This window comes from Miscanthus floridulus, chromosome 2 (genome assembly GCF_019320115.1).
Source record: "Miscanthus floridulus cultivar M001 chromosome 2, ASM1932011v1, whole genome shotgun sequence".
In the NCBI taxonomy this organism is placed as follows: domain Eukaryota; kingdom Viridiplantae; phylum Streptophyta; class Magnoliopsida; order Poales; family Poaceae; genus Miscanthus; species Miscanthus floridulus.
The window spans coordinates 100,612,902-100,684,777 of record NC_089581.1 but is presented as its reverse complement, the minus strand read 5'-3'; the positions used below and the strand labels follow the sequence as shown (position 1 = coordinate 100,684,777).

Below are 71,876 nucleotides of genomic sequence, written 5' to 3'. Positions count from 1 at the left end.
CCGCTTCAGAGCCTCGAAGTGAAGGTGCCCGAAGCGCTCATGCCACTGCCACGCCTCATCATCCTGACGAGCAGCGAGACAGAGGGGTTGTGCCACCTGCACGTTAAGGACGTAGAGTCGATTTGCGCTTCTGGATACCTTAGCGAGAAGGCGGCGATGGTGATCCCAAATCCTCATGACTCCATCCTCAACCACCATGCGTGAATCGTTCTCATCTAGCTGTCCCAAGCTGATGATGGAGTTCCTCAACGTGGGGATGTAGTAGACTCCGGTGAGCAGCCTGTGCTCACCAGACACGACGGTGAAGATGACGGAGCCGACGCCCATCCCCAAACTTGACAGAGCCTTGGACGCTAGAGTCAAGCTCGGTGAAGAACTCCCGTCGATCAGTCATGTGATGGGTGGCGCCAGTGTCGAGGCACCACCCGTCAGTCTTGTCGTTGCCGGAGCCATCGCCGAGGGCGTGTGCTTTTGGCTCGTCAAAGTGGAGGAGAGCTGCTGCGGCCGGTGCCACTGGAGGTAGCTCGATGCTTACATGTGCCATGAATAGAGCCGGCTCCTCCTCCTCCGCCTATGCGATGTGGGCCTGGCCACGTCGTGGCTGTCGACAGTCCTTGACCCAATGGCCAAGCTGGCTGCAGTTGCGGCAGGCGTCGTCTCGTGCATTGGGCCATTAGACCATCCAGTAGGAGATCACTGTCGACAACCTTGAGATGACCTATCGCCTCCTCGATCGACATCGTGGAGAGATCCAGCAGGGACTCGATCGAGCGAGCCATCTGCTTGTACTTCTCGAGGATGCAGCGAAAGAGCTTTTCGACAGCTCTCTCCTCACCGTAGGTGTCATCACTGAACTGCACCATCTTCTGCAATAGAGTGTTGAGACGAAGAGCAAAGTCATCAACGTCCTCACCTAGCTTGAAGGCCAGGTTCTCCCACTCCTTGCAAAGTGCCTGCAGTGTGGACTTGCAGGCACGGTCGCTGCCGATGCGTGCCGCAGTGATGGCATCCCAAGCCTCCTTGGTAGTCTGCTTGTTGGTAAGCGAGAACTACATCTCGGGCAGGACTGCAGCGATGAGGGCATCCAGTGCCCATCGATTTAGGTCGTAGTCGACGTCGCCGTATCAGACTGCCTCCCACATGTGCCGCACCTGGGGCTTTACCCTCATCACCGCAGCCCACTTGACATAGTTGGTCTTAGTGAGGGTAGGCCACCCACCGCTGGGGCCAACGTCCCTAACGATAGCCTGGAGCCCGTGGTAACCATGGTACCGATCCGAGGAGAGAGATAATGAACTAGTGCATCTAGCTTAGTACTATAGCTAAACTATGCATCCTCATCGGGGTCAACATCAATCACTCCTTCATCATCTTCAACCGCTCAAGTTCCTCCTATTCTTCTTCTACAGCCTCAGGCACTACGACGACATTGACATCTATTTCCATAACATCATCATCAGCAAAGATCACATGTGGTCCCCAACACGGGGTACTCTGGAATAGGATGAGGAATCGGATTGATCTGATTATTGAGACGGTGAACGTCAATCTATAGTTCCTCAATCTAGTGGAGGAGTTCATTCTCTCTGATTTCATCCCGAATTTCTGCCATGACCCTAACATGGTTCCTAGTTTGTGCCAAACAGATTGCGTCATCCCGCTCACGAGTCAACTGCATGATCTGATCATGGTTAGCAACTCTTTCCCTGACAGCGCTTACAAACTATTGCCTACAAGTTTTCAAAGCATCCATAAAACCACCTATCTCATTTTGGGCTGCCATAAGCTCTTTACCATACTTGCGCACACGTTTCTGCCACTTGCGCCACTCATTCTATGCCTGTTGAAGAGCTGTCAAAACACTAACATAAGTGTTCTGATGATCATGGAACATGTTTAGAATAGTCATCATGACACTCATGGCTGGTCTAGAGCTTTATGCCCGCTCTGTCTCAGTCATTATCAAGGGATCATCCCCAAAATCTAGCCAAACTATCTCTGATGGGGCTACTCAAGGAATGGACTCAGCTGGTTCGATGACCAACTCATCACCAAACTCTTGACAAATATCCACTAGCATATCCAAGGCTGCCACTTGGACATATTCCCAAGAGGTTTGTCCATCAGCTTCGACGCTCCAACAAAGCCACTGGTCTATTTTCGTGAGGCGGCACAACCACCTCAACATCATACCACAGCGACCGTCCTTCAGCCTCTACTTGCTTCCAAGTATAATGAGACGGCTCAACGTATCACACCGAATATAGCACCCTCCACAATAGGGTTAGAGTGTTAAACACATGCAGGAATGTGCTGCTCTTGGACGGGAGTGGTGGTGCGGCCATCTATAGTAACATTGCAATTTGAGCGTGAGAGGATTATCTTACAGGATAAGAAATATATAACGGGATAATTAATGATAAGGGAGGAAGTGATGCAAAAATGTAATGGCATGAGTGAACATGATGCATGCACGTTTCTGCACGTGTTTGACACTCCAACCCCATTGTGGAGGGTGCTATATTCGGTGGGATACGCTGAGCCACCTCGTTATACTTGGAAGCAAGTAGAGGTTGAAGGACGGTCGCTGTGGTATGACCATGAGGTGGTTGTGCCGCCTCACAAAAATAGACCATAGTGGCTTGATTGGAGCGTCGAAGCTGATGGACAAACTCCTTGGGAAAGTGCTCATGTGACAGCCTTAGAAGTGCTATGGATATTTGTTAAGAGTTTGGTGACGAGTTGGCCAACGGACCAGTCGAGTCCATTCCTCGAGCAGCCCCGTCAGAGGCAGTTTGGCTAGATTTTAGGGATGATCCTTTAATAATGACTGAGACAGAGCGGGCACAGAGCTCTGGACCAGCCATGAGTGTCATAATGGTTGTTCTAAAGATGTTCCATGATCGTCAGAACACTTATGTTAGTATTTTGATAGCTCTTCAGCATGCATAGAATGAGCGGCGCAAGTGGCAGAAACGTGCGCGCAAGTATGATAGGTGGTTTTATGGATGTTTTGAAAACTCGTAGGCAACAGTTTGTAAGCGCTGTCAGGGAAAGAGATGCTAACTATGATCAGATCATACAGTTGACTCGTGAGCGGAATGACGCAATCTGTCTGGCACAAACTAGGAACCATGCTAGGGTCATGGCAGAAATTTGGGCTGAAATCAGAGATAATGAACTTCTTTACCAAATTGACGAACTACAGATTGACATTCACCGTCTCAATAATCAGATCAATCCGATTCTTCACCCTATTCCAGTGTACCCCATGGTGGGAGGAAGACATGTGATCTTTGCTGATGATGATGTTATGAAAATAGATGTCAATGTCATCGCAGTGCCTGAGGCTGCAGAAGAAGAAAAGGAACTTGAGTCTGCCGAGGATGAAGTTGGTGAAGGAGTGATTAATGCTGACATCGATAAGGATGTGTAGTTTAGCTATAGTACTAAGATAGATGCATTAGTTCGTTATCTTTTACTTTCTTCTATAAGGACATGTAACTTAAATTCAGTTAGTGACTTTAATATAATCTCTTAGACTTGCATGTTAGCTCCATGTGGATGTGAGCATTAATAAAAGTCCAACTTCGATGTTGGCAAAAATTTGACATGTATACGTATGCATCGCAAGAATGTGCGGAGTAAAATATTGGATATGTTATGAGAATGAATTATTGTGCCTCTGTTTATTTTACGAAATTATTCTCCAATAAGTTCGGTTTGACATTATTCTACAATCCATCTGCAATATTCCTGACATCGTCCATCATTACACACTGTTTCAATTCTGTAGATGTCACGTAATCTGTGCTCGGGTAGAGTTGGGGTAGTGGTGATGAGGATCTTCCACCGCCACCACCGCCCACGCCAACAGATCTATTAGCCATGCTTGTTGGAGGTCAGCGTGCTTGGGGGACGTCATGCGTACCCTGGCGCAGCATCAAGCACATGGTCGCATGCAATGTTAGGGACCAGAGCCGAATCAATATAATGATTTTAAAGAGTTCCAAGACATCAAGCTGTCAATATTCAAAGAAACTAAAGAGCCACTCTAGGCAGAAGAATGCCTGAACACGCTTGAACACAAGTTTCGTTTGCTAAGGCTGACGGAATAGATGAAGACAGAGTATGCTTCATATCAGTTGCAAGGACCTTGAGGTATATGGTGGCGTCATTATAGGTCCACCTTACCTGAGAATGCTCAGATCACTTAGAACCAGTTCCAGGATGCTTTCAAGGGGCATTATATTCCCCGGCTTGATGGCCATGAAGCACACTGAGTTCATGGAGCTGGTAAAAGACACCAAGAATCTTACTGAATATCTTCATGCATTCAATCTTCTGACAAGGTATGCCCCAGAATTTGTTGATATAGATGCGAAGAAAATCGCTAGCTTCAAGAGTTGGCTTAGTCCCAAGCTGATGAAGACCCTGGAAACAACAAGACTGCTACTTTTAATGAGTTCGTGAGTGATGCTCTCACTCAAGAGAACAACAATACTATTTATGTGGCTTCCAAGAATCGCAAAAAGACCTACGAGGCAAGTGCATCTCAGTCTAAAGCTCCTGTGGCTATAAGAAATTAGTTTCGCACACCTGCTGCAGCCACAAGGTATCGTCTGCCTCAAAAGAAGAATCAGGCCAACACTGGGTTCTGTAAGGCCTTTACTGTTCCTCTTTCAAAAGGCACCATAGGACTAGGGAATTCTTATGTTCCACCAAGTAACAGGCCCTGCTGGAATTGTGGCAAGTCGGGTCATTGGTACAAGAGTTGTCCTTATCCTTAGAAGAATAATCAAAAGCAGGGGAATTCTGGTGTTCGTCAAGGTCATGTTAACTACACCCACATGACAGAGATACCCTCAGACGAGGTGGTCACTACAGGTAAGTTTCTTGTGAATCAGCATCTTGTAGTTGTACTATTTGATTCTGGTGCTTCGTATTTATTCATGAGTCCAGTATATGCATCAAAATACAATAAGAAGGTAATTACACTATCAACGAATAGTTATTGCATTAGTGCAGCTGAAAGTAATATTTGTACCAATCAGATAGTGCAGGATGTGAGTATCAAAATAGAGGGACGAGTGTATACGTCTGACCTGGTAGTTTTGCCAAGATTAGGTATAGATGTAATCTTGGGGATGAAGTGGATGAACGGTCATAGAGTGCTCATCGATACTTCCACTAAGGTCGTTATGTTGAGGGATCCAATTAGCAATGAGGCTTTCCTAGTGCCGCTTCCCAGAGATCTGGACCTCCACCACACCGCCAATGCTATCTAGACCCCGAGAATTGAGGACGTTCCGGTAGTTTGTGAATTTCTAGATGTATTCCTGATGACCTACCTGGTTTACCGCCGGATCGAGATATCGAATTTAAGATCGAGTTAGTGCTAGGTACTGCACCTATTTCTAGAAGGCCTTATAGGATGTCACCCAACGAGTTAGCGAAGCTTAAAATTCAGTTACAAGATCTGTTAGAAAAGGGTCTTATCTGACCTAGTGCATTTCCCTGGAGTTGTCCCGTTATATTTGTGAAGAAGGACAAGTCATTATGCATGTGTGTGGATTATCGTCCACTCAATGCCGTGAAAATGAAGAACAAGTACCCATTGCCTCGCATTATATTTTATTTGATCAGTTGTCTAAGGTAAAGGTATTATTCAAAATTGATTTAAGATCTAGCTATCATCAGATGAAAATTAGAGCGAAAGATAAACCTAAGACCACTTTCTCCACCAGATATGGGTTGTATGAATATCTTGTTATGTCTTTTGGTTTGACCAATGCTCCTGCATACTTCGTATATCTGATGAATTCAATATTCATGATGAAACTGGACAAATTTGTGGTTGTCTTCATCGATTTTTGTGGTTGTCTTCGTATATCTGAAGGGCAGGCCTAGTGCAAGCGGTAGAGTCTTACCGCCTATGACCGGAAGGTCCTGAGTTCAAGTCGCGGTCTCCTCGCATTGCACAGGCGAGGGTAAGGCTTGCCACTGACACCCTTCCCCAGACCCCGCAAAAAGCAGGAGCTCTCTACACTGGGTACGCCCGTCATCGATGACGTTTTGATCTTTTCCGCGAATGCTGAAGAGCATGCCGAGCATCTAAGAATTGTTTTATCCAGACTACGAGAGCATAAGCTTTATGCCAAGTTCAGTAAATGTGAGTTTTAGCTAAAGAAAGTACCTTTCTTAGGTCATATGTTGTCTGATGAAGGGATTTCGGTGCATCCAATTAAGGTGCAAAAAGTCTTTGATTAGAAAGCACCAACTTCAGTGCATGAGGTTAGGAGTTTCCTTGGTTTGACCGGCTATTATCATCGCTTCATCCCGCATTTCTCTAAAATAACCAAGCCCATGACCAAATTGCTTCAGAAAGATGTAAAGTTTGTTTGGACTCCGGAGTGTGAAACTATTTTTCACACTTTACGGACTTTATTGACTTCAGCTCCTATTTTGGCATTACCTGATATCGAGAAATCTTTTAATGTATTTTGTGATGCATCAGGTACTAGTTTAGTATGTGTTCTTATGCAGGAAGAACGGGTTATTGCTTATGCCTCGCATTAGCTAAGAAAGCACGAAGTCAATTATCCAACTCATGATCTAGAGTTAGCTATTGTTGTTCATGCTTTGAGGATTTGGAGGCATTACCTGCTTGATAACGTGTCATATCTATACCGATCATAAAAGTCTCAAATATATCTTCACTCAACAAGAATTAAACATGAGGTAGAGAAGGTGGCTAAAGTTGATCAAACATTATAACTTAGAAGTACATTATCTTCCTGACAAAGCAAATGTGGCTACCGACGCTTTGAGTAGAAGGTCTCATTGCAATTCTCTCTTGGAAGGAGATTTTCATCTGGCACATCTGTTACATCCTACTATGTTAGTTGCTCTCTTGAAAGTAAAATCATCGAGCTTCAGAAATCCGATGTGGGTGTGTTCCACATAAAAAGGAAGATGGAGTAAGAAACAAAACACTTCCGAGTAGATGAAAAGAATGTCCTATGGTTTAAGGATAGACTTGTAGTGCCAAAGAATAAAGAGCTTAGAAACCAAATCATAGATGAAGCTCACTCCTCCGAGTTATCTATTCACCCAGGAAGTAGCAAAATGTATCAAGACTTGAAACCTCGCTTTTGGTGGACCAAAATGAAGAAATCGCAGCTTATGTTGCAAGGTGTGACAATTGTTGTAGGGTCAAGGCAATTCACTTGAAGCCTGCTGGACTTCTTCAATTATTATCTGCACCAGGATGAAAATGGGAAGAAATTTATATAAATTTCATTGTTGGACTTCCCCCTACCTAAAAGAATTTTAATTCTATATGAGTAATAGTGGATCATTTAACCAAGTCTGCCCATTTCATACCAGTGAAAACTGACTATCGACCTAGTGACTATGCTGAGTTATATTTTAATCAGGTAATACGTCTCCATGGTGTTCCTAGAACCATTGTATCTGACAGAGGACCTCAGTTCACTGTTTGTTTTTTTGAAACATTTGCACAAGATGTTAGACACCAACTTAGTCAGAAGTTCTGCTTATCATCCACAAACCTTCGGACAGATGGAGCGGGTGAATTAAATATTAGAAGACATGTTGAGAGCTTGTGTCATATCTTCCAAGAGTTCATAGGAGAAGTGGTTACCTTTGGCTGAATTTCCCCATAATAATAGCTATCAAGAAAGTATCAAGATAGCTCCGTTAGAAGCGTTGTATGGCCATAAATGTAGAACTCCTTTGAACTGGGTTGAATCTAGAGAAATGAGATACTACGGTATTATAAGGGGGAGGGCTATAACACCCTAGGTGTTAGGCTTGCATAATTACACTTGCATTGCATGAGCATAAGCATCATTCATTCATGCATAAGCATTTTCATATGAAACATTACTATGAAACATGTGAAACATACTATTGTTCTTCTATGTTTCATTGTAGTTATGCTTTATGATCATGTGTGGCTAATGCAAGTGTTGATGTTTGGTCACTAAAACACCTTAGCTACACTTAGGATGCCTAATAGAACAATGTTCATGTGGATCACCTTACCTAATTAAGATCCTAAGTGATGACATGCTTAGTTTGACCTAGGAAGCACTTATATGTGACCAATGTATGAAATGCTTGTGGAACCTTAGGGGTACCCTAAACATGTTTAGAATGTCATATGGAACAACTTTGATATTCATAAGTTGGACCAATTTAGCCTCTAAGTCATGATTATAGTGTAAATTACCATTTTCATTATATATATTTGACCTAAATTGAACTATAGCATAAAGTGTTTGCTTGGCAGTGCACCCTTAAGCAAAATTGTAGTACTTGACTGGAGTAACAACTTTTATTTTTGGGTCAAGAGCTAATTCAGTGCTTAACATGGTCAAATAGAGCTCACAAGAATCAATAAAGTAATGTTTTCACACTTAGAAATCTTTCTAAGTCATAAAACGGTTTTTAGTTCCAAGTGACATACTTTGAAGCATTGCAATTTGAAAACCATTACAAATTAGATGTTACTCCCTAAAGCAAAGTTAGAGTTTACATGTAGCTCTATAACTTTTACTAATAGAGTTTTTGCTAACTCGCCACGGTTTAGAAATTAGGAGGGGGTGAATAGACGTTGTCAGACGACTAATGATGGGCCGGATGGCCAGCTCGGCCTGGCCATCGTGGCCAATCACCGTCAGGCCGCTGGCGCCATGTGGTGTCCGTATGCCGACGTCGGGCCCACTAATCAGGCCAGAGGAGCAACAAAGCCACCACGACGCACTGCTGCCCTCGTTCGCTTCATCTACATCGTCTTACTGCCGCACATGAGCCGCAACAGCGTCACTACCGTCGCCTTAAGCCCCGCCACCACCTAGTTCCTTCGCTACCGCACCATTGTTGCCTCCAGCTAGCCAACAGCTTCGCCATCTTCCTCTCTACCTCCTCGACATAGTTGCGGGACCAGACAAGCCACGGCGAGGGCCAATTCGCCATTCTTATCCTCGCTGGACTCACTGTCTCCATGGTCACCTTCACGGTGAGCTCACCGCTGCTCTGCTTCCTTGCTCATTCTCTTTTCTTCTTCGCGTTAGCACTAGCTACGGGTGTAACCTAGCCTCAGGGTGACCTTACGGCGAACCATAGTCTCGCCAGAGTTGAAAACGACGGCTAGCATCGCCGCGCACGCGGATGAACCCCACCGGCGCTCCCACCCAAACCCTAGGTAGCCTCGATAGGTCCACATGGTCACCACGGAACCCTAGCGCCCCTCGCAGGGCCTTGCCGTGGCCAGGAACGACCGGCGCACCTCTGCGCAGCACCGTCGTGTCGCCATGGCCGACGACGAGCCCTCTCCGATGCATCCGCGCTTCAACCTCCTACACCTATTGACGCGGGAGGTTGAGAGGATCATGATGGTGGGGTCGGTTTCACCGGAAAGCTTGCCGTGGGCGAGTTAGCGCCGATCAAATCTCCTCCCTTATCTCTGTTCGCCTAACAAGTGGGATCAGTTGACCACTGGGTCCCACACGTCAGCGGCTGTAGCTTTAAGATTTTGTTTTATTCTTTTGTTGTAACACCCTAGGTGTTAGGCTTGCATAATTGCACTTGCATTGCATGAGCATAATCATCATTCATTCATGCATAAGCATTTTCATATGAAACATTGCTATAAAACATGTGAAACATACTATTGTTTTTCTATGTTTCATTGTAGGTATGCTTTATGATCTTGTGTGGCTAATGCAAGTGGTGATGTTTGGTCACTAAAACACCTTAGCTACACTTAGGATGTCTAATGGAACAATGTTCATGTGGATAACCTTACCTAATTAAGCTCCTAAGTGATGACATGCTTAGTTTGACCTAGGAAGTACTTATGTGTGACCAATGTATGAAATGCTTGTGAGACCTTAGGGGTACCCTAAACATGTTTAGATTGCCATATGGAACAGCTTTGATATTCATAAGTTGTACCAATTTAGCCTCTAAGTCATGGTTATAGTATAAATTACCATTTTCATGATGTATGTTTAACCTAAGTTGAACTATAGCATAGAGTGTTTGCATGGCAGTGCACCCTTAAGCAAAGTTGGAGCACTTGACTAGAGTAACAACTTTTAGTTTTGGGTCAAGAGCTAATTCAGTGCTTAACATGGTCAAATAGGGCTCACAAACTAAGCATGTCATCACTTAGGAGCTTAATTAGGTAAGATGATCCACATGAACATTGTTCCATTAGGCATCCTAAGTGTAGATAAGGTGTTTTAGTGACCAAACATCACCACTTGCATTAGCCACACATGATCATAAAGTATACCTACAATAAAACATAGAAGAACAATAGTATATTTCACATGTTTTATAGCAATGTTTCATATGAAAATGCTTATGCATGAATAAATGATGCTTATGCTCATGCAATGCAAATGCAATTATGTAAGTCTAACACCTAGGGTGTTACATTAACTGGCACTGATATAGCTAGAGCTCAATAATGGAGACGGGGATCCCGATCTTCTGTCAGGTGTTGGTAACTATTGTTGTGGCGGAGAATGACACACTGATCCGGCTTCAGATCGAAGGATCGAACCCTGCAATCTTAGCACCACAGCTCCTCTGGTTATCAACCGAGTCACGGACCAGGTTGACCTCGCCAAGAAGGCTAATCCCTGCCTGCGCAACGAAGAACACAAGCAAGAACAAGAAAGAACGCAACCAATTTACAGATGAATAATTAAACTCACGAAGTTGGGGTCTCACAAACCGAAGAACGGCGAAACTGTTTCTTGACAGAATAATCTTAAGCAAAACCCAAAACCTAATGACGGCGGTGGCATATGATTATAAAGGTCTTAGGGTCGTCGCCTACCCTGGACGCGCCCCCTAATGGGCCCAAACACGATACACGGTCCAACGGACCAAAAGTAGGTGTCGCAGCACCCTGGCAGATTCTAGACGCTGACTTGTTTCGACTATTCCTGTTGATTCCGAAGAGGTTTTAACATGAAACCACTTGGATTGGCTTCCTTATCAAATTAGCTTTCCATCCATATGTGGATCATCGAAAATGGAGTTCGGATGCATCCTGGGCGTCCGTTTTATTGCAGACTGGTCCTGATGGCCGAAGCAGACACGAACTCGGATTGGACTGGGCCTCTGGCTTGGCTTGGACGTCCTTGCTGGCCTCCTAAGGTGGTGGCCAAGGAGGAGGACGTCCAAGGGCTTTCTTGGTGGGTTCTCCAAGTCCTTGGGGTGTGCTCCCACTTGGGCCAGGGTCCCAAGGATGAATAACAAGCCCATAACGACAGTGTAGCTCCCAGCAGAAATAGTGACAGAATATATTCATGATTTGGAGGCCTTGCCGACGTGATATTGAGATGGAACCAGATCTATTTGAAGCTTATCAAACAAGCTTTCCATCAAGTGCTCATTGACCATGATCGCACTCCAGATGGATGAGTTATGGCCTTCCCAATAAGGCACTGTCGGGCTGCCGACGAACCGAAAGTTCAACTTTGATGAACTTCCATTATGAAACACATTTGAACCTACAATCAAATAGTGATATGTACATGTGGAATCAAGTGAATTATAACCAAAGCCACTATGCAAATGTAGGAATGAGCGCACCTTATAATCATTGTTCGTATCCGAAGGTGCCATGTCCTCATCACTCAAGCTGGTGCATACCTCAGTTACTGGAATTTAAAGAGCATCTCCCATGAACCTGCAGGGAAATAGAGAATAGTGAGGACACAATCTAAAATTATTTTCCATAACAAATAGTAGTATAAATCAGTATAAGAGAAGTGTGAGATAATCATGTATCAAAACAAAGGATGCGATGAGATTTTGAGAAACATTTTTTACTCAATAAGGCGGTTAATCAGGAAACTCGGAGCAATATTCAAGTATCTTGATTTTGTAACAATCATTGAATCATACCAACAACAGAAATGGTAGGCACTAATTTAGAACTAACAAAAACATTTCTTAACCTGGCTCATAAGGTAATCGGTTCATTTTGAATTAAGTGAATCATGACACTCAACTTCATGGCAAGGTTAACCAAATGGGTAGGCACTAAATCAATAAAAGGCGTCTCATTCTAAGCTTTCATGAACAAAGTTTAGACAAACATAGAAGGAAGCATGGGACATTTTCTATAGAATAGATGTCAATCCTAAGCCTTTCAGTGTACTAAACAAAAAGGCATAGTTTTTTTCAAAAGCTCTGATAGGTGCGGTGCAAATTAGGAACTGATAAGATTACTTCATAGCAGTTGTCATTTGTCGACGAAATATGGTCGGCAGTCTACCTAGGGATATGCCCAAGGTAGTAGATTGTCGACAGACAGATGCGTAAGCCACAAACAAGACGGTGACGCAAGACAGACATGAGGTTTTATTCAGGTTCGACCGCCAAGAAGGCATAATACCTACGTCCTGCGTCTGATTGTATTGCTGTATGTCAATGAGAGATGATTTTTAGAGGGGTCCCCTGCCCGCCTTATATAGTCCGGGGGCAGGGTTACAGATCTGGAAACTAATCCTAGCCAGTTACAATTGCCATAGATGGCCGGATAAGGATTCCTATTCTAACCGACTAGGATCTTGCTTGATCGCCAAATCTGTCTTGACTCCTTGCGCGGGACTCCGAACAGGTTGGCTGGGCCGCGCATCGTCTTTTGGTGGACCGGACCCACTGATCCGGGCCGACCCAAGCTCAGCCATAAGGGTATAGGGGTTAATACCCCCACAGCTAGTCCCCGAGCACCATGTATTATGCTGCGACATGCCATTTTAACCTTCTCCAAATAGTGAGGCTTGAGTTCTTGACATCTCTGACCACCGTTGTCGCTGGAGAAGTAGGTTGTCCGAAGAATGTATGGTGCTCTTAAGAAAAAAGAAAAAGATTTCCGTCCTGTGAAGTGTGCCCACTTGTATTTCTGTAAAGAAATGTAAGTGCGTCTTGAAGCGTAGCGACCTTGATCATCAGAGGCGTAGGGGTCGAAAAACAAACACATTCACCACAAGGTGAAGTGTGTCCACTTAGTCCCCAAGCCTGGTAGTAGGTGACGTAGGCACGTGGTGCCAGGGTCTAAAAAGAATTCCCATTTAAGTTAAGAACCCAATCATTGTACAGGCAATACGAGATGCACCGGCAGGTGCATCGTACCGATGTAGTCCCTGGGCTTGCTGGAAGGCGAAGTATGAGCCTTGTAGCAAGGTCAAAATAAAGGTCTCTCAACTGTATATGAGTACAAATCACATGTAGCCGAGGAGAACGATCTCCGAGCAGTGGTCGGGGTAGTTCCTGAGCATGGTAGTGATCCTTACAATCAGTCAAAGCATAGGGGTTGATTAAATAAATACATTCGCCGCAAGGTGAATTGTGCCCACTTAGTCCCCAAGTCTGGTAGTAGGTGACGTAGGCATGTGGTGCCAGGGTCTAAAAAGAATTTCCACTGGAGTTAAGAATCCAATCGTCGTACAGGTGATACGAGATACACCGGTAGGTGCATCGTACCGATGTAGTCCCCGGGCTTGCTAGAAGGCGAAGTATGAGCCTTGTAGCAAGGTCTAAATAAATGTCTCTCAACTATATGCGAGTACAAATCACATGTAGCTGAGGAGAGCAGTCTCCGAGCAGTGGTTGGGATAGTCCCCGAGCATGGTAGTGGTCGGAGCAGTCCCCGAGCACGACAGTGGTCTGGGCAGTCCCCGAGCACGGTAATGGTCGGAGCAGTCCCCAAGCATTGTAGTGGTCGGAGCAGTCCCCGAGCATGGCAGTGGTCTGGGCAGTCCCCGAGCACGGTAATGGTCAGAGCAGTCCACGAGCATGGTAGTGGTCGGAGCAGTCCCCGAGCACGGCAATGGCCTAGAGTAGTCCCCGAGCATGGTAGTGGTCGGAGCAGTCCCCGAGCACAACAATGGTCTGGACCATCCTTGAGCACAAGACATGCAGCGAAAAAACAAACGCCGCTTGTACTATTATTTGGTGTATTTATTTATCTTCTTATTCTGTCAAGTCCAATCGGACATGTCTGGTCAAAAAAGCAGGTGGGTATAGCACGTCATACTGTCTTCTTGCCCTTTCTAGCAAATAGTCGCTTGGCACCTATAAGGAGGTGCGTCAGTGTGGGCTCTCTCACACTAGCAACGAAGAGGCGCGTACATTGGTAATGAAGGGGCGCATTTATTGGCGTAGATCTCAAGGTTGTGAAAACAACCGTCTACGGCGCGTGCGCACGTCTCCCAAGAATCTCGGGTGGATGAAACGGCAGAACTCTTGGTTATTTATAATATAGAACTAGTAAGTTACTTTTTACCGATCCCCATTACCATTCGCCGCCGTAGCCTTCTTCTTCCTCTTGCCAAACCCTATACCTCCGAAATCATCACCAATCACCCCTCCACTGTATCCACCCCTTTAGCAAGGACGGATTAATGGCGAAGAGAGATGCCTAGAAGAAAGCCGGAGTCATGGCGAAGGAGTGGTGGAAGTCAAGGAGCAATGAGCAGACCATCGAAGACCTCGTCACCATGGGAGTGCTCCACAACAAGGCACTCGCGGGATGGCGCGCGCTAGAAGGAGAAAGCTACCCCGATCCACAACCAGGTGAGATTGTGGTTTTCGAGGATTTCTTCAAGCGGGGTTTTGGGGTTCCAGTGCACCCTTTCCTTCAGGGGCTCTATTTGTATTACGAGATTGGGATTTGCAATCTACATCCCAACTCGATTCTTCTTGTCTTGACCTTCATCCATCTTTGCGAAGCATATGGTGGCTTCCAGCCCTATTTTGACCTCTTTCGCCATCTATTCTGTCTATGAAAGAAAGGAAGCGGTGGCTCGAAGATAGCCAGAGGCGTATACCTCAATCTGCATGACAGAATGAAGGCCCAGTACTTGCACTGCCCTTGGAACACATCGCTGGATGACTGGTACAAGAAGTGGTTCTACATACGCGAAGAGCCGAACACGATCACATTATGTGATGTGGGATTCATTTCGGAGAAGAAGAACAGCTGGTCGGAGAAGCCCGAGCACTTGGAACAGATCGCAGAATTGCTTGGGATGATCTCGTGGGAGAAACTGGATGGTCCAAGCGTGGTCGGGAACTTCATCAGCTGAAGGATCTAGCCCTACCATAGGAGGGTACATCCTGGCTACGAATACCAGGGTAGCACAGATCCAACGAGGACCAGGAAAGAGGCGCTTGACAAGATAGAAATCAAAGCTAGGATTGGAGAGCTATTCAACTTAGCTGATCCGAATTATGTCAGGTTAAGCGACATCGAGCACGCCTTCAAGCTGGCCCGACCTCCCCCAAAGGTAAATTATGGTGCCTTGTACCTGTAGAGTTATGTTGTAACAAAAATTGACTGTGTTGTCGCCTTTATGTTTCCCGGAGTAATGGTCGTGACAGGGCAGCAGTGTTCGTGTCTCCACCCCCTAGTGTGGATTGGCCACAAGTTGCCGGCCCAATCGCCCAGACCAGTGCCAGAGCCAAAGACGTCGACTAGGCCGTACTCGGGGTTGGGGAGGAGGTAACAGCCAGGGCTGCTGGCAAGCGGCCGGCGGCTAGCAAACGTCGTTAGGCCATCTTCCCACTGTCAGATGATGAAACAGAGGATGCAGACATCTTCTGACTCATCCCTCAAAAGGGGAGGAGACAACTGGAGTCGACGGAGTAGGGTGGCTCCTCCGTGCCAGCGGGGATCGCATCACCGACCACTGCAACGCAGAGGACAAGCGGCAAAGGGGTCGAGCACTAAGCCCCGGCGCCGGTACTGGTCGTGGAAAAAGACCCAGTGGCACCCGCCGAGCACGTGGAGCAGGCACGAATGAAGAGACGCTCCTTTGCCACGTCATTCCGTGCTTCTAAGCTGTAAGTATTTGTAACCTTGATGTAAGCTTACAATTTGTATTGGATACTATTGTCTTTTGAACTTATCTCTGATATATTAGGTCGGCATCCACTGAAAATCCCGATCAACTAGCTGGGTGCGGCATGGCTTCGCCAGCAATGGCGGAGAGAACTGCCCAGCAGCCGGCTATGGAAGAACCTGTAGAAGAAAATCCACCTGAGCCTCAGCAGATGAGCGGCCAGACGACAGTCCCCGAGCAGCTAGTCGAGAAGAGAGCCGAGCCAAGTACAAGTGCTCCAAGCATTAACCCTGCGGAAGGGAATACTTCAGCGCCAAGGGGATCAGACCAAGCTGAGGAGCAGTAGCCGGAGGTGGCACAGAGCATGCTTACAGATGCTACAGCTCGTAGGAAAGCCATAGTGGTCGCAGAGACTACAAACTCTAGACAAGCGCCGCTACCTGAACAAGAGGCCGAAGAGGACGAAGTAGAAGAGGTCCTGGGCCGTCCCCAAGACAAGCGACAACATGTATATGTGTCGCGCTGGCGGAACGACCAGTGGGTCATGCATGAGGAAATCCCAGAGGTCGAAGAGACCATGAAAGTTGAACGAGCGGCAAAACATCTAGTGACGGAAGTTTAGGTATGTTTGGCTTGACCACTTGATCCTGCTATCTAGTCGAATTGTCTGACTTAGCTTTTTTGCATGCAGGACTTGATGAAGACCGCAAGGTACCGGAAAAAGTGCTTCGACTAGATTAGGGAATCACAGCGAGCAATAGAGAACTGGCGGCCGAGGTGGAACGCTTGCGCCACCAACTTGAAGCCACCGACCAGGAGAGGACGGAGCAAGAGGCACAGAACCAGAATCTGGTCGTCCAGCTTAGTAACAAAGAGTAGGAAAAACAAGTAAGTTGTCATTTTATCACAACAAGTGCATGACACGTGTTGTTGCATAGTTGGTAGTAACGGCTGTAGTGCAGGCTTAGAAGCTGAAGTAGTCCATCTCCAAGAGGAGAATAGCCATGTGGCCGTAGAGTGTGGTCGCCTGAAGGAAGACAACAAGAAACTGGCGCACGACCAGTCGCAACTCTAGGACCACACAACCAAGATGAAGGAGGAACTGAAAAGTAAGTGTTCCAGACCACCTTGCTCACTCTGTTGCCCGCCTTATCCTATAGTGGCGTAACATTTTAATGTCTTGTGCATGTTGCAGTTTTAAAAGTCAATGCCAAGAAGCATCTGGAGGCCGTGATGAAAGATCGTGATGGCTGGAAGGCACGATGCCTAGAGATCACCGAGGATCGGGACACATGGAAGAACCGGTGCCAGGAGGTGGCAACTGGCATTTTGCCCATCCTCGACCTTATCGACCCAGCGCTTACAAAAGAAGTGCCAAGGACGCCGCAGCTCGGACTGGTCGAGAGATGCCGAAAGGCGTGGGGATGGTTCCAAGAGTTTGTGAAGGAGGCGGGTGAGTACACAGGCGCACATGTGCTGAGCATGGTGCGTGCCCACTACCCCCTGATCGATCTCAAGCGCCTGGAGGCTAGGTACCCTAAGGAGGTAGATCTAGACAAGGCCAAGGAGCTTCGGATGACCCAGCTGGACCTGTCTTCAAAGATAATTGGCGATATTAACCTGTGTGGAGGTGGGGCAGCACCTATACAGGGTACACCATCAACAAGTCAACTAGAAAGGCCATCAATTGCGAGCCAACCGGCGAAACCTGCGGTCTCGACCAGCCAGGCATCGGCGGAGCCATCCTCTTCAGCTCGACCAGTACAAGAGTCCCCGAGACTCGAGCAGGATGTCGGGAGCAGTGAGCAGCGGGTGCCGCGTGCCCCGACTAGCCAATAGAATAGGCTAGAGCTGTGGAAGAAGAACATAGTTGTGTTATTGTAAACTTTGGCCTCTTCAGGCAAGCTTGTAATAACGTAACTGTATATCATCATAAGCTTGTTTGTTTTGTATAAAATGTATTTAAGCTTGAAACTCATGTTGGTGTAACTAAGTGAGAACATATAAACGTTTTGTTTAGTTGTACCATTTTACTCGACACGTCATCCTGAAAGGTTTGTACGGCCCGAATTTGCCATGTGGTCGGAGTGTGAGGTGTGTGACCTGTGCACACGTAGACGCGGACAAGTCAAACTGGGGGGGGACCTACCGATCACCTGTAGCGTAGAGAGCGGATCCCATGCACGCATTGGGAGGAACCGGAGACAGGGCCTGCTCCGAAAACCCTAGAAGGAATGGTGGTCAGCTTTGAGTGGCTAAGTTAGAATAACCGTAAAATTCAAAGTGACACATTAGAGTGGTCGGAGAAATCATAATAGCTTTATTGAATGAAATCGAAAGTACAAGAGGAGTACATATCTTAGTAGTTAAGCATAGAAACACCTAAGCTTGTTGATGTGCCATGAATTGGGTACGTCCGTACCGTCCAGGTGAGCTAACCTGTAAGACGTTGGTCGTGTGACCTCCTTGATCATGAAGGGCCCTTCCCATGGAGTTGCGAGTTTATGGACACCAGCCTGATTCGTCTTCCACTTCAGGATCAGGTCCCCGACCACAAAGAACCGCTCTTTAACGTTCTTGTTGTAGTACCTACGCAAGTCAGCAAGGTATTTGGCTGTACGTACACAAGAATCGAGCCGCTTCTCTTCTGCACTATTCACTTCTAGCTCCCGCACTTCATTGACCCTGCCTTCATTGAAGTTCTCGACCCGTGCTGATCTGAAAGCTATATCTACGAGGAGGACTGCGTCAGCGCCGTAAACCATAAAGTATGGGGAGACGCCAGTGTTATGACTGGGCTGAGTTCTGAGGCCCCAGACCACGGCTGGTAACTCTTTGAGCCATCTTCCGGGAGCTTTGTCATTTTCTCTATACATCCTCTTCTTCAATGCGTCCAAAATCATGCCGTTTGCCTGCTCGACCTGTCCATTAGCTCTGGGGTGCGCCACCGAGACGTATTTTACTACTATGCTCCTTTCATCGCAGAAGTCCCAAAAAGCGTTCCTGGTGAACTGAGTGCCCAGATCAGTAATGATACTGTTGGGTATGCTGAAATGGTGGATGACCTGGTCAAGGAACGTAACAGCCTTTTCTAAGGATGCCTGTACCAGAGGCATGTATTCTATCCACTTAGAAAATTTATCGATCAACACAAAGACACATGTGAATTTCCCAGGAGCCAGTTTGAAGGGCCCAATCATATCCAGTCCCCAGCATGCGAAGGGCCAAGAGGCTGGTATTGTCTGGATCTCATGTGCTAGTACGTGGATTCGCTTGGCGAAGAACTGACAACCCTCATAGTGGTGGACTAGCTTCTCTGCATCGGCTACCGCTGACGGCCAATAGAACCCTGCTCGGAAAGCCTTGCCGACCAGCGTTCTCGAGGCTACGTGGTTGCCACAGGAGCCAGAGTGGATTTGATCCAGGAGATGCTCGCCATCTTCCTAGGTTATACACTTCATCAAGATTTCCTCCTTTGCGTTCTTGCGCCATAGCTTTCCATCGACAAGCAGATACTGCTTACTGCGATGCATCAGGCGCTCGTTTTCTGTTCGATCAGTATAACCGCTGCCATCTGTTAGGTACTTGATGAAAGGTATTCTCCAGTCGGGCTCATGAGTGGTCGGAGGTGGCTCGGTGGTGCTCGATGCCGGAACCGTAGCCACCAATTGCTTGTCTGGAGGCTTGTCGACCGTGGAATCTTCCTCTTCGATCGAAGGCATGAGCAGGTCTTGGACGAATACACCATGTGGGACTTTGGCTCGGGATGATCCTAACTTTGACAGCGCATCCGCTGCTTGATTTTTGTCCCGGACCACGTGTGTGTACTCAATGCCATAGAACCTACCTTCCAGCTTTCTGATCGATTTGTAGTATGCATCCATCCTTTCACTGGTCGTGTCCCAGTCCTTGTTAAGTTGGTTGATGACCAGAGCCGAGTCTCTGTAGACATAGAGACGTTTAACACCGAGCTCAACCGCAATGCGCAAATCATGTAGGCATGCTTCATATTCGGCGGCATTATTAGATGCTGGGAAATAAATCCTAAGGACGTACCGGAGCTGCTCCTTGGATGGTGACACAAAAAGGACTCCTGCCCCTACGCCATCGATGTTGAGAGAACCATCAAAGTACATCTTCCAATACTCGTCGGGCCCCTGAGAAGTAGGCGTGCTTAAGTCTATTCACTCGACGATGAAATCGACGAGCGCCTGAGACTTGATTGTAGTACGGCTTGCAAATTCCAAGGAAAAAGGACATAGCTCCATTGCCCACTTGACGATGCGCCCGTTCGCATCCTTGTTGCTAATGATGTCTCGCAGAGGGTACTCGGTCATGACCACCACACGATATCCGTTGAAGTAATGTTTCAACTTTCGGGATGTTATCAGTATGGCGTAGATCAATTTCTGGATTTGTGGGTACCTGGTCTTGGATTCATTGAGCACCTCACTAATGAAATAGATTGGTCGCTGTACCTTGTAGACGTGGCCGGGCTCGTCGTGCTCGACCACCATGGCCGTGGAGACCACTCGATTAGTAGCCACAATGTAAAGCAGGAGTGTTTTGTCTTTTCTAGGAGTAGTGAGGACTAGAGGTGATGTAAGGTATTGTTTCAGCTGTGTAAAGGCAGCGTCTGCTTCCTCCGACCACTCAAACTTTTCGGATGCTTTGAACAGTTTAAAGAACGGTAATCCTTTTTCACCTAATCTTGATATGAAACGGCTGAGGGCGGCCATGCATCCGGTAAGCTTCTGAACATCCTTCACCTTTTTAGGTGGCTTCATGTCCAAGACAGCTTTGACTTTCTCTGGGTTAGGGCGTATGCCGTCGTGACTGATGATGTTGCCAAGTAGTATGCCAGAAGGAACACCGAAGATGCACTTCTTTGTGTTTAATTTCCACTGGAATGTGTTAAGGGCTGCAAAGGTGTGTTCCAGGTTGTCAACAAGGGTATGTGCTTCCTTGGTTTTGACAACTATATCATCAACATAAGCCTCGATGAGGTCGTCTTTTATCTCTTCTTTAAGGCAGGCCTGTATAGCACGTTGGTAGGTAGCCCCGGTGTTCTTGAGCCCGAACGACATGGTCGTGTAGCAGTAGGCGCCGAAAGGCGTAATAAAAGATGTCTTGATCTAGTCATCCTTTTTGAGAGCGATCTGGTGATAACTAGAGTAGCAATCGAGAAAGGAAAGCAGCTCACAACTGGCGGTTGAATCTATGACCTCGTCTATGCGAGGTAAACTGAAGGGGTCCTTAGGGCAGTGTTTGTTGAGATCAGTGTAATCAACGCACATTCTCCATTCATTATTCTTTTTGCGTACAAGAACCGGGTTGGCTAACCATTCCGGATGATACACTTCTTTGATAAATCTGGCTGCCAAAAGCCATGTAACTTCTACCCTAATCACCTCCTTTTTGTCACGAGTGAACCGTCGTAGCTTCTGCTTGATAGGTTTGGCCTTGCTGTTGACATTCAAGGAGTGCTCGATCAAGTTCCAAGGTACATCGGGCATGTCAGCAGGTTTCCATGAGAACACATCCACGTTGCTCCTCAAGAACCTGACGAGCGTGTCTTCCTATTTGGGATCCAGGTTGGCCCCGATAAGGGCCGTTTTGCTGGGATCGCCATCGACCAGCTGGATCACCTTGTGCTCCTTAGACTTGATGTTCTTGCGTGGAGCCTCGAGCTCTGGGATCTCCAGGTGGTCAGCCGAGGTCTTCTTGGCGTCGAGCATGGTTTCGGCCATGCGAATAGAGAGGTCGGGAGCCTCTGCTATTTTGAAGCTGTCGTCCTCACAAGTATAAGCTGCGTATACGTTGCCCCTGAGGGTTAGAACTCCTTTCTTGGTAGGCATCTTGAGCATCAGATACCTGTAATGAGGTATGGCCATGAACTTGGTGAGCGACGGTCGACCAAGAATAGCATGGTAGGTGCCGTCGAAGTCATCGACCACGAAGTTGATGTAGTCAGTACGGAAGTGGTCCGGGGTCCCAAATTGCACAGGTAGCGAGATCTGCCTGAGAGGTGTAGAGCTCTGTCCGGGGAGAACACCCTAGAACTGTGCCTCGTACGGCTTGAGATCCGCCTGGGTTATCTTCAGGGCGAGCAGACTGTTCTTGAACAGTATATCGATGGAGCTACCGCCGTCGATCAGCACTCTGTCGAACTAAACCTTGTTGATGCAAGGATCGAGGACCAGGGGAAAACATCCTGGCTCAGGTATAGCAGCCCATTGGTCCTTTCTGCTGAAGGAGATCTCGCAGTGAGACCATGGAGGGAGCCGCGGATCGGTGAGGAGGTTATCGGTGTTGGCCACGTTCAAGCAAGCGCGGGCGAGCAGCTTGCGTTCTCGTTTGGTCTCGATGGACACTTTGTCTCCGATGATGGTGTGCACACGATCAGTTGGCTTGACGTACTTGTGACGGGGATCTATGTCTTCATCGTCGTTGTCCTCGTTGCGCTGTTCCCCTATGTCGTTAGGCTTGTCGGATGTATCCGGAGCCTGTTGACGCGTGTAGATAGACTTGAGAACGCGGCAATTCTCCATGGTATGGTTTGACTTGGGATGGAGCTGGCAGGGCCCTTTCAATGCTTTGGCGTAGTTGTCTTTGTAGTTACAACGTCCGCCACCTTTTTTAACGGTGTTGACCTCGCCGTCGTCTTCCCGAGCACGCTTGCCCCTGTAATCGTCACGGCGGTTACGCCGCTGATTACGTTGGTCGCGGTGATCGCGGGAGTCGTTGCGCTGGTTGCGGCGGTCAAAATTGTCGTTCCGACCACGGTTGCCGCGGTAGTCGTCGTGGTGTGGGGGGTGGTCGGAGCGTGGAACCCTTGCTGCTTCTTCGATAATTATCTTTTTAGCGTCGTCGGCGTCCGCATATTTCTTAGCGGTGGCCAAGAGCGTTGTGACCGATTCAGGCCTCTTGTGCAGGAGCTTGTCCCTTAGGGCATCGTGGAAGCGGAGGCCAGTGATGAAAGCCTCGATTGCCTCGTTGTTGGAGATTGATGGGACCTTGATGTGCATCTCCGAGAAACGCCGGACGTACTCGCGTAGTGGCTCATCTTTTCGATCTCGAATTCGTTGCAGATCATATTTGTTGCCGGGTTGCTCGCAAGTAGCAATGAAGTTGTCGATGAAGGCTTGCTTGAGCTCTTGCCAAGAATCAAAGTAGTTCGCCGGCAAGCTGACCAGCCATTGGTGACCTGCATGGCCAACAGCGACTGGGAAGTAGTTAGACATGACGTGCTCGTCAGCCATGGCTGATCTACATGCAGTTTCGTAGAGCATGACCCATAATTCGGGGTTCTCCTTGCCATCGTACTTCTGAAGTTTCTCGAGTTTGAAGTTCTTGGGCCATATGACTTGGCGAAGGTGCGGAGTAAACTGCTTCAAACCCGGTGGGCCGTGGGTAGTGTCATATTCCATACGGTGAAAGCTTTCGTTGGATGCACGATCGTTGGCTCTCTGGTTGATGCGAGCGCATAGATCACGTCCTCCGAGGTAATGGCGGAGATCGTTATTGCCATCGCAGCGATCTCGGTTGCCATCTAGATTAGCCCTGCGACCGTGGTTATCGCGGCGATTGTCATGGTTGTCTCGGCAGTTATCGTCTCGGACGTCGCGGTGGTTGTCCTCCCAACAGCGGTTGTCATCCCGACCACCATCATGGTCACCATTTCCACCTTGACGGTTGTCTGATGGGTCGTTGTTGCGCGAGCCACGTTGGTTGGGTGGCTGTGAGCGACTTGAGTACTGGTGGCCGTGGCTTGACTCGACTGAGACGGATGGAGCCCGAGCTTGATTTACAATCTCTGTGGTCTGGGCCATAGCAGCCGTCAGATAGGCTTGTATTTCATCGCGAACTGCTTGGGTTTCCGGGGTATTGGGTAGCCGTTGCATCATCACCATAGCAACGACTACGTTGGTGCTTGGAGTCCTGAAGACCTGTTTGTCCCCCACCCTGTCGAAAGCATTGTTGAGGTCACGTGGCTGGACCCTTATGCTTCGTGCCTCATCTTCTGCTTCGGCTTTAATTTGTCGGCGATTAAACCGGTCAATATTGCGTGCTTCGCGTGCAATCCTTTCTTGCTCTATTTCACAAACTGCTGGTGGTTCGTCGTTGCTGACAACATTGATCAAATCCCCTCGCCTTGGTGGGAAAGACAGGAATTGTGGGAAAACCGGAGCGTGGTCTGAGATATCCAGATCGTATTCGACGCCTTCATCGTCATGATGCTGGAGCTTGGTGTGGACGGAGGCATTAGATGCGATGCCAGACGAGGAGCTGGAGTCACCCTCTTGGACCGTGTGGACGGATCCCTCTCGATAATCCTCAATCCGGATCATGTTGACGAAGTTGCTTGGCCTCGGCCGAGGCTGATGTACAAAACACAGATTCGAGCAGCGTTGTATGTTATACGCGTAGTTGGAGGCAGCATTTCGCAGGCCGTAGGGCTGGGCCTGGTAGTTCTCCGTCGAGGCTTCGTACTCGGAGAGCCAGAGACCCGTCACGGAGGCTGGCCGGCGACGAGCGGAGCGCCTTTCAGGAGTAGATATGATCACGAGATCTGTACCAAGTCGTGCAGGACGACTGGTCCGAGCTAGTCGAGTAGATCTGTTGTGGAGAGCAGTTACCTGCTCATTAGGTTGACTTTGAATTGTACTTACCAGAGCTAGGGTTTTAGCGAGTTTGGTGCCGACCCGATCGATGGAGTCGAGCAGGTCGGTGTTATCGATCTGCTTCCCTTTGTAGCGGGAAAACGGACGACGGGTTGTCGACGTGGCTGAAGATGATGCAGGCGTGGTCTGAGCCAGATGTACCGTGGTCGGAGCCAGATCCATTGTGGTCGGAGCTGTATCCACCGTGATCGGAGCCGTATCCACCGTGGTCGGAGCCGTAGTCGATGCAGGTGAAGCAGTGGTCGACGCAGATTGAATCCGTGCTTCCTCCGTGGTCGTGGCGATAAAGTCGTCGAAGCCGGTGGTCCAGATGATCTGGCCGACGATGAACGTGAGGCCGTTCGGCGTAGCTACGAAGCCGGAGATGATGACCATCTTGTTTGCTTAGAGAGCAGTACGCACACCCCCTATCTGGCACGCCACTGTCGACGAAATATGGTCGGCAGTCTACCTAGGGTTATGCCCAAGATAGTAGATTATCGATAGACAGATGCGCAAACCACAAACAAGACGGTGATGCAAGACATACACGAGGTTTTATCCAGGTTCGGCCGCCAAGAAGGCGTAATACCTACGTCCTATGTCTGATTGTATTGCTGTATATCAATTAGAGATGATTTTTAGAGAGATCCCCTACCCGCCTTATATAGTCCGGGGGCAGAGTTACGGATCTAAAAACTAATTCTAGCCAGTTACAATTGCCATAGATGACCGGATAAGGATTCCTATTCTACCCGACCAGGATCTTGCTTGATCGCCAAATCTGTCTTGACTCCTTGCGCGGGACTCCGAACAGGTTGGCCGAGCTGCGCGTCGTCTTTTGGTGGATCGGACCCACTGATCCAGGCCGACTCAAACTTAGCTGTAAAGGTATAGGGGTTAATACCCCACGTCATTGGACTACCTTTCTTCCATGCTTCCGTCGGCATCCATCTGCTGCTTGCTGTGCCCATCGGATGATCCGCTGCAGGTGGTTGTCGCTGCCATCTACAATCAGTTGTTGAGGACCTGTGCCTCTTCCCCAGGTGGACACGACCTGCTGTACATGCGGAGTCACCGAAGCGGCAACTCGAGCAGCCAGCGGTGGGAACCCCATGCCACAGCCCAGAGAGAGGAGATAGGAGGGGGACGGTTGTAGAATCACCAGATCCGGTGACCGCTCGCGCTAGGCCGCCGCACCGTGGGGCGCCCGTGCAGGGGCTGCCGCGTCCGGAACCACCAGATCCGGCGGGCGCTGCCGCCCAGGCCGGCGCGTCGGGACGGCCACAGCTGGGGCCTGGCTAGGCCGCCGCGCCGGGGGGGGCGCCCGTGCCGGGCTGCCGCCGCCAAGTGCCGCCGCGCCAGGGGGCTGGACGAGGGCGTCCGTGGCGGGGCTGCCGCGGCCAGGGGCCGCCTCGCTAGGACGCCAGGAGAGGTGAGCGCAGGTAGCGGCGGCGGTCGAGGCGAGGGGAGAGGAGCGAGGAGAGAGAGAGAGAGAGAGAGAGAGAGATAGAGGGGAAGGGGAGAGTAGAAACCGAGAGAGAGGGAGCCGGCGTCGCGGAGAGGAGGCGTGGGAAGAGGAAGACATTTTTTACACTGCCAAGGGAACATGTGGGTCAAGTTTTTCGGGTGACGTGGCCTGGTTCCCCTGCTGCGGTTAACCTTAGGATTGTAGGGGAGATCGCAATCGCAATGCAGTCCAAGCACTGTCACGAAGGACGGACATTCTGCTCTCGTGTGCACTCGCACCCTCCCTTCCACCTCTTCTAATCGCATACGTATATGCAGTCATGCACACTTCCACCTCTTCTAATCGCATACGTATATGCAGTCATGCAGGCACACCGCAGACAGCTTGCACGCACATTTTCAATTTGTTCTTCTCAAGAGCAGCGCATGCTTCTGTCAGGACCAAACTTTACAGTCGACAATGTTTGATCAAAGAGAAAGTTCGCATGTTCTTAATGCAGCAGCAAATGTACGGCAGCAATGCCATGGGAGCACACAGATCATCTACCAAGCAAGCATATCTAAGATACATGTCTAATGCACAGCTTATCAATCCAGTATGGTAACCCATATGCCATATCTGCCAATCAGTTACATTACACAAACTGCTACATCCATTTATGTACAGCAAGCAACTCATGTCCCAGTAGCCAACCCCCAAAAAAGAAAAACTGAGAAAGGCGCACACGCTGACACGCCACACATCTGCAAGAACTAACAGATGGAAAGGCAGAACCTCACAACTGGTTACAGGTTTATTACATATCTAGCAGTTAGAGGCTGATGAAATCATCCTTGTCCTTTCTGGGAGTTGTGTCCTGATGAGACGAGGTAGCACCTTTCTTACCAAATATCATGTCATCTAGATCCTGGAGCAGGTCATCCCGACCGGACTGATCGCTAGAACCTCCTGGTTTCCTTACATGGGCGTCTTGTTTGCTCACAGTGCGGGGGGATTCCTCGGGCTCCACGGTAACTGGAATCATCGCTGGTTCGGGCTCTAGCTCAACACAAACAGGCTCCTTGAGCTTTTCATACTTGGACAGGACCTTCTGCAGTTCCTCGTGAATGCTCAATGCCTCAAAAAGCTGAGCCTCATTATCACCAGCCGTCTCGATGATCCTCTGGATCGTGTACTGACATTGTTGGCATTTGTGAACGAGAGTGGTTGCCAATTCATCCTGCGGTCAACACATATGTGACGACAGAACAGTAGTAATCTAGCATTGAATCAGATATCTATAAGATATAAACAAATAGCAAATGATGGGCAAGTCCCTGGTCAATTAATTTCAGATATTGCTATGCACCTGCAGTAATCAGAAAATAAAGAAAAAATCTTCATATATAATCCTACATAAATTTGTCAAGGAAAAATCAACACCGTGCTTTGGACAAAACATGCGCTACAGACATTAACCAAGTCATCTAAGCCATAATCAACGGGGACTAATAACAAACTAACCTGTAAAACCTCTTTTTGCAGAGAGGAAGATAACACAGTGGAAAGAAGCTCGACACTATTACGAGCCACCTCAAAAGCCTCATTTACTTGCACAGCAGGGGCAGTGCGAGCTGGAGCAAAACTCTCATCTGGAATTTCCTGATATCCTTCTTGTGCTACCTCAGAATATGGTTCAGCTACAGGTACTGAACGGGGAGGAGTAAATATTGGTGCTAGGCTCTCATCATCACGCCCAGGAAAGCGAATTCCCCTAGATCTTAAGCTCTGCAAAGAATACAAAAAGGTAATAACCGCATGAGTTCAAGTAAGAGAAATCCACAAGCTTGACAATAGGGTACTGATTATGCGAGGCACAACACTGTTATGAATGCATAGTAAACCATTAATCAATAAGGTAATATTAATAAGAAAATTTTCATGTCAATTGTTCATGTACATAACAGGAAGAGTGAAATACACTGGCGGCCCTTTAACTTGTCGGCCTGTGTCAATCCGGTCTACGAACTTGTAAACGCGGAAAATAGACCCCTGAACTTGTCAAGTTGTTCAACGCAGGTCCATTTCCCATCCGGTGCGGCCTCCAGGCGACGTGGCAGTGCCAGCGTGGCGGGACGAAGCACGTGAGCCGAACGTTTAGCCAGCCACGCTCGCTTGCCGGTCGCGCAAGCCCCGCTCGGCCGCGCCTATCGTGCCGCGCCGCTTGCCGGTGCCGCCACGCTCGCCTGCCGGCACCGCATGCGCTCGGCCGCGGCACCGCGCTCGGCCGCTGGCTCCGCGTGCTCCCTGCCGCGGTCGCCTGCGTGCTCGCCCACCGGCGCCGCGCGCTCGCATGCTCGCTGCCGTGCTCCCTGCCGCGGTCGCCTGCGTGCTCGCCCGACACCGCCTGACCTCCCGCCGACGAGCTCCACCTCGAGCGAGACCCCAATCCCCCAAATCCTCCTCTGACGCTGCTGGTGCCGACCGCATTTGGTCGGAGTTCATCGAGACGCCACCACCACCACCACGAAGCCTTCCTCTTCCTCGTCGGGCGGGAGGTGGTGGAGCTTGACCTGTGGCATCTTTGCCCCAAAGCGGATGGAGGCGTCCTTGCGCCGAAGTAGAGCAATCGAGCTCTGCGGCGTCGGTTGGCTGGATCCGTCCGCAAAGTGGGCGAGGCAGACGGTGCCGACGGAGGTGGTGGAGCCAGCGCCCAGCGGGCGAGCGCCGTGCCGCGGAGGAGAGCACACGGTGCCGGCGGGCGATCGCGGCGGCGCCAACAAGCGCCGCGTCATCCATCGGGCCATCGTGGCCGAGCTGCGGCGGATGCTAGACCCCGGGACCGGGAAGCCGTCCTTCACCCCGAGCAAAGGGAGGAAGCCGGCCAGCGTGGTGATGTCCGTCGGCCTGCAGGGCTCCGGGAAGACCACCACCTGCACCAAGTACGCGGACTACCACCGCCGGACCAAGGGGTTCAGCCCGGCGCTGCTCTGCGCCGACATGTTCCACGCGGGCGCCTTGGACCAGCTGAAGCAGAGCGCGGCGAAAGCCGGCATCCCGTTCTACGGGAGCCACACCTGGAGGGCATGGACAGGTTCAGGAACCAGGAGGGGTGCGACCTCATCGTGGTGGACACGAGCGGGCGCCACAGGCAGGAGGCCGGCACCTTGTCGAAGCACAGCGGTCCGCCGCCGGACCATGCGCCACCGCGCTTCCCCGACCGGCCGCCGGCCACCACGTCGAAGAGGTCGACGTCCAGGGACGGCACCTGCTTGTGGCCGTCGTCGCTGTAGCCGGCCTTCTGCTTCCAAGAACAAACCACCGCGAGGTCGATCTGTTAGCTAGCGTGATCCGGCTGCGGATAGAATAGAACAGAGCGTGGCGACGATGGCTGGGCACGTACGGATGCCGCTGAGAACGCGGGGTCGTCGAAGAGGAGGTCCTAGACGCGCCAGCCGGGGCAGATGTTGGTGAGGTAGTCGGAGATGCTGCTGTCGCCGCCTACGTCGCCGGACTCGAGAGCCGAGGCCTTGGCCGTGCAGGAGCCCTGCACGCCGAGGGCGGGCACAGCGTCGGGCTCACAGGCGGCGCCGTTGCCGCGGCCGCAGTCGTCGTTGTCTGGGGAGGGGGCACCTGGTCGACGAGCGCGGCGGAGAGCTTGGCCCCGACGAGGAGGCACAGGATGGCGCGGTCTTCCACGCAAAACACGAGGCCTCTTCGCTCCCGCAAGGCGCACCAACCATGTCAGCAGCAGCAGCAGCTTCGAATCCGATCCTCTCCCTTTCCGGCCGAAGCATGCACCGGACCTTGCAGACGTCGCAGAGCGGCGCGGCGGCGTTTGCGGCAGCGTCGGAGTCGTCATTGCCGGAGGCGGGCTGGAGGAGCGGTATGCGGCGATGCTTGTGGGCGAGCTTGTTGGCGCGGTGGACGTGGCGGTCGCAGGCGGAGCAGAGCGTGGCCTCGTCAGCGCAGCAGAGCATGGCGGCCGGCGCGGCGCCGCAGACGTCGCAGCGCACCTGCATGGCTAGCCTATCGGAGACCAGCTAGCGCTCAGTCGCTCAGGAGGAGGAGAATCTGGTAGGCACTATGTGTGGCGACCGGCAAGCGAGCGTTGCAGGCCATTGAAACGTGCGGCTCACGTGCTTCGTCCGCCACGCTGGCACTGCCACGTCGTCTGGAGGTCACGCCGAATGGGAAATGGACCTGTGTTGAACTATTTGACAAGTTCAGGGGCCTATTTTCCGCGTTTACAAGTTCGTGGACCGGATTGGCACATGCCGACAAGTTAAAGGGCCGCCAGTGTATTTCACTCTAACAGGAATAAGCAATTCCATGTCAATAACCTATCTGACATTCTGACGTCATTCATACAACAAAGCCTTTATCTTACGTCATTCATAACCAGAACAATTTGATCTGCTGCTTTCCAGATCAGTTGCAAGCCACTGTTTTCAGGTTAAATTGCATTAAGCTGATTAAACAGCAGAGCAATAATTTGTATTTACCTTGTATGTTTCTTCATACACGGGAAGGTAGCGGAGGTCATCTCCAGATTCTCCCCATGCTTCAATAAGCATAAGAGCCTTGTTTCTGTTGTTAACTATAGTCTGTGGATCATCAATCAGCTTGACCATCTCATCAAGCACCCGCTCAGCAGCAATCTCAGAGAAAGCCTTGTCGCAGTTCTTAACAATGGTCTCAAGTAGGACGAGAGATAGATACTGCACCCATGGATTCTTCAACATAATTCTTCTCTTGACGGCCCGGATGACTTCAACGCTGTTTACCCTGTCAGTGTTCACCATGTCACATATCTCAAGGTTGGTAGCCCAATCGGGGGCGTCCATGGTCTCCAACGTGGCCTCGTCAACAATCTTGTCCGCCATGTTCTGGCCCTGGAAGAACTCCTTCATCTTGAAACTCATGTTGCTGACGCCAACTGACATCTTCTGGCTAACTTCTGCACCGCTTATCTTGAGCCGCTCACCAAGGGCGTTGATTTTATCCATCAGATTGTCGCTCATCTTGTCAGAGTGCTTTATCAGTCCAGATTACTCTAATTCTGAAGGCAAGTAAAGTGTGATGTTAGGAACTTAACATGGGACAACAAAGAGACGATTGTTATTAATGAACTGTGACTACAATCAGTAGTAATCAATCACATAGAGAAGGCAGTATACCTATATCAGCATGCACATAGAGAAGGCAGTATACCTATGTCAACCCAAGATATTACTATTTTATTATGCAGGCAGGAGGATGTTAGAACCAGGATTGCTCCTTTGTTATACAGCTAGAGTTGTTTTTCACTATACTGTGATGCTGAATTATGGCCCTAAGGTTAGGAAAACGAAACCCTAGGTACGGTGATTCGACCAATAAGTCGTAAGGCCAGAGCACTTGGATTGGTTACAGAGTACTACATAGGGAATGCTCCAGTAATAATTACGATCGAATCCAGGAGTTTTGCCCCTAGCACAATCCCCTCCCTTTGACCCTACACCCTAGCCCTTAGATCACAGCAGCCGCGGCAGCAGCAGAAGCCATCTAAACTTTCTCCGGTTGCCGCGGCAGGCTTGGGGAAGAAATCATCATCACCTCTCTAATCACAGCGAGTGGGAAATGAGGGGAGGAGGAGGAGTGGATCCCACCTGAGTACCTCAGGGCCGCCGCACAGGATTGCTTCCTCCTCCACCACCGGCGCCGGCAAAATCGCCTCCCTTCCTGTTCACTTTTCCTTCGTGTCAGTCTGACCTCTCTACTCCGTACCCGCGTCGCCTCCGCGTCGAGTTCGAGTGCCTCTTGGTTTTGGGTCCGCCTACACCATCGTACGCTAGCAGGGTTCTTCAAGATTCGCGCGGCAGCGGCCCAACGCACATTCCGCCCATGTTTTATTATATTACTAGCAGGTAACCCCGCGCTTTGCGCGGGTAATAGTGGAGAAAAAAGATTTGGACTGCGCTGATAAAAAAAAAAATTCGTCACTGTTTCTTAATGGGTCAGAATTGTTCATAATAACCCGTACTGTTCATGGAAATCCGTTACTGTTTGCAAAACCCGTTACTGTTCATCACGAAAGCCGTCTCACGTTGACTGTGCCGGTAACAGTGATCTGTGAGAGCGACGGAAGTTGGGTGGTTGCACGCTCTTTATATATATGTATAGATTAGGGCAGTCCATACTCCACACTTGCCAGGTCATATATATAAATAAATCATATTCTCATTAGATGATTTATTTAAAATATCTTTTAGATTTTTATTCAATCACATATTTTCTCTTTTCTATTATCTAATTAAATATCACATCTCTTTCTATCTTAATTTTCATGTAGTATATAAGAAACTATTTTCTTCTTTCTTTTCCTTAATCCAAATGCTACATCGCCATTTTATTTAGTTGACACCTAATTAATTGTTGTAGAAACCATCCTGGTACTTTTCGCTTGTCTTGTCGGTCATACTTTTTTTTTAGTGAAAGAACATTGTTTTTCTCTAACAACAAATTAGCGAACAGTGCTTTTCAGCGAAGTGAACAGGGTAACTCTATCATGACCCATTTGTCTCTAATATTAATACTCAAGCACAGGACTAAAAGAGGGTGGCTAGGGTAATATGCGTCTTTTACCATGAAGGGGTCACTTTTAGTCCTCTTTAGCCCACCTTAAATGGGTCAATGAAAAAATGGTGGGCTAAAGTTTAACTCATATTTTTAGCCCTCCTATTTGGATCCATGAGGACTAAAAGGTGACTACAAGGGGTAGTGTGGGGGTATGGCTCCCAAGACATGGGCCGCACCATTAGGGGTAGCCTAGCCCACAAGATCAAGACGTACACGGTGCTGTTCGGCGTGCACCGCAAGACATTGTATAGTACCAAATAGACTACTTTACTTGTAACCCTACCTCCTCCAGAGTATATAAGGAGAGGTAGGGGTCCCCTAGCGGATAGGATCTATCAGATCGGATCTACATACAGATCAATATAATACACCAAAGACACATGACGTAGGGTATTACGTCGATCAGACGGCCCGAACCTGTCTAAATCGCTGTCTCTGCGCCTTGTGTCACCATCTGGTTCCTGATTACGCGCACCCCCACCGATAAATCTATCATCGTGGAATACCCCTCGGTGGACTGCCGAGCATATTCTATCGACAGTTGGCGCGCCAGGTAGGGGTGTGCGCTTGATCCATGGTGAGCCAGATGGACCTCAAATCAACAGCGCGTTCTCGTCATCAATCTCGTGGAGATCCATGCTGGACCACGACGACGATTCATCGCTGCTACACCAGCCCCTGCGACAGCAGCTCCGATCTCGGAACCACCTCCGAGGTCGTCTTCACCAACAACTCAACGCCCGCCAGGTGCTCGCCGTCAACGCCGACCAGATAACGCCATACGTCGCCGACCAGACGCTCCGTCCAAAGCTAAGTCACGCTTTAATATTCTTCTAAATATTCTTCAATCTCCGTATATCGCCATAATGTTTCTCCGAGCTGTTTTCTCCATATTTGCTCTCCAAACAATTTTTTGAACCCCCGAACAGTCGCGTTGATGCTCGGACGCCTCCAGAGATAGCCCTGTCTCTAGCTCCTCCCTACACGTGCTACGGGCTCCACGCTCTGCGTTATGGGTGGTCGGCAGTGGCTCCTTGGTCACGCCTGTTTCTCCTACACGTGCACGGGCTCCGCGCTCGACGTTATGGACTATGGGCTAGCTAGGGCTGGAGACTCAGCTATACACTAACTGTTTGGGTGGTTTATATTAAACATAAATATATTTTCACGCTAACTGATCGCCGAACTGCATACGTCGTTTCATCATCATTGCTGATTTTTCTCCAGAGTTTATTTATTTGTGCATCATGTACTACCCGTTCTACATGTTTGTATTACAGGATCATGGTCCAAGTGATCGGATCACCTGGTGCTCGGGCTGCTCCACCGATCAACTGGTCGGACTGCTCGGTTCATGGACTCCGTCGCTGATCAGTTGATCGGACTGTTCGCCGGTCGCTTCTACTCAATGCTCACTTCGCCGCCGACTAGTTGACCAGACTATTCGTCGCTCATGCTTTATCGCCAGCTACGCCGGTTACTCCTCAGTGCATGGATACTTCGTGCTCGAGGACTAAGTGGGCACACTTCACCGCACGGACGTCGTCAGCTACGTCGGTGCTCGGACATCGCCGCCTATGCTGGGGACTCCTCGTTCCTCGGTGCTCGGACATCATCGCCTACGCCGGAGACTCCTCGTTCCTCGGCCCTCGAATCGCCAGCGACGCTAGGGACTCCTCGCTCCTCGGTCATCGTCGCCTACGTCGGGGACTCCTTGCTCCTCGGTGCTCGGTAATCGCCAGCGACGGTGGGGACTCCTCGCTCCTCGGTGCTCGGACATCGCCACCGACGCCGAGGACTCCTCGCTGCTCGATGCTTGGTCATCACCACCTACGCTGGGGACTCCTCGCTCCTCGCTCCTCAGTGCTCGGTCATCGCTGCCTACGTCGAGGACTCCTCGCTCCTCGGTGCTCGATCATCGCCAGTGACATCGAGGACTCCTCGCTCCTCGGTGCTCGGACATCGCCGCCTACGCCGGGGACTCCTCACTCTTCGGTGGTCGATCATCGCCAGCGACGCCAGGGACTCCTCGCTCCTCGATGCTCGGTCATCGCCGCCTACACCGGGAACTCCTCGCTCTTTGCTCCTCAGTGCTCGGTCATCGCCACCTACCTCGGGGACTCCTCGCTCCTTGGTGCTCGATCATCGCCAGCGACGTTGGGGACTCCTTGCTCCTCGGTGCTTAGACATCGCCGCCTATGCCAGGGACTCCTCGCTCCTCGGTGCTCGGTTATCGCTAGCGACGCCAGGGACTCCTCGCTCCTTGGTGCTCGGTCATCGCTAGCGACGCCAAGGACTCCTCGCTCCTCGGTGCTCGGACATCATCGCCTACGCTGGGTACTCCTCGCTGCTCGGTGCTCGGTCATCGCCAGCGATGTCGGGGACTCCTCGCTCCTGAGTGCTCGGTCATCGCCAGCAACGCTGATGACTCCTTGCTCCTCGGTGCTTGGACATTGCCGCCTACACCAGGACTCCTCGCTCCTCGGTGCTCGGTCATCGCCAGCGATGCCGGGGACTCCTCGCTCCTCGGTGCTCAGACATCACCGCCTACGCTGGGGACTCCTCGCTCCTCGGTGCTCGGTCATCGCCAGCGACGCCAGGGACTCCTCGCTCCTCAGTGCTCGGACATCGCCAGCGATGCCGGGGACTCCTCGCTCCTCGGTGCTCGGTCATCGCCAGCGATGCCGAGGACTCCTCACTCCTCGGTGATCGGACATCGCCAGCTTCGCCAGGGACTCCTCGGTGCTCGGTCATCGCCAGCGACGTCGGGGACTCCTCGCTCCTCGGTGCTCGGTCATCGCCGCCTACACCGGGGAATCCTTAATGCTCGGACCTCACCGCCTACGCCGGGGACTCCTCGCTCCTCGGTGCTCGGACATCGCCAGCGACGCCAGGGACTCCTCGCTCCTCGGTGCTCGGTCATCGCCAGCGACGTCGGGGACTCCTCGCTCCTCGACGCTCGGTCATCGCCGCCTACGCTGGGGACTCCTCGGTGCTTGGTCATCGCCAGCGACGCCGGGGACTCCTCGCTCCTCGGTGCTCGGTCATCGCCGCCTACACCGGGGACTCCTCGCTCCTCGCTCCTCGATGCTCGGTCATCACCGTCTACACCAGGGACTCTTCGCTCCTCGCTCCTCGGTGCTCGGTCATCGCCGCCTATGCCAGGGACTCCTCGCTCCTCTTTTCTCGGTCATCGCTAGCTACGCCGGGAACTCCCTGGGTGGTCGGACATCATCGGCTACGCTGGAGACTCCTCGGTGCTCGGATCTTGCTATGTCTCGTCGATGTGCTATCAAGCTGCTCCATGCTGTTCAAATTAGGGTGCTGATCTTGGGTAGCATGTCTAGGGTCTTCATATGCGCATGTCAGACGACGTCGACAAGCTTTCAGACTTCTTTGACCCTGCTACAAGATTCATTCTTCATCTTCCAGCAGGCTTGGGGACTAAGTGGGCACACTTCACCTTGTGGTGAATGTGCTTGTTCTCGTCTCGAGGCTATGCCCGGGGACTGGCTGCCTGCTCGGCTGGTCTTCTACTTTATGACCCTGGCACCACGTGACTGCGTCACCTACTATTAGGCTTGGGGACTAGCTGTGGGGATATGGCCCCCAAGACATGGGCCGCACCATCAAGGGTGGCCTAGCCCACAAGATCAAGGCATGCACGGCGCTGCTCGGCGTGCACCGCAAGACATTGTATAGTACCAAATATGCTACTTTACTTATAACCCTACCTCCTCCAGAGTATATAAGGAGAGGTAGGGGTCCCCTAGCAGATAGGATCTATCAGATCGGATCTACATACAGATTAATACAATACACCAAAGACACAGGACGTAGGGTATTACGTCGATCAGACAACCCGAACCTGTCTAAATCGCTGTCTCTGCGCCTTGTGTCACCATCCGATTCCTGATTATGCGTACCCCCACCGACAAATCTACCAACGCGGGATACCCCTCGGTGGACTGCTGAGCATATTCTATCGACAGGTAGGCTAAACTTTAGCCCCATAGATCAAATAGGGCCTGAGATTACCCTTAGTCCAATCACAAGTTCCAACATGTCGGGTTCATAAACCCGAGGTCCCCAATGGGCCCGCTTCCTAGCAAAAAGCTCGACCCAGACGACATTGCGACAATGCGCGACTCCTAGGCCGGCCCAGATACCTAACGACAAGCCGGAAGAGCGATCCAGTCTCCGACCGGAAAGCCTCACCAAGGAAGGGATGACGCTCGCTTTCGACTCTGACCCGCTTCTTCAACCGAAAGGCCTGGCCAAGGAGGGGACGACGCTCGCTTCCAACTCTGACCCGCTTCTCCGATCGGAAGGCCTAACCAAGGAGGGGACGATGCTCGCTTCTGACTCTGACCCGCTTCTCCGACCGGGAGAACCTCTGCTTATGGCTCTTCTCCGACCACCGTGGTTGAAGTTGACTGGAAACAACCGGCCGGGGACGCCCACTCGGTGAGGACCTAAGAAACAGGCGGAGCAGATAAGGCAAGGCGCTCAAAGTCAACCATAATACCGAGGACCATACCCTGCATACCTATAGGACAGTACTGCCAGCCATGTCAGAAGGGTGCTTTACTACCTTTCAAACATGTCAAAACACGAACAGTGTTGTGGTCGTCGACATTTGTCCTATAGTATGGTAGGCGCCGACATTTATCATACTAGAAGAACACGATGGAGCCTGCCACATGTATCTGGGTGTCAACAGTATTATGGGCACTGACAAACCATCTTGTACCCGACGGCATAGGCAATAAGACTAGGTAGCACACACACTCTCCTTCTCTCACTCTATCTCCCTCATTTATAAGGCCATCCCCTTCACCTATAAAAGGGATGCAATCTTTCCCAACAGAAGAGGACGACGGATCATTCCGACTCTCTCTCTGCTAGGTTTAGACATTCTGAGTATCCAAACAGCTTCATGGCTCTAGAACTCTAAAGCTACACAGAGCATACATTCCAATATTTAGTGCACGTAGGAGCTACCGTCACTCTCGGCCCTTCAGTCCGGAGTCCGACCGGACCTCTAATACCCCATCTTATTCCCACTCGTTTGTAACCCCACAGCAAACTTCGAGCACCTAGGCTTAGGAATAAAGTCACCGACCGGCTCAAACTGGACATAGGGCATGTTGCCTGAACCAGTATAAACCCTGTGTCATTGAGTGTTAGGCCACATCCAATCACAACATATGGCAAAACGACAAATATTTACTTGTTGGTCACTTTTTGCATAGACAGTTGGCGCCGTCCGTGGGGAGGACGCCGTATGTTCACGCTTTTGGTCATCGAATGGCCCATCTTTCCGCCATCTTCGATATGGCGGGCTTAAGCGATACAACTCGTAGGAGTTTCCCATACTTCCACCTATTGGGATGTGGGTTCCTCCCATTTTCAAGCCGTCTCAGACCTTCCTCTTCGGAAGCCTGGACTTCATCGCTAACTAGCTCGGTCTGCTTCGCCTTCGCAAGGAGGCACTTGTCCTGGCACCCATCGGAGGAGGAGCACCCTCCATCGGCTCTAGGCCACCCAACAACCTCAACAACGAGACACCTACACTCCGCTCTGAGCCCACGTAAAGGTCAAAACCCACTATGGGTAACGTACATATTGTTCTTTACTCTGTATTCAATATCTTCCGCCAACTCCCTAGAGGGACCCTGTTGTCCTCACCACAACCGTCGTGTGACTAGCTCCCCTATGGTCTCGCGTCCCCCACAGACACGTATGCATGGGGGCTCTAAAAGATGCTGATGCCACCCCCTCTCACATCCGAATTCATGGGGATGGTGGGCTACGCTCCTGCCTATTTCACAACCTCATGGATGATGAGGTTGAAAGCGATGGCTCCAGCATCAGAGACGTCGTGGCACCCAGCCACCCTCTGTCCTAGGAGTGCGCTATGACGGACTCTTTGGGATAGCCGCCGGTAATAGCGGAGTCTCTACAGACTCACACCCCTATGGACATTCGTGCGGAGGCCCTCATGTGTGTGTAGGAGCACGACGAGGAGCTATGACAAAGGCGGTAGAGCTAGCCATCACCTGCGTCGACATGCTCGGCGTAGCACACTACTCCACGCATGCATAGCCCGGTGAGTGGCTCTTGTGGTCGCGCCTGTCAGGTCTAGCGCAACATCATGGACGGAGGAAATGATCCCCCATAGTTCGCTCGAGCTGGCCAGAACATTGCCACTGTGGCGATGCTTCTGTATGGCCTTCCTGAGCCTGATGACCCCAGGAGCAGGAGATCCACCAGAACCTCTGGGCGCTGGTGGAAACCACTACCATCCAACAGGCGGAGAGCTCTGTGTTGCGACACCGACTCATGGTCTGTCTCCCCACTAGGGGAATGGGGGCGTGCCAGTCAAACCGCTCCATCTGCTCACCGCTATAGTCGTCGGGCGTAGAACAGGAGGCCGCAGCTGCACCATAGCCTGACTCGGTGCCCGCTCCACACCAACCACCTATGCACGAATGGCTTGGGGTGAACCGAGACGCTCGTAGCATCATCAACAATTGGCGTCAAGCCCGACGTGATGATGATGTCTGTCATGGGGCAGTGAGAGCAGGCGGCACGGGCCCCCATCGGACCATCAAGGGGAGTGGGGAAACGCACCCCAAGCATGGTCATTGCCCAGACAACCAGAGTCCCAGCCCGAATGGTCTAGGACCATGGGCCTTTGGCCATCGCATCTAGAAAGCGCCATTCCCACAGTGCTTCCGACCACCTACCAACATCACCACATACACCGGGGAAACAAATCCTGGTATATGGCTCGAAGACTTTTGGCTCACCTACTGAGCCAGAGGGGTGGATGATGACCACTTCATCATTCAATACCTCCCCATCTATGTGGGGGAGCCTATTTGAGCATGGCTTGAATTCCTCCCACCTGACAGCATCCGTGACTCGGCGGATCTCAAGAGGATCTTCATCGGGAATTTCTAGGGGACGTATGTTCCTCCTAGGAATTCCTAGGATCTCAAGAGCTATCAGCAGGAGCCTAATGAGTCCCTATGGAATTACATCCATAGGTTCTCAAAATGATGCAACTCCCTTTCTGATGTCGTTGACGTGGACGTCATCAGCGTGTTCCTCTCCGGGACAACCTGTGAGTCCTTGTTCCACAAGCTCGGCTGTCTGAAGCCTCGTACCACCCGTGACCTGCTCGACATCACCATGAACCACGCCTTCGGTGAGGAGGCGATCAGAGTGTCTTTAGTGGAGGCTGGGACAAGGGCAAGGCCAAGCGCGGGGACCAAGACAAGGCCCCCTCCATGTAAAGGGGCAAGAAGAACAAGAAGGATCGGCGCCGACCAGCCAACTCCGCTTTGGTCACCGTGGGCGATCATGCGGGCAAGCAGCCCTAGTAGGGCTAGCCTAACCACTTCAACAAGCTCATAGAGAGCCCATGCACCAACCACGCCTACCCCATCAAGCACCTCTACAAGGACTACAAACTCAAGCGCTTTCTACGATAGGCCGATGGGCCGAAGGAAGGAAAGGGGGAGGATCCTTGAGGTCGAAGATCTCATGCTCTAGAGAACCCAATCAACCAAGGAGAAACATAAAGTCTCTCCACTATGGGAAGGACCCTATACGGTGACTGAGGTGATCCGACCGGGCACCTACCGACTGAAGGATGACAACAGCGATGTTCTCACCAACACATGGAACATTGAACAGTTATGTTGTTTCTTCCCCTAAAGCTCTGTCTTATCATTTTCCATCATTCAATGTTTGCTCCTACAAGCACCCCAGCCCAAACACTTTTGGCCTAGGTCACTTGGGGGCTCCACGAGGGTACGATACCACCACTCTTTTTTACTATCATATAGTAATACTTTTCGCTCAAACGAAATGATGAGGACATGAGCTCCATGCATACAACCATGCTTGGAGACAGAGGATGAGGAGGTCAGCAAGGGTGTCCTAACCAAGAAGGAGACTCAAAGCTCATCCGGTTTGAGTCACCAAGGTGGAGGCCCAAATCAAGTTTGAGCCCATCTCGTTTCCTAGGACCAGTATGTCATAAAACTAGTCACACGGGCATGTCCGGACTCCGTTTTTGATGATCCACATATGGATAGAAAGCTAATTAGATAAGGAAGCCAATGCATGTGGTCTCACATCAAAATCCCTTCAGAATCATCAGGAATCATTGAAACAAGTTAGCATCCAGAATCTATCAGGGTGCTGCAACACCGTCTTTTGGTCCGTTGGGCCATGTATCGTCTTAGAGCCCATTAGGGGAGCGTCCAGGGGGTGACATCTGGGTCTATATAATTAGTAGTCATCGCTCTCCTTAGGGTTTGGGTTTTGTTTTGTTCTTGATTTCCTCGTGAAACAGACGTTGTTTTGCTGCAACTGTGCCGCCAAGGCCACTTGCTATGAACCAGGGCCCCTGTTCTTGATCTTGTTTGCCTGTGGCGATTAGTCCTTTCAAATAAAGACTTGAACTCCTTTTAGTTATCATACACCTCATATTTATTTGTAATTTCAGATTGCGTTCATCCTATTCTTGCTTGTGTTCTCGATTCACTTGCAGGAAAACCTTCTCAGCGAGGTCAATCGTGTTCGCGTGGTTGATAACCAGCGGAGCAGTGGCGTTATGGTTGCGAGGGTCCAAATTAGTCTTGGTTCAAATCCTAGATTATGAACACCGAGTCTCCACCAATCGACACTATCGTACCTATCAGAGATCAGGTCTTGTATACATCATGAAAGGGCATCGCCCAAATGAAAGGGTAGTCCATTTCTTTAATTACTCTACGTAACTTATGTTTTAAAGTCCCAACCTATCGCACCACGCCATGACCTATGGTTATGAGAAGCTGAGCCTCATGGGGCATGCCCGGGTTCTTAAGGTTGCAGCCTACGAGTCAAACGGGCATGCGCAAAAAAGAAAGGATAAAAAACAAAGCTATGCTAGGGTAAAAACAAGGAACGGATGGGACAAGCTTCCCCTTACAAGTGATTCCATCACAAAACAAAACCGAAGCATTCACGAATGTAAAAAATTGTTCACACAGGGGCTCCCCCATGAACTTATGCTTTACATTTGCTAACTATTTCTACTCCAAATTCTACTATGGCTGCCCGGTGGCATCGGCTGATGGCTCGATCGACGAGGATAAGGGCCGCTCGCTTTCCGACGAGACAACATTTGGCTCGGTCGGAGGCGAGACGACGCTCACTTCTGACCTGATCTCCACTCCATCCGTAGGCTGGATGACGTCTTCCTAGCGCACGCCTTCAGCCATGTTCGAACGGTGAGTCTCCATCACCCACTGCACGGAGACTTACTCGGCAACCATCTGTGCGCATGGCACCTAGCTCTCTCCAAGCGCATGGATGGCATCCGCGCTCTAGCCATCAGCGTACCCTCTATAGATGGCGGCGAAGTCCAGGTCCGGGTGGTGTGTCGCCACCAAAGTCAGCACCCCTGATGTCCCACAGAACATCCCATCAGAGATGACTGCCCAAACTTTGTTTAGGACCTCCGCCAGCTGAACGACGGGCATGTTGGTGCTTGGCGCTGACCCGAACACCTTAAAACGACCACCTGGGCAACATTGCAGATCTGGTCGAGCTCCCCCTCGAGAGCACATCGCTTTTCAAGGGACTTGGCTAGCGCCTCCGCACTCCGACCGATCGCCGCCTTGGCTGTCTCTAGCTCCTGCGCTAGAGAACCAATTTTTCCGCCCAGTTTTGGAAAAAGGATGACAAGTTTAGAAGCAAAGGAAAGGAAAAACTAAGACATCAACCAAAGGCAGAACAGATACATACCAAGGTAGGTGCCTTCGAGGATGGAGAGCCATTCCTCTTACTAGGTGACCTTGTCGAGCAGTCGGGCGTTCGACTTCTCCGCCCCAAACACCTACCCCTAGAGCATGAGAACTTCCTAATCAACCTCTGACCTAGCCCTCCGCTCCCTCTCTAGAGCCTCTAAGGATTTCTGGAGTGCCGCCTCGGTCTCTGCCAGGTGGACCTTTGCTGTGTCGAGTCCCCACTCGGCAGTAGTCACCCGTTCCGCCGTGAGCAGTTCCACCGCCCATGCTCCCATCGCCTCGGCCACCTGATCTCAGGACTCATGGTGGGTGGATTCCAGCTGGCGCTCAAGCTCATTGACCTGCTGCGACATCACAACTACTCGCTCCATCCGACCATGTTCCTCCTAAAGGAAACGAGACTTGTGGATCGATGTCACCTCTAACTCCTATAAAGCGAGAAGCAAGCATGCTGACACAACCAGTGGAAGACCAAGGAGTCGAGGACAAACACAAAAAATGCAGAAAACTTACCTCTGCGATGCGTGGTAGGTCGACTGAGACTGCCTAATGGATGAGCTCAACCCGCTCCAAGCCTCCTTGAGTCTCGCCTTGGTTTGGGCGAGATCAGACTCCATCGATAGTCCCCTCTCCTCTAGGAAGTGCTAGAGCGCCACCTCCTCCTTATCGTGAAGGACGAACCAAGCCTTCCTCAGGTCACTAGGGCAAGGCCACACCAGCTCGTGGGTTGCTCCCAACCCACTAGAAGATCCAGTTGTTGCAATATAGTGAGACGACCAGACCATTGCCAACTCCTACGACGATGAGATGGCCGGCGGCTCCACCCTAGTGCCTGCCTCGCTGGAGCAGGGGATCTCCAATATCTCGACTCCATGGCCTGCCAACGGATGTTCTGCCTCTGGCCTAGCCGCAACACCTCCTAACCCCTCCAGCTCCGACCAGGAGGGCGAGCCGCATGTTCCTTCGCCAGGCGAGGCAGGGAGCCCGATTTCCTGCTTCTCTTCCATCGTGGCTATTGGGGGAGGGATCACAAGGGTCACCTCTGACCCAACCTCTACCATTGCCATGGGGATTACTGCCATCACCGCCATCACCGCCGCCACCATCGTACTCACGATCGGCCGGGAGGGAGCAACCCCTAGAAGGGAAGGTCGCACCGCCGCCAGTCTGGTTTCCCTGTCGCTCATCACAACTCGCTATAGGCTAGGTCTCCACTCCTCCTACATAGGAGGTGGGGCGATGCCTAGTCTCATCAGTCCCTAGCCACTGTCAAAAAAGTATAGGTCAGTCACGCTCAAAAAACTCAACTGTGATATCAAAAGTAACATAGGTACATACCTCGATGAAAGGGGTAGGGCCCTGAAGCCCCGACCCCCTTGCAACAAGCCTACTAGACGAGGACCACTCACAGGTCATGACCTGTGCCCCCTCGTATCGATCGAGGGAGGAGTCGACCTGGTCAGTTCTCGATCGACTCCTGAATGGCCGCGACCGCTGGCTCATGGTGCACCCACCGGAGCAACTGACGGGGCATCTCCCCGTTGTGGCTCATGTGCATGCGCTGACCCCAAAGATGCAGGGGTATGAGCATGCTCCTCTAACCAGCCGGCGTGCCCTGCTGCACTCAGAGCAGGAGGGTGTGGGGCCAATGATGCCTCCAAAGGGCGAGGCGACCGTGCCCGCTTCGCCTCTCGCTCGACGGCGACGTCCAAGCTCGCAGTGTGCTTTCTTGGCGCAGGAACGTCACCGTGCCTCTCCGCATTCTGCCCACCACTAATGGACGTGGCCATAGGCTCACAATGATGCCCTAGTCTTCGTCATCCTTAAAGGTGCTTGCATCGCCACCCATCTCCGTGGGCTCCTCCGACTCGAGCTTCGCCTCCATGTCGCTCTAATTTTCACTGGCTCGCACCCGCCGAGCGATCTCCTTCTCCTTCTCATGCCTCCTTCGGGCCTTCTCAGCTATCTTCTTCTTTTTTGCAACTGCTGCCTCTTTCAAAGTGGCTTGCCAAGCTGTGCCCTCCACCCACCTCAAAAGATGCGGTCGGGGCTTGTAACCCACGAGTCCCTATGAAATGGATGACTCAAAGTCAAAATACAAGAGAGCAAGAGAAAAAGGTCATGGAAAAAGAGGAGGGGAGCGTACCAGATTGGACAGCTTTGTGGCATGGAGAGGTCCGAGCTTTCCTTCAAGGGACTCCTTATCCCTTAGTTGTAGCACTCAGTCAAGTCAGCTCTAGACCTTGTCCTTCACTAGCTCCTCTGGCAACGCGCGATCGAGATCTGTTGGGCCATAGTAGGCCCACATTGGTCACCTCCTCTACGCTAGCGGGGCAACGTGACGGCGAAAGAAGGTGTGGAACACCTGCACTCCATCGAGGCCAAGCTGCACCAGCTTCTAGAGCTTCACCTCGATGACCTCTAGCTTATTCTACCGACTGGAGGGACCCCAGGACCAGCTCTCCTGCCTCTTCGACCTTCTTCTAGTGAACGGCGATGTAGAACCACTCCCCATGCCATCCCTGATTGGAGTCGTAGGGGGAGTATGCGGGATAGGAGCCTGATGGCCTCGACTTCTTCTACAAGGCGACGCCCCTAACCAGCATGGTTCTGGGTGGCTTCCCCTCTGACAAGGCTCGCTCGATGAAGATCCGCCAGAAGAGGTCCACGTGCGGCTCCATCTTGAGGAAGGCCTCATAGACGATGATGAAACCGACAACATGTAGCACCCTAGTCGGATTGAGGTGCTGCAGCTCTAGGCCCCACTAGTTGAGGAGCCCACACAAGAACCAGTGCACGGGATATCCTAGCTCGCACTCATGGAACGCGAGGAAGGAGACAACCTCATCGGACCGAGGTCACAGAACAGCTTCCCCTAGTGTAGGAGCCCTCCAATGCACAACCTCCTTCGGTAGGAGCAGCCCCTTCTCAGCGAAGGTGGCTAGCACCGCCTCATCTAGGTTCGATGGCCTCCAGTTTGACATTGCGCTCCGGATTCACAAACAAATCTATGAGTTCTTCTCTCCCTCTCTCTCCTAGAAACCGCTGCGGTGCACGAACGGGCTTGGCGAGAAGGAAGGAGGAGAGGTGGTAGATGGGGAAACGTGAAGGAATAGGACAAAACCCCTCTCCCTTCCCCTATTTAATGCAGATGGGCATGCGATGGGATGCGTCCTGACTGATGGGACACACCTTGCCTGACGAAACGTCACCCAGTTAAACTAGGATGTGGCCTAGGTTGGGCCCACCACTACCGTAACCCGGGCGTGGGAAATGAGGCGCAACTGCACGCAAATGGCCCTCCGCCTTCCTAGGCAGGGCTTGAAAGGGCCCACCGATGGGATCTCCATTGAGGAGAGACCAATGGGTTTCCTGAGTCGATCGAATGTCTCAGGCGACTGCCGAAAGAAAGGTAAGGAGCAGAGGGATGCCCCATGCGGGCTATGCCGTCTCTGTCACAAACGATGAACATGGATCCCATTCGAACATATCTAATAAGAGCTCCTAGAACTTGTCACTCGTGCCATTGAGGTAACATTATCGACCCCCACTTTTTCTTTATATGATCATTCATTCATCCATTTTCATTCATTCATACATTCATCCCATACATCCAAGCATTGCATATGCAATTGCTACATCACAACGTTTCATGTTGCGTCACGAAGCGGTAGTCGCCTCATTCGACATGAGCGACGACCAACCGAGGTTTGAAGGTCGGCCCGTAAAGGGCTCTAGGCCACCTCCTGTCAAACAGAGCCAGGGGAGAAAAACGTAGATGAGCCCTAGCGGCCCTCGCCCGATCTACTCAAAAGCAGACAGGGTCATCTCGACCTTCTCGTTCAATCCTAACCTCGAGCCATGCCAACAGAATCTCCACCGAGGGGAGGCTAGCAGGCCACTTGAGTTGGTCTCTGGAATGGCTCAGGCATCTGCCGAGAGGCGGGTTAAGGAGCAGTTGAATGCCACATGAGGGCTATGCCAACTCCATTATGAACAACAGACCTAGATTCTACTCGAACATACCTGTTAGAGAGCTCATCGAGTGTCGATGCGGGACCCACGAGATACCTCGCAAGGAAGGGAGAAGATCTAGTCTAACTAGGATTCTTCCCCTGTAATCTTAGTAGTAGTATTATTCTGTAATCCTACTAGGAACTCTTATTGTAAACCGACTAGGATTCTGACCTCTTGACCGTATAAAGGAGGGCAGGGATCCTAGGGACAGGCGACTTTACGACACAACACAACACTTCACAATTAATCCAACGCAAAGGCTAATGCCAACTGGACGTAGGGCTATTACTCGATCACGATCGAGGGTCCGAACCAGGATAAATTGACTGTCTCTTGCATTTACCATCGAGTTCTGCATACGCTGAAGCCCGAACATACTACCCTGGGTACCCCCATGGCAGGCTATCGGTGGTGAAACATCGACAGCTGGCACGCTAGGTAGGGGATTTCGGCGACTTTGCATCCGAGAGCTCGATGGACCTCGACAACATGATCTTCTCAACAGGGTCAACCTTCATCTTTGGTTCATGGATCTGCGAGGCAGGTGACAATGGCAAGCTCCAAGGCCATCTCCTCGATGATTCGGATCATCATCAAGACCTTTCCATTTCGGTGATAATGACAGATCAACTTGCTGGAAGATTCGCACGGCTCACGATGTTCGATCCAACTCAGATTTCATGGCTTCATGCATTCGATTCAAACTCAAGTTTCGCTTCCAAGACGGAATCTTATCCGAGTTCTTTCAGAAAACTGAGTTCTTTTCCGACAAGGCTTCGAGGCATGACGTCAACCTATCAAGGATACAACTCAAAGTACACTCAGAGTACTTTAAAGAAGTTGGGTCCTCTTCCGTTCGGACTCCACAACATAGTAATATCTTATCAGACATGGCCCAAAGGATCCACCAATCTGGTGCTTAGAATGCCACTGAAAGGAGCCTAGGAAGGTCTCGTCTTAACTATAACATCTCAAGACTGCATCGTCCACTGGCCAGGTTCCGTTCCGGAGGATGGCAGCACCCAACTAGTCGATGATACGACAACAACAACTCTACCCTACCAAGAAGGAGACTCAATCTGTGACCTAGAAGCCTCTACTGAAGTTATCAACAACTCTAATAGTATGAAAACCAACGCCGATGACAGAACAACTCACGCTCAAGAAGTATTCATGATTCGCCGTCCTCGATCACCATTGGCCCCCCTAGAAGCGCCCGACATTAGGTCTTCAGATGAATCTGAGTCCAACATATCACCATTCACCCAGGGGCACGATGGTGAGACCGAGAGTCAGAGGCAAGCCAGAGAAAGAAAGAACAAATTGAAACAAGGACGTCAACGCCATGCTAAGCAGCGCAAGGAAGCTTGGATCAAATATGAGTCAGACCTAGCCGAGTACAATAGAAGAAAATCAGAGCGAGAGGTCGAAGAAGGACGAGCAGCGAATACACCCTACGATAAGATCCGAGAAGCACTAGAAGAACTTAGGGCGACTTCATATCCCAATGAAAAACAAGAACAACTCCGAAACTTCCTCTGATCAATAGTCCGTAGGACGCACGATGGAAGGGCAACATCTCATGAGCAAGAAGATCAAAATCAAAGGAAGTCCGCCTTCGAGAGACTTGGACCAAGTGGAAGTCACAACAGAGAAAATAAAAGAAACCATAGTCAAAACAACCAAGTCGAACAACCAAGAAAGGCCAGAAGCAAAGCACCCACATGGACAGCTACGCAAAACTACTCTCACCAAGACAACAGTTGGCAAGAAGGGGGCGCTGAATCAGAATACACAGAAGCCAGAACGCATGATAGATTCCCCTATTTTGCAAACAGACTTGCTTCAATACGACTGTCTCACAAGTTCAAGCCGTCCAACCACTCCAAGTATGATGGCAAGACCAAACCAAGGCAGTGGCTCAGGATTTACTCGCAATCAATTGAATTGGTCGGAGGAGATGATGACATCAAGACCTTGTTTTTCCCATGACCCTAGAAACCATGCCCCTTCAGTGGTTTGACAAATTGAATCTAGGATCAATCAGAATTTGGGAGGACTTACAAAGAGCTTTCTGTGAAAATTTCGCGAGTATCATTACACACCTAATCACCCACGTAGAGCTAAAAGGACTCAAACAGAAAGGAGGTGAAAGTCTCAGCAATTACTATCGATGATTTGGTGAACTACGAGCTCAAGTACATGACATCACCCAACTAGAAGTAATCAAAGCTTTCTCTCACAGAATCATGGCTAGGTGGCAATTTCAAGACTTCTGCAAAGAAAACCCAAGAAACAATGAAGAATTCAGACGAACAGTGGAAAAGATGATTACCGCAGAGGAAAAGACACGAGAAAGATTCCCAGATAGAAATAACCGAGATAACTCGGACAGGCAAAATCTTCGAAATAACAGACATCTAGAAAGAAAACATGGACCAGACAACACCGTAGTAGTCACTGACAAATCAAGAAAGTTTTCCAAGCCTAGGAGGTATGACAACATTGAAAACATGCGTTGCGTCTTGCACCCCAAAGGAAATCACACCATCGGAGATTGCTACACCTTCAAAGATCGATACACAAGAAAAGATAGTAAGGAAAATACCAAAGAAGGCAATTAGAAAAAAGAAGAAGACAACCATGAAGACAAGGGATTCCAAAAATCTAGGGGGATAGCAGCAGTAATCTTTGCTGAGGTCCCAGATTCCAGAAGCAAACATCAAGAAAAGCTAGCGCTGCGAACCATCATGGCAGCAGAACCGGCTACTCCAAGATACCTCAACTGGTCATAGTATCCAATCCAATTTTCAAGGGAAGACCAATGGACTAGCATAGGAAACACAGGCCATTACCCGCTGGTTCTAGATCCAACTATTGCCGGTATGACTATCACAAAAGTACTAATCGACGGAGGAGCCGGACTCAACATCATTTTCTCAGAAACTCTAAGAAAGATGGGACTACAACTCACCGGGATGATTACACCAACAAGCACACCTTTTTATGGCATAGTACCCGGCAAAGCAGCAATGCCACTTGGACAAATCACTCTACCGGTTACTTTTGGGACTCCCTCAAACTACCATATAGAGTTCATCAAGTTTGAGGTGGCGGACTTTGATTCATCATATCACACAATCCTCGGGCGCCCAGCACTTGCAAAATTCATGGCAATACCGCATTATCCGTACCTATTGCTTAAGATGCTAGGGCCTAACGGTGTCGTTTCTCTTCGGAGTGATTTGAAGCGCGCTTTTGACTGCGATGTTTAGGCAATCCAAATTGTAGCAAAAGCACAGGCCGCCGATGGAAGAAAAGAAATAGCCGCTGTTGTAGCAGAAATGAGCCCAGAAAAACTAGTGATACCGGCTAAAAAACCCAGCATCCTAGCACCACTGAAAGAAGCCAACGTCAAGCAAATCGACCTGGGCACAGGTGATCCCTCCAAAACGACAACCATTAGCACCCACCTCTCGGCAAAATAGGAACTCACGCTCACCAGCTTTCTTTGGGATAACAAAGATATCTTCACTTGGAAGTCGGCCGACATGCCAGGGGTCCCAAGAGAGTTGGCTGAGCACAGAATTGATATCAATGAAGGCTCCAAGCCTGTGAAGCAACAACTATGACGATTTTCACCAGACAAGAAGGCAGCAATTAAAAAAGAAATCACAAAACTAATGGCAGCCGGATTCATCAGAGAAATCCTCCATCTAGTTTGGCTAGCAAACCTAGTTCTAGTACAGAAAAAGAATACGGACGAGTGGTGCATGTGTGTCGACTACACAGATCTCAACAAACACTGCCCGAAAGATCCATTTGGGCTACCACGCATTGATCAAATAGTTGACTCAATAGCAGGATCTACCCTATTATCCTTCCTTGATTGCTATTCAGGATATCACCAGATCGCTTTAAAGGAACAAGACCAGAGCAAGACATCTTTCATCACTCCATTTGGTGCCTACTGCTACAAAACCATGTCATTTGGACTCAAGAATGCTGGTGCCACTTACCAAAGAGCTATCCAAACATGCCTCGGTGATCAGATCGACAAAAACATAGAAGCATATGTGGATGACATAGTAGTAAAAACAAAGAACCCAGATACACTCATTGAAGACTTAAAGCAAACCTTCAAAAACCTAAAAAGATAGAGGTGGAAATTGAATCCAAACAAGTGTGTATTCGGAGTTCCTTCAGGACAACTACTCGGATTCTTAGTCAGTCATCACGGAATCGAAGCAAGCGCCAAGCAGATTTGAGCCATAACAGAGATGGGCCCACCTCGAAGTGTCAAAGATGTGTAGAAACTAATAGGTTGCATGGCGGCCCTCAATCATTTCATATCAAGACTAGGCAAAAAAGGGTTACCTTTCTTTAAATTGCTAAAGAAGACAGATAAGTTCGAGTGGACAGAAGAAGCCAATGAAGCTTTCAAGAAGCTCAAGGCATATCTCACATCCTCACCCGTTCTCACACCTTCGAAGAAATATGAAGACATGATGCTGTACATTGCGGCAACTTCTACTGTGATCAGCACTGCGATTGTCGTGGAAAAAGAAGAAGAAGGGCGTGTATATAAAGTACAATGCCCCATATACTACATCAGTGAAGTACTGTCAGAATTAAAAATCCGGTACCCGCATGTGCAAAAACTACTCTACGCCCTCCTGATCACTTCACGCAAGCTTTGCCACTATTTTGAAAGCCACAAGATTACCATGGTGACAGATTTCCCACTCAGAGACATCCTACACAACAGAGACGCAACAGGGCACATATCTAAGTGGGCAGTTGAACGTGTTGCTCTCAATATTGATTTTACCCCACGAAAGGCAATTAAATCTCAAGCCCTGGCTGATTTTGTTGCTGAGTGGATAGAAATTCAACAACCTATGTCAAATACCATCCTTGATCACTAGAAGATGTACTTTGATGGATCACTCAAGCTAGGTGGAGCCGGTGCAGGCGTTCTCCTCATTTCTCCAGATGGAAAACAACTCAAGTATGTCTTTTAGATACTATGGCAAGCTACAAATAATAAAGCAGAATACGAAGCCCTCATCCACGGGCTACGAGTGGCAATTACCCTCGAAATCAAGCGTTTACTTATATACGGCGATTCAGTAGTAGTCATCAATCAAGTCAACAAAGATTGGGACTACACAAAAGAAAACATGGGCGCTTACTGTGCAGAAATACGAAAGCTCAAAAAACATTTTTAAGGATTAGAAATTCTACACGTCCTGCGCGATTCTAACATTGCGGCAGACGTCCTCGCTAAGCCTGGATCAGACAGGGCAAAGGTCCCACCCAGTGTATTCATAGTGGAGTTATCAGCTCCCTCTATCAAACAACCCGGTGAGATAACCCCTGAAATCTCAGCTAAATGCATCCAGATTTTGGTAATCACCACTTCATGGACCCAGGTTTTTATTGATTACATCAAAGAGAATAAGTTGCCAGCGGAAAAAGAGGAAGCTACCAGAATTGCTCGCAGAAGCAAGAATTACGTCCTAGTGGGAGACAAGCTCTACAGAAGAGCCGCATCATCAGGAGTACTCCTAAAATGCGTCTCATTTGAAGAGGGCAAAGAGATCCTAGACAAAATACACTCAGGTTGCTGTGGAAATCATGCCGCTTCAAGAACACTAGTCGGCAAAGCATTCCGCACCGGTTTCTACTGGCCAACCGCTTTGAAAGACGTAGAAGAACTCGTCAGAAGATGCAAAGGTTGTCAAATATTCGCAAGACAAGCTCATGTGCCAGCTCACAACCTTATCTGCATCCCACCTGCTTATCCTTTTCCTGCTGGGGGCTGGATCAAGTAGGACCTCTCAAGAAAGCAAAAGGCAGTTTCGAGTACATCTTCATAGCAATTGACAAGTTCACCAAGTGGATTGAATACAAACCACTCGCCAAATACAGCACAGCCAAAAGCAGTCGAGTTCATCCAAGACATTATGCACTGCTTTGGCATGCCCAATCGAATCATCATGGATTTGGGTTCTTCCTTCACAGCCACAGAATTCCAAAGTTGGGCACAAGACTACGGCTTCATAATAGATTACGCATCAGTCGCACATCCAGAGGCCAACGGACAGGTCGAAAGGGCTAACGGACTCATACTAGCCAGACTAAAACCAAGATTGTATGAAGAACTAGTAGACTATGGATCAAAATGGATTGAACAATTACCTAAGGTCATATGGGGGCTACAGACTCAAATAAGCAGAGCCACCAAATACTCACCTTTCTTCCTAGTTTACAGATCAGAAGCCGTACTACCTGTAGACTTGATCTGGACATCACCAAGGATAGAACAATATGATGAAGGAGAAGCAGAACACACCCGAAGATTAGAACTCGACAGTACAGAAGAAGTCAGAGTAAACGCTACCCTTCGATCAGCAAGATACCTCCAAGGACTAAGACGCCACTACAACAAGAATACCTAGTCTTGATCATTACAACTCGGAGACCTAGTACTAAGAAGAATACAAAAAACTAATGGATGCCATAAACTACTCAGTCCATGGGAAGGTCCTTTTATCGTCACAAAAGTCACCGGACCAGGCACATACAAGTTGATAACTGAAGAAGGAAAAGAAGTCAACAATACATGTCACATCAGCCAGCTACGAAGATTCTATGCATGAAAACAACTCAAGGGAAAATATATATACAAGCCACAAGAGATCAATGTTCATGATCAATAAAGATAGCGCTCATCAACAACATATGTACTATTATGACCTATCAATATTCATGATCAATAAAGATGGTTCTTTCTCAACAAACATATGTCTTATTATGGCTTTCCCCGAGTTGTTTGCAATGAGCAGCAAAAAGCAAAATGGCTGAAAAGACACCTGATCATACCGGCCGAGAGCAAAAGAGCTAAAAACATGCTTGAGCCCACCGATGAGGGTAGCTAATAAGCTAACACCCGAACCAAAAAGCAAAATGGCTAAAAAGACGCCTGAGCATACCGGTCGAGAGCAAAAGAGCTGAAAACATGCTTGAGCCCGCCGATGAGGGTAGCTAATAAGCTAACACCCGAACCAAAAAGCAAAATGGCTGAAAAGACGCCTAAGCATACTGGCCAAGAGCAAAAGAGCTGAAAACATGCTTGAGCCCACCGATGAGGGTAGCTAATAAGCTAACACCCGAACCAAAAAGCAAAATGGCTGAAAAGACGCCTGAGCATACCGGTCGAGAGCAAAAGAGCTGAAAACATGCTTGAGCCCGCCGATGAGGGTAGCTAATAAGCTAACACCCGAACCAAAAAGCAAAATGGCTAAAAAGACGCCTGAGCATACCGGCCGAGAGCAAAAGAGCTAAAAAGATGCTTGAGCCCGCCGATGAGGGTAGCTAATAAGCTAACACCCGAACCAAAAAGCAAAATGACTAAAACTAAGCCTGAACATAAATCAGAGCAATTTTAAGACAAGACCCTCCAGCTCCTTGTTCCAAATAGCAAGAGGCTCGAGGGCTACACTCAGAAGGTCCCAAGAAGCGCTACACAGTTTCGCTCAAGAAAGCACTCGGACGACGCTTGTTCCCGCTCGACAAGACTTGAAGGAACAAGACGAGGCTTCCAGAACTCAACCATGAAGCGCTCGGGGGCTTGCCGGTCCTAGGATATTTTTTGCAACCAGAGATAGGACCAGATGCTAACCACACTCCAAGTTAAGCCGAAAAGAAGAAGCTAGAGATGTCCTAAGTCTTTTTAGTACTAACAAGAACACAAAGTTTGTCGAGACAACGATCTATACCGAGTTGTTTGCAAGTCACAGACGAAAGCCAGACAAGCACTCGACAAATCAAGGAAGTCTATCAAGACATCAATCTACATATACCAAGTTATTTACAAGGCATAAATGAAAGCCAGAAAAGCACTCGACAGATCAAGAAAGTTTGTCAAGACAATAATTTACCAAAGCTGAGTTGTTTACGAGACAAAGAAATACAGATAAAGAAGACATCAACAATTTCCATTCAGTTCTCAAGTATAGTGTTTTGTTACAAGAAGCTGGAATACAAAGGTCGATTACATCAGGCATTGTCATCAGGAGAAGAAACATCAATGTTAAGATTATCTACAATCTTCCTGGCTAAATCATCGACCTTGGGCTCCAACTTCTCAACAACATCCATGTACTCTTGGCTCTCGGCTTCATCAGCAACCTTAGATAAAGGAAACTCTGGAGAAAGAACCTGGACCTAAGCAAGAACGTTCCTGGTGCAAAGATGGGCACACCTCTTCATGAACTCCTGGAAACGGGTTGGCACTTGGGGAATGAACTAGGCCCAAGAATGACCATCATCTGTTGGAGTCCAGAGAAGGTCGGCTACTGATCGAAAAGACTTCCACAAAGCTTTCTAGCTTTCAGTAGCCATTACCAACTTGCCAGTCAAGTCCTCAACGGTCTTTTGGGCCTACATAAGATCTCTATCAGCTCCATGCCTAATCAACTTAGCAAGCGTGAGTTCTTCTTCAGCTCAAGTAATTACGTCCTCAGCCTTATTGTGGTTAGTGCGAATGAGTGTCTTCATCTCCTCGATACCCTCCGAGAGCTTCTGCTTTTCAACTCGGAGAGCTAGGCCAAGCAACAAAAGACAAGTCAGCGGAAAGGCAAATCTGAATACAAAAGGAAACGAAAAAGAACTCGCAATACCATGGCACTCTTTCTTCATGGCCTACATGTTTTTAAGGACTCCTAGACAGCAGCATACCTCTGCTTTTCTACCTCAACTACCCAGGCACGGAGAGCCTTCTCCTCCTTTTGATGCGTCTGACGTTCAGTCTCCAACTCGGCCCGATAAAGGTCAAGCTCTGCCTTCAGGGTACTCACCTTAGAAGACAACTTTTTCTCGTTTTCAGACGAGAAAAAGAAGCCGGTATGATCATGAGAAAAAGACTGAGCAAAAAGAGAGAAAGAAAAACAAGACATAAGGACAGAAGAAAAAAAGAATATCCAAAGAAAGAACTGTAGAAAAACATACCTGGAGCCTTTCCCCAAAAGAAGTCACCAGGGTCGACAAGATTCCCTAGGCGGCTATTAGCTCCGACAATCGATGAGTGGCATCAAACTGTTGCACCACGTCATCAGCCAAAGGCGGACCACCGGAGGCAAGAAGAGGAGAGAGAGAAGTCGGCTAAGGCGAAGAAGGCACGACCAGGGCAATCTCCTGGGAAGCCACGACCAACCCCTCAGATGAACCCGTCGCCATGGCCACGGTCACCTCGGGAGCTAGCAAATCAGCAGTTGCGGACTCTATCCCCCTCACAGCCACCTTGGCGACCGTGCGTTCCGAGTCCTGAGACTCAGTACACAAGGGCACACCAGAGGTTTGACAAGAAGTCGATTGGAGGCTCAGGGAAGACGAGGGACTGAAAGTTGACAAGGAAACTCGTCAATAAGAATAAGAAAAAAGGAGAACAGAAGCAGAGAAATAAAACTAGAATTCACTCACTCAACTATCTTCTTCTTCATAAAACCAAAAGAAGACCTCACAGGGGGAACCATGGTAGCAAAAACATCGTCACCACCCTGCGACAGGAGCGGTGCAGCCGGTACTAGAGCCACAGAAGAACTCGAACCCGATGTTCGCTTGCTACAAGAAAACAAGACCAAAGTCAAAACAAAAAGAAGGGTTCAACAACGGGAAAACGAGAAAAGAACTCACCGACGAGTAACAAGGGAGGCATCATCATCCTCTTCTTCTTCACTCTCGACCAAGGCCACCATAGTGCAAGCTAAAAAAAGGACAAAAGTACTCGGTCAAAGATAAAAACAAATAGCAAAAGGACAGAGCGTATTAATATGCTCACCTAAGAGCATGCTAGCTACAACCAGAGTACCTGGATGAGTACTCGACTGGCAAGACTTCTTGGCAGCAGATGGAGCAGAAGAAGAACTATCCGCTCGTCCCCTCTTTTTGAAAGTACGAGGAGCTTGAGGAACATACTCTTCATATACGTCAGAAAATGCAGAAGAAACACCAGGAAGCATCATGGTAGTTTGAAACTTACTGGTCAAGGATGCCCCAGCAAGACTACCCCAACCTCCACATTTGTAGGGAGATCATCAAGGGGAATTGGATCAGCAAAATTACGCCCCAATTCCTGTAAAAGAGTAAAACAACAAGACAAGGAAGATTAAGCAAAAGTGGATACAACGAAAGAGAATCAAAAGTACCCGCATAAAGAAAAGAACAACTCACAGCAGGGGGCGGGTTGTTTGCGCTGTACTCAAGGACAACAAGTGGAATGATGCTTACTCCTTTTAGCATCTTCTGGAGACGCTCAAGCACCTCCTCATCGGTTAACTCAAGGGCAGGGACCATACGAGAAGGGTCCTCCGCCCTAGAGTACTCAAAACTGTAATGTTCGCGCACCTTCAAAGGTTGAACTCAATGATGAAGAAAACTTGAAATAATACCAAAGCTGGTCAAGCCTTGCTATTTCAGAGTGCAAATCCTATCGAGAAAAGGTTTGATCATCTAGAGCTCAGCCGCCATCACAGGGTTCTTCTCCCATCGGTCATTAACCAAGGGACCAGACCTAGAGTGAACGGAAAGAGGAGGAATCAAGTTGGCAGCATAAAACCAGTCAGCTCGCCAATCCCTTACAGAATCAACTAGGTCATAGTCAAAGAACTTTCTCTTAAGACCCTAGCGAAACTGAATCCCGCAGCCACCAAGAACATTGGTGTCATCGCGGCGGGGTTGGGGCTTCAGGCGGAAAAAGTAACAAAAGAGGGAAAGAGAAGGAGGAATTCCAAGGAAGGTTTCACAAAGATGAACGAAAACGGAAAGATGAAGGACAACATTGGGGGCAAGGTGGTTCAGGCTAATCCCAAAATAGTTAAGAAATTGGTGAAGAAAGGCAGAAGCAGGAAGGCAGAGACCGGCACGGATAAAGGAGACGAAAAGAATGATCTCACCGGGACTTAGAGCAGGGACCGGATGCTCGCCTGGAGCTCTCCAATCAGCAATACCCTTGCTCTGAATCAGACCATCACTAACGAGCTCACGAAGCTGATCCTCAGTTGTTGTTGGAGCCGGCCAGATCTTCTGGGCAGCCCTCATCGCCATGAATTCTTGATTCTCGATAACGGAGAGCGACACTTCCTCGTCGACAAACATCACCTGGGACTTACTCACCGACTTCTTCCTACCCATATACTAGCAAAGGCAATGGGGCACTAAGAATTGGGAAGGCTCAGATGGCAGCGCTCAGATGATGGCAACAATGGCGGCGACGGAAGTTTGAAGACTAGGGTTTCAAGGCAAAGGCAAGGTACCAAAGAAAGGGAGAAGAAAGGCCTTTAAATAGATTTTACATCAGTAAAAACGTGGCCCACCAGGCCTGTTTTAATACGGTAGAAGGACACAACGGTCTATTTAACGACGCAGCTAAAATGATGGACGGCTCAAATCTACACAACGGTACAGTTCAACAGGCAGATTTTAGACTTATCCATCTAGCACCAAGGTGGAGTTATCATATTACTACAAAAAGAACTCATCAACAACAAAGCAAAGAAGATTTACCTCACAAGGAGCGCAACAACCCAGTCCTTACATTAAGAACTCAGAAATCTCATCAACAACCGGGACATCAGGAGAATAAAGAATGAAAACTTAGAAGACAAGATTCTTTCCATTACAAATGGTTTCAAAAAATAGAAGATTACACATCTTACAAGACCCAACGAACTCGGTACTATGACAAGCAAAGTAGCAAAGAGGAACCCGGACACAACTAGGCTCTAGAATGACTACGTGTTCTAAATTGCTACTCGGTGGGACAAACTGCCCTTGGCTACGCTGTTTTCTTCAAAGGACGGACGCAGTACATTCAAGGCGGAAATTAGCAGCACAGCGGGACAACATGGAGCAGAGAAGGTCGGCAGGCATCTGTCTACCCAAGTCCGATGTGATGCTAGATATGGTGTTGATCTGCACCGAATAGTCTCAGGGCAGGCGACAAGGATCAACCCAGAACTGCCAGATGAGGGATCGCATCCCACATCATAAGACTCCCTCCAACTACCGCCACGTACTTCCAAGTACAATGCTGCTGCGGGATTAGCCTACCTCTAATCCCTATCACAAGACTCCCTTTAGCTATGGCAAGATACACAAGAACTACAAAATACGCCGGGGGCTGCTCTACTTTAATAACTATCATATTCATGACTATGGAGATTTCGGACCACACAACAAAGTGCTCAATGGATCAAAACAACACAACAGAAGGGTATTTATAGACCAAGGAAGCAGCGTACATAGACCGGGAGCACCAACGGAACAAGCCTAACAAAGGACAGAGTGAAAAGACAGAATTCAATGAAGGAGGACTCAGGCGTGAAGGAACAGTACTCAAGGACAAGCATATTTGAAAGGATATACCAACACTGTACAACTCATGAACAAACATCATTTACACTCAACCACCACCATACAACTACATCTGACAATAACAGACTACCAAAGAATATACCAAGACCGTACATCTGAGTTCTTTCTGAACAAAAGAACCCGGATATATGCTCGGGGGCTACAACATGAGAGATTTTTAGTTCTTTTGAACAACTCAGATTCAAGACCCTCCAACTTTTTGTTCCAAATAGCAAGAGGCTCGGAGGCTACACTCAGTGAGTGCACTTTTTTCTTCAAAAAAGCACATGTCACCAAGAGGACTACTTCAAGACAACAGTTTTTCAAACGACATAAAGATTCAAGATCCTCCAACTTTTTGTTCCAAATAGTAAGAGGCTCAGGGGCTACACTCAGTGAGTGCACTTTTTCCTTAAAAAAGCGCACATCACTCAGAAGACTTCTTCAAGACAGACGACTTTAAGGCCACATGACAAAAAGAACCCGGGTATATACTCGGGAGCCCTTCGACAAAGAATCAGGGCAATTTTAAGAAAAGAACCTCAAGCTCCTTGTGCCAAACAGCAAGAGGCTCGGGGCTACATCCAAATGGGAGTATTTTTTTTCTTCAAAAAGGTACACACCACGCGAAGATCTCATAAAGCGCTACACGGTTTCGCTCAAGAAAGCATTTAGACGACGCTTGTTCCTACTCGACAAGACTTAAGGAACAAGACGAGGCTTCCAGAACTCAACCATGAAGTGCTCGGGGGCTTGTCGGTGCGGGACCCATGGGATACCCCATAAGGAAGGAAGAAGATCTAGTCTAACTAGGATTCTTCCCCTGGAATCTTAGTAGTAGTATTATTCTATAATCCTACTAGGAACTCTCATTGTAAACCGACTAGGATTCTGACCTCCTGACCGTATAAAGGAGGGCAGGGATCCTAGGGATAGGCGACTTTACAACACAACATAATACAACACTTCATAATTAATCCAACACAAAGGCTAACGCCAACTGGATGTAGGGATATTACTCGATCACGATCGAGGGCCCGAACCAGGATAAATCGACTGTCTCTTACGCTTCCCGTCGAGTTCTGCATACACTGAAGCCCAAACATACTGCCCCCAGTACCCCCATGGCAGGTTATCGGTGGTGAAACATCAACACCGAGTGCGTCACTCGAGCCATCGAGGCAAGCGATGTTAGCTCAACCCCTCTGGCTGTGGAAACCGCGGATGGGGTAACGCATGAAACTCAACCGACCCCTGCTGAGCCCAATGGAGCTCAGGGGCTCAGGACGCTTGGCCCCTTGGCGCGCCTGATGGCCACGCCCAATACCTCGGTTGGCACCTTGGTTAGGCGACTCCATCACGCTCGACCCCTCGGTATGCCCAATGGTCGTGCCCGACGCCTAGGTAAGTGACTCCGTCTCGCTCGACCCCTCGGCGCGCCCGATGCCTTGGTTGGTGAGTCCGTCACGCCCGACCCCTCGATGCGCCCAACGGTGGTGCGCGACGCCTGGGTCAGTGACTCTGTCTCGCCCGACCCCTTGGCGCGGCCGACGCCTTGGTTGGCGACTCCGTCTCTCCCAACCCTTGGTGCGCCCAATGGCCACACCCGACGCGTGGGTCCACGACTTTATCTCGCTCGATCCCTCGGCCGCACCCAACGCCTAGGTCTATGACTCCGTCTCACCGATCCCTTGGTCACGCTCGACGCCAACATTCGGTGCGCTCGTACGCACCCGCTGGCAAGTCGAAAAAAACCCAGGTGATTCTACCTCAACCGCCCGGAGGCTCGGGGGCTACATCCACTGGGTGCGCTCGCGCTCACCTGCTGGCAGAACAAAAAATCCCCCAGACAATTCTACCTAAATCGCCTAGGGCTCGGGGGCTACATCCACCGGGTGCGCTCACGCGCACCCGCTGGCAAAACAAAAAATCCTCTAAGCGATTCTACCCGAATCGCCCGGGGGTTCAGGGGCTGCTATCGGGTTCATAAACCCAAGGTCCCCAATGGGCCCACTTTCCAGCAAAAAGCTTGGCCCAACAGACAACGTTGCGATAATGCACGACTCCTGGGCTAGCCCAGATACCCAACGATAGGCCGGAAGAGCGATCCAGTCTCCGACCAGAAAGCCTAGCGAAGGAGGGGACGACGCTTACTTCTGACTCCGACCCGCTTCTTCGACCGAAAGGCCTGGCCAAGGAGGGGACGACGCTCGCTTCCAACTCCGACCCACTTCTCTAACTAGAAGGCCTGGCCAAGGAGGGGACGATGCTCGCTTCCGACTTCGACCCGCTTCTCCAACTAAAAGAACCTCTGCTTACGGCTGTTCTCCGACCGGCGCGGTCGAAGCCGATTGGGAACGATCGGCCGGGGACGCCCGCTCGGTGAGGATCCAAGAAACGACAAGGCGCTCAAAGTCAACCGTAATACTAAGGACCGTACCCTACATACCTGTAGGACAGTACCGGCAGGCCATGCCAGAAGGGTGTTTTACTACCTTTTTCAGACATGTCAGAACACGAATAGTGTTGTGGCCTTATAGGCGTCGACATTTGTCCTACAGTATGGTAGGCGCTGATATTTGCCATACCAAAAGAACATGATGGAGCCTGCCACATGCATCTGGACGTCAACAGTATTATGGGCGTCAACAAACCATCTTGTACCCGACGACGTGGGCAACAAGACTAGATAGCATACACACTATCTTTCTCTCACTCTCTCTCTCTTATTTGTAAGATCATCCCCTTCACCTATAAAAGGAGATGCACTCTCTCTCAACAGAAGAGGACGACTGATCATTCCAACTCTCTCTCTGCTAGCTTTAGACATTCTGAGCACCCAAACAGCTTCACGGCTCTAGAACTCTAAAGCTACACAGGGCATACGTTCTAATACCTAGCACACGTAGGAGCTCCCATCACTCTTGGTCCTTCAGTCCGGAGTCCGACCGGACCTCTAACACCCACATCTTATTCGCATTCGTTTGTAACCCCACAGCAAACTTCAAGCACCTGGGCTCAGGAATAAAGTCACCGATCGACTCAAACTGGACGTAGGACACGTTGTCTGAACCAGTATAAACCCTGTGTCATTGAGTGCTAGGCCACATCCGATCACAACGTACGACAAAACGATAAATATTTACTTGGTGGTCACTTTTCGCACCGACACAACTACTCTACTTGATCTAGCTAGATCTAGCGTAGTTTGATCAAGTTTATAAGCATCATATGATATGGCGCGGTCTTTTAAATTATACTTTGACCATTCATTTATTTTACTTATAATTTTATATTTGACTATAAATCTAATAGTAAATTTGTATTTTAATAGTAAAAAGCCAAATTATTAGTTGGAAATTATATAGTTTGAATCTTAACGTGCACGAAATGCTTTATAAACTGAATTGGAGGAAGTAGGAAGGAAGAAGGGGTTTCCATAACATTTATTAGGTTGCCAATTAAATAAGTTGTTGGAGTGGCGAGTAAGTTAATAAGAGATAGAGAAATCGAGTCCTTTCTACGATTCTATTTGACACAGCTTCTCCAGCAGCTTTAAGAGTTATCTTTATTTCCAAATAAGTTAATATAAAATAGCTCTCAAAACAGAGCTCCTCAAAATCTAGTCTCAAAAAAGACAAATGCTAGATGGAGCTGAAAATACCAGCTTCTCCTGGCTCGTTCTCCTTGATCTAGTTTGAGAGCTGCTGGAATTAGCAACCCTGGTGAACCTATCAATGGATGACACTAGCTTAGTGCAAAACTTTCTCGCGACCGCCGGCGATGAGTCCTAGTCCATGTGTATCTCCAACACTTAGGTTAACTTGATAACTTAAATCTAAATGTGTATATGTTCACAGTAAGCAATATAACTCGTTGAGCTACGCCCAATTCGTCATATTAAATTTTAGGAAATTCCATTACAGTTTGAACAGGTTCCCCACCACGTACACCGAAGATCGAAATGTGCAATATTGGGATTTTCCGAATTAAATTCGTAAGAAGTTTTCAGTTGCCTTGGCATTTCGAATTTGTATAGACCATTTTCTCGCCGTCGGAGTGTCGATTTCGTGACGCAGAGGGCACACGGACGTCACGTCCAAGAGTGGGCACCCTTGCCCGCACGTCAATTTCTACCACATCACGGTCCAAGGCCTGAGGGGAAAGAGCCAGCCAATCGAGAAGATCCTCTCTCTCTCCTCTCTCACCAACAACGTGCGCTGGTGTCATAGTGTGTGACCTGAATTAATGAGAGCACTTGGCCACTTGCTCCCGAAAACCCACCATGGAACGGAGAGAATGCCGAGCCGAGCCCGAGGGAGGCCCAAACCCGTTGGATTCGATTCCTCTGCTCTGCTCCTCCCCAATTCCCCATGCTCCACCTCCGCCCCGCCGGCCAAACCAAATTCTGAAATCTGAACAGAGCGTTTCCGCTGCCGACCCCGAGCATTCCGCTCCATGGCCTCGCCTTCCTAATCGCGGGATTCGCCTCGCCTCGCTGGTTCGTCTCTCATCACTCCCCGTTCATTTCGATTCCCCACCCGGGATTTCTCCGCCACCTGGGTCGCAACCTCGATTGGATCGTAGGGTTAGCGGTCTCGGATTCGTGGGGTTATTGCTCTCGAACCTGCTTGCGGGGTTCCACTTGGTCTTCTCTCTCTCGTGCGCGCTAGTGATTTCGACCCGTGTCGGCTCGCGAGAACATGGCGTTGGAGGAATGGCCGATAATGCCCCTTACTCGTTGGAGGCGGCATTGCCCTGTTTTTTTTTAAGATCTTTCAGAATTTGTCAGTTAAAGCGATTCAATTTTCGGTGTTTTTTTTAAAAACTTTAGCGAAAAAATTGAAAAAATGACACTCGAAAGATGGACTCCTTGATTATGACATATTCGGGTGGATGACAAGTGGGTCCAATCTGTGTCTCTTAGGGCACGTTTGGCCGTGCTCCCACCGGCTCTGGCTCCCACACTGTCGCACAACTGTAGCACGTAGGAGCGGGAGCCGGAGGAGAAAAAAAAAATGAGCTTCTCCGGCTCCGGCGCTATCAGAGAGAGGAAAGGAGGAGAGAGAAAAACGTCTCTGGTGAACAGTGTCGCTATAGGAGATGAACAGGGGAGGAGCCGGAGCCGCTCGGAGCCCGCCCAAACAGGCTCTTAATGTGGGTCCAGTGTCAAATCTGCAAACCACCGATGTTTCGAGTCCTATTTTTGCAAATCGCCCGAACTTTAGCACTGGCGATATAAGCCTATAACTTGGTTCTTAACGCAGTGGTTAAATGATATATAGCTAGGAATAAGCATGATCAAATCTATAAACTACCAGTGTTTTGTTGTCCATTCAAACAAAATTTTCCTTCAAATGGAAAACATTTTTTTCTTTAACATTGCGAGTTTCTGTTCAAGGAATGCATGAAACCTGTAATTCTTGAATCACCCTGGCTGAAAATGTTGTATTCCGATTCATGTTTCTGGTCCTTCAGTTGGACCCAACATTTTTTTTCCTGAAACATACTTTGCATTTTGGTTAATACTAAAGATAAAGTTATCCCTTTCGGTTATTGACTTTTCCGTTGAATTATTACACACTTTTTCATATCTGTAGTCCACCAGACCACCACTCTGGATTTGATCCAATATGAAACCTGCCTCAAAAGCAAAGATTAAAGCTCCAACCTGACCCTCAAGCAAGAGCAACCTTTAAAGATGTCAGCATGCCACCCTTGATGTTGCTCTCCTCCACTATTTGCATCCACCTTCTTCTTCTCAACTAATATTCAATAGCATGCAGTAACATGGTGCCAACTTACAAGTACTCTCCTTGCCACAAGGTCCTTTTATTCGTTTTATCAAACCAATTGGCACTGTGCTTTATTGCTATTGTTTAATTATCGGTTACCTGCTTGTCACTTTCACTGCATTTTTAAACAGTTTTGATGCTGTTCTTTTGATGTGTTCTAAAGCATTGCTTTCGAAGCTGGTGAGAAGCTTTATTCATGGGTCCTTTAGTTTCTAATGTGGGAAATTGATTTTCCTGCTCGGGAGAATCCATATAAATATGTTTGACTAATGATTTATGATCTAGGTGTTGTTTTATACTGTCTTGTGTATCAAATTGAATAGGATCTTTGCAGTGCTAGGAGCTCAGATCACTCAAGTTGTATCCTCGCAATTTAGCAAAGTGAAATGTTTTTGTTTTATTTTCTTTTTCATGAGTGCAAATTTCGATTGATTATATCCTCTTTATGTTTGTTTTGCAGCTTTTGGTTTAAAGCTGGCTTTTGGTCTGAAGGTTCTGGCAGGAATCCAAGATGGGTGTAATCAGCACTGTTCTTGGTTTCACCGGATTTGGCTTTGGGTTCTCAGCTGGCATTGTTATTGGGTACTTCCTTTTCATCTATGTCCAGCCAGCTGATGTCAAGGTGGGGACCTTCCTTTTGTTCTTATTTCATTCTTACCGTATATAATTTCAAATTTCTCCTGGCTGCTGTATAATGAATAATGGGATTGTTGATAACAGTTTTTCTAATATGTTTCCGAACGATCTGGTGACAATATGAGATCTTGCAGTTAAGATGAAACAAAGATGACTCAGTCATTGTTAAATGAATTTACTTTTTTCCTGTGCATCCCATCATTATCCAGTTCCTTCTGATCAGCGTTGTTGACGTAAGGAATGAGTATTATGTACTTATGAATTGTGATGAATGTTATCAAACTCTCTATAGATGCATCTGCAACGTGGCTTTCATGTCTTTTATACTTGTAGATAGGGATGAAACCGGATCGGATCCTGAATTCTGTCCCATATCCCGTATTTTATCCCATTTTTTTTCTCGGATCTCAGAACCGGATACGGATACGTTGGAAATTGATATCTGTCCCATAAACATATCAGAAATCGAATTTTAAGTATTCGGATTCTGGTACGGTAAGGATATTAAATGATCGGATTCAGATAGGGACTATCCATATAGGGTTTTTACCCTTTCGGGATGGACAGATATCGAGAAATATCCATCCCTAGAGCACCCCCCCCCCCTTTTTTTTTTGGGGGGGGGGGGGGGGGGTCCTCCTAAACTAAGGGCTACTTTGGAAACTCAAATCCTCTCTTGGGATTCCGTACTTTTCCTAGGGTGAGCGATCCATGGGGATGTCATTTAGTTCTCTATGGCGGGACATTCCATCCCTGGGTTTGTCTCCCCCTTGCTTCCAAATTAGGCCTAATGTGTTGCCTAGTGATGGCACATGTTGCATGCACCCAGGAAAGGGTCATTTCATGAAGGAAAATGGAGGCCTAGACCCTAGAGAAATCATATGATGTGCAGTGTTTGTCCTAGATTTCTTTTCTCAGTGGTCAGTTTATTTAGAGCTTATGCATTATTATGTGGCATGGTCTGTTTTGAGTACTTGCGAGGATATCATCAAGTCATTTAATCTGCTGAATTTTGTCATACACCATCTGTTTCTTTTTTGCTTGCTTCTGTTTGTAACGTATCTTCTATGTCTGAAGTCAAATTCAATAATATATGGGGTCATGAGGATGATTTTCTTTCTCCCTACTTTGTCAGGATGTCAAAGTTCGCCCTCTTGTGGAATATGATTCAAAGTCTTTGGAGGGCATCCTTCCTGAAATTCCATTGTGGGTCAAGAATCCCGACTATGATAGAGTATGCTCCTTCAATAAACTAGCAAGAAACTATATTGATCCTAGTTGTACTCTAAGATTATAATTTTCTTCCTTGTCTCCAGATTGATTGGCTGAACAGGTTTTTGGAATTGATGTGGCCTTATCTTGACAAGGTACCTGCCTTTTCATTTGTTATGAGAAGAAAGAGATCATTAGCTCTTGTTGACATTGAATTTGCTATGCTTTGTGTTTTTTTTTATCTTGTAGGCTATCTGCAGAACTGCACAGGATATCGCAAAACCAATTATTGCTGAGAATACTGTAAAGTATAAGATAGACTCTGTTGAGTTTGAAACATTTACTTTGGGTAGTCTACCACCCACCTTTCAAGGTCAGCAGTGTTGCATCCTTATGTTTCCCTTACATGTATATGTATGCATATGCATTTCACATAATTTACTGTGAATTAGAATGTTTGTTAAATACAAAATATTGTGCATGACTCGTGTCTTATATGTTGCTTCTTTATTTTCAGTAGTCAATTTAACCCTATTCGTAAAATAGTAGTGGCTCAATTTTCTATTACCGATGATATGATGTGGTCACGTGGAGACACTGTTACAACTGTGTTCCAGATGAGCTGCTATATATCGAGTTTACAATTGAACATTTCATTCCTTGGTGATATGTCATAATCAGTATGTCTTCTGCTTGGTTAGTCATGCTAATGTGAGAGACATATTAGTCCTTGGTGATATTGTGCATGACTTGTGTGTCCTATATGTCCCACGTACATTATATGTGAGAGAACTGACCCTGTTCGTACACAAGCTTATGTTAGATTTGCCTATATGTGATTCTAATTTTTACAACTGGTGTTGCAAAGATGTATATTAAACCAACCCATGTATTTTCCTTCCAGGGATGAAAGTCTATGTCACAGAGGAGCAAGAGCTAATAATGGAACCATGTCTTAAATGGGCTGCAAATCCAAATGTCACTGTTGTTATAAAAGCTTATGGTTTGAAAGCTACTGTCCAGGTATGAATTGTTCTTTCATAAGCTGGATTGGTAAATTGATCTTCAGTTAATGTATGCTGAATCGAGCCAAGTGGAATATTCTTCTTTTTTGAGATATTTCAGATTGTTGATCTACAAGTCTTTGCATTACCTCGTATTACTCTGAAGCCATTAGTGCCTACATTTCCTTGCTTTGCAAAAATCCTTGTCTCGCTCATGGAGAAGGTATGGCGACTGATTGCAGGTGTTTGAATTATCTTGGTGCACCACTTCTATGCTAATGTGATTAATTTTGCAGCCACATGTTGACTTTGGGCTAAAAATTCTTGGAGCTGATGTAATGGCTATTCCTGGTCTTTACAGATTTGTTCAGGTATTCCTGACTACGGTTCCAAACATTCTCATGTGAAAGTTTGTCCATTTGTCACACTTCGCTGTGAACTAAATGTTTTCATTAAATTTTCTGAACATAGTAAAGGCTTAAGTTGCACTTCCATGAATGTTTTCTTTCTGAAAAGAAATTATAGATGGGTTATTACAAACATTTTAACATTCACATTAAACTATTAATATAATTATTTGGCATGTTCTTGTTATTTGCCTGCATGTATTTAAATGCATGTGCATCTGTGTGCCAAAAGCAGCATTGCTATGATTTGATGGTTGGTCACCTGGATTTAAACTTCAGTGTTATCCGTCTGTAGTGTCAAGCCTGCTCTTTACTGTGGAAGTGCTGTGTGGTATCTAATTCACTCAATCACTCCTTTCAGTCCAGTTAGCTCCTTTTGTAATGCTTTCCTTATTTGCAGGAGACCATCAAGAAGCAAGTGGCAATCATGTATTTGTGGCCGAAGACGCTAGAAGTACCTATAATGGACCCCTCAAAGTAATTTTTAGCACTTTTTCTGTTTTGGTTTGTGTACATCAAAACCTAGATCTGATGACAGAGGAGTATTGCTAATGGTTTTCAAATTCCCAGAGCATCAAAAAAGCCTGTCGGAATTCTACTTGTGAAGGTCGTAAGAGCCCAAAATTTGCGAAAGAAGGATCTGCTGGGTAAATCAGACCCATATGTGAAACTTAAAATGTCAGATGATAAGCTTCCATCCAAGAAGACTACTGTAAAGCGCAGCAATCTCAATCCAGAGTGGAATGAAGATTTTAAGTTTGTTGTGACTGATCCAGAAAACCAGGCTCTTGAAGTTAATGTCTTCGACTGGGAACAGGCATGACTTGCTTCGTCCTATTTAAAGTTTCTGTAGTTTTCTTCCAACATATTAGCAAAGAATGTGCAGTTATTTTTGCTCTTACTTATAGGTTGGGAAACATGAAAAGATGGGAATGAACATGGTCCTACTGAAAGACCTCCCACCTGAGGAGACTAAAGTTACTACCCTCAACTTGCTTAAGACCATGGATCCAAATGATGTACAAAATGAGAAGTCTCGTGGCCAGCTTACTCTAGAGCTCACATACAAGCCTTTCAAGGAAGAAGATGGGGAGATAGAAGATCCAGAGGGTACCAATGTGATAGAAAAAGCTCCAGATGGTACTCCAGCTGGTGGTGGATTGCTATATGTTATTGTTCATGAAGCCAAAGATCTTGAGGGGAAGCACCATACAAACCCCTATGCAAAAATAATTTTCAAAGGCGAAGAGAAGAAAACAAAGGTATTATGTAAACCAGTTATGCTTTATAGTTTCATGGAATGACTGTGATTGAGTTATCTCTTTATTTACCCTTCACCCCCTGTGCTAGGTCATCAAGAAGAATAGGGATCCACGATGGGAGGATGAATTTGAGTTTGTGTGTGAGGAGCCTCCTGTAAATGATAAACTACATGTTGAAGTCCTAAGTAAAGCCCCGAAGAAAGGGCTGATATATGGCAAGGTAGAATGGAATTCTTATCGTCTATTTAATCGCTAATATACTGCACCTGGTGACCGTTAGCTATAAGATTAGTAATTTGGCTTTTTTTTTTTGGAACTGCTGCCCTGTAGTTTGTAGAGAGAATTCTAACGTTGGATCATTTGAAGGCATAAATATCAAATATATCTTATCCTGATGCCTGTATTTTGTTGATCCAGGAAACTTTGGGTTACATTGATGTCAGCCTTGCAGACGTGATCAGTAACAAGAGAATTAATGAGAAGTACCATCTCATAGACTCAAAAAATGGTCAGATCCAAATTGAGCTGCAGTGGAGAACTTCCTAGACAGGAAGAGCAAGAATGCCTGAATGTGGTATACATATGAATGTTCGTGTACTGAGTTTGCGGATACCTGTAATTGAGATATTCCCTTTGTTTTCAGACATCTGTTGTTGAGATTTTTCCCCCCTTTTTAATTGCTCAGATTTACTAGAAATACTATTGAAAGGATCAATATGCTCAAAAGGGAGGGTGAATTAGGCTAATTCTAAATTTCTTTGCAATAATTAAATTCTACGGTTAGTTTAATTAACCCTTTGTATCTAGAAAGTGTTTTTAATGTTCTACCGCGCAAAAAGTCTTGTAACTAAGTTCCAATCCTATTTTAGCAAGGCAATTCTATGAATGTAAAGATAAGTATTGAATTGCTCAAAGTAAATGCTCAAAGTAAAGAGAGGAGGAACGCGGCGATGTTTGGCTAAGGTATCGGAGAGTTGTCACTCCTCACTAGTCCTCGTTGGAGCACACATGTAAGGGTGTAGCTCTTCCTTGATCTGCGCAAGGATCAAGTGCTCTTTATGGGTTGATTTTTTCGTTGCGGTGAATCACCTACAACCGCTCACAACTTGAGTTGGGTCATCCATAAGCTCTGTCGGATGATCGTCGGATGATCACCAAACTCTTAATCACCATCAAGCCGTCTAGGTGATGGCAATCACCAATAGCAAGCACGAACTCTCATTTGACCACGACAAGCTTAATGAGAAGGATGGATGCACACTTTGCTACTCTTGATCTCACTAATAAGGGCTCTCTTTGGGATTCTTAAATCTCAATCACCTCACTAGGACCTTGCACTTCTTAGCACTCTCAAAGGTGTTTCCCAGCTGTTGGAATGAGGAAAAGTACCCTCACACACGAATGGAGGGAGTATTTATAACATGGGTTGAAAAACGAACCGTTATGTGCCTCTGCGGGGTGACCGGACGCTCCGGTCATGTTGACCGGACGCTCCGGTCAGTTCACCCCGAATTCCAGTGATCAAATGGTGACCGGACGCTGGACAGTGTCCGGTCGTGATTTTCCATCTCTGGAACCTTACTGTAGTCGACCGGACACTGATCCTCAGTGTCCGGTCACTTCTAGATGACTTCACCTTGATCAAATGAACTGACCGGACTCTGCGCCAGCGTTCGGTCACACCGAAGCCAGCGTCCGATCAGTATTTGACCCTCCATTCACTTTCAACTTTCGATCATATGTGAATGAAGTTTGCTCCAATGGATCTAAGGGCTATTTTGGAGCTACCTAGTGCTAGATTTAGCAAGTGTGCACCACACCTAACTCACTAGACTCACCTAGGTCAAGCTACCCGTCCATACTCCCTTAATAGTACGGCCAAAGAAAAAAGAAAGTCCTAAACTACTTTAAGTGTCTCTTCAACACCAAATGACACTTAGAACTAGTCCATCCTTAACCTTGTCGTCCATCCTTTGAAAACCGAAACAATTTCCATCGTAGGGGTATGACCACCATGATTACCCAATCGATCTCCATTACCATGACCTAACTTAATTGTTTATGCAAAACACACGTTAGTCATCGTAATCACGTATTGTCATTAATCACCAAAACCTAACTAGGGGCCTAGATGCTTTCAATCTCCTCTTTTTAGTGATTGATGATAATACCACCTCGAGTATGTGAAAGAGTTGAGATTTTTAACATGCTTGGTTCATATAAGCTTTTGACAATAAGAATAAAAGAGTTAGGCAAGCTTATATGACCTAAGCCAACATAATGTGCTCAAAAGGTATGAAATAAGCATGAGTACAAGTAATAAAGCTCATTTTCATCGGAGTAAAACGCGGAAGCAAAGCAAATGAGTATAACACAAGTGATATGACATATAAAGGTTCAAAGTAGCGAGCACACATGTCATATATCACGATCACGTAGATATCACTATCACATAAATATAGTTTGATGCATAAAAGTAAACACACGAATGCATAATAGTGTATCACACATAAAACTCCAAATGTAATAGATAAACTAAGCTCTCCCTAAATATGTCGCTCCCCCTAAGACTAACATACTCGATCCCTCTCCCCCTTTGGCGTCAAACATAAAAACTTAAGGGTCGGTCGGTGGGGCTACAGCGGATGAGTCGGGCACAGAGGTACGAGGAGCGAGCTAGA

The 71,876-nt window shown here is 48.4% G+C and overlaps 2 protein-coding genes and 1 pseudogene across 3 annotated transcripts; 1 reads left to right on the top strand and 2 right to left on the bottom strand.

Annotated features, from left to right (window-relative positions):
• Positions 1-26,617: 26,617 nt before the first annotated feature.
• LOC136539262 (TOM1-like protein 1) lies at positions 26,618-31,848 on the bottom strand. 2 transcript variants are annotated; one of them, XM_066531198.1, is made up of 4 exons: positions 31,672-31,848; positions 30,518-31,074; positions 27,537-27,800; positions 26,618-27,252 (listed from the first exon to the last, which is right to left on the bottom strand). In XM_066531198.1, the coding sequence occupies exons 2-4, from the start codon at positions 31,034-31,036 to the stop codon at positions 26,845-26,847; spliced, it is 1,191 nt and encodes a 396-aa protein (XP_066387295.1). In that variant the 5' UTR covers positions 31,037-31,074; positions 31,672-31,848; the 3' UTR covers positions 26,618-26,844. The 2 variants fall into 2 exon arrangements, with proteins under 2 accessions (XP_066387295.1, XP_066387294.1); XM_066531197.1 differs by having other exon boundaries at positions 31,664-31,845.
• Positions 28,121-30,038, bottom strand: LOC136527187 (B-box zinc finger protein 20-like; annotated as a pseudogene).
• Positions 31,849-63,107: 31,259 nt separating the features above from the next.
• On the top strand, positions 63,108-69,941 carry LOC136539260 (synaptotagmin-1-like). Its single transcript, XM_066531196.1, has 13 exons — positions 63,108-63,380; positions 65,135-65,296; positions 66,446-66,544; positions 66,627-66,677; positions 66,772-66,895; positions 67,427-67,545; positions 67,648-67,749; positions 67,823-67,897; positions 68,334-68,410; positions 68,504-68,750; positions 68,842-69,195; positions 69,284-69,415; positions 69,613-69,941. The coding sequence occupies exons 2-13, from the start codon at positions 65,186-65,188 to the stop codon at positions 69,739-69,741; spliced, it is 1,620 nt and encodes a 539-aa protein (XP_066387293.1). The 5' UTR covers positions 63,108-63,380; positions 65,135-65,185; the 3' UTR covers positions 69,742-69,941.
• Positions 69,942-71,876: the final 1,935 nt, after the last annotated feature.

Excerpts from the sequence above, each read along its gene's own strand:
- LOC136539262 (XM_066531198.1), bottom strand. The coding sequence starts at position 31,036 with ATGAGCGACAATCTGATGGATAAAATCAACGCCCTTGGTGAGCGGCTC. Across the intron at positions 27,801-30,517 it reads TGTATGAAGAAACATACAAG|AGCTTAAGATCTAGGGGAAT; the intron begins GTAAATACAAAT and ends TATTCTTTGCAG. Across the intron at positions 27,253-27,536 it reads TGCAAAAAGAGGTTTTACAG|GATGAATTGGCAACCACTCT; the intron begins GTTAGTTTGTTA and ends TGTTGACCGCAG.
- LOC136539260 (XM_066531196.1), top strand. The coding sequence starts at position 65,186 with ATGGGTGTAATCAGCACTGTTCTTGGTTTCACCGGATTTGGCTTTGGG. Across the intron at positions 66,896-67,426 it reads TCTACCACCCACCTTTCAAG|GGATGAAAGTCTATGTCACA; the intron begins GTCAGCAGTGTT and ends TTTTCCTTCCAG. Across the intron at positions 67,546-67,647 it reads GTTTGAAAGCTACTGTCCAG|ATTGTTGATCTACAAGTCTT; the intron begins GTATGAATTGTT and ends GAGATATTTCAG.